A 72,089-nucleotide genomic window follows, 5' to 3' on the forward strand; every position below is an offset into this window, starting at 1 on the left:
TTCTCTGCCATTTGAAAAGACACTGTCATGCCTTTGTCCAGACTTGCCTTCTCTGGCACAGCATGCATCCAGCTTTGATTACCTTCACCCTGGGAATTATTTTGTTTACTTATGGCTTAGCCTGCCTGCTTCACATAAGTCACATGCCAAATATTCTCTCTCTCCCTTGTTTCCCTGGTGAACACATCCTTGTTGCTGTAAAGGAGTAACAGGCTAACTCAGTTCAGTTGCTGGGTGTAATTAGGTTTTCTTGAAGTTCCTTCGAAAAAGGAAAATTGTGGCATCAATTTTTAAACCATAAACAGAACTACAGATTTCTGTTACTTAGAATTAAAGGGAGGGAAGTAAAGAAGAACAGAGAAGATAAGGTCAGAGTCCAAAATGTTACATAAGCTTGTGGGAATACAAGTGGCCTGCCGAAAACCTCAGGCAGTCGAAGATGTGAAGGACATAACCAGAACAGCCATAAATCATCACAGATGTGAATAACAAACATTGGTATGTAGCATATCCTTTATGGAAGGACACAAGCTGATAAGTGGGGATGGTGTGAGTTGTAGTGTAGGAACTGATCAAAGCTTAGCTAGTAAAAAACAACGATAACAGTTGAATAGTCAAGATCTAAAAATAGCTTGTGTGATTTTGTATAAATATGGTAAGAAACTCGGTAAAAGTGATTCAGTTTGTACACGCATGCTGTCTCCATCTTGTACTTTGCTGCAAATGATGCCCAAACAGGGACTCTTCACTCACCGAGCGAAGTACCCCCAGTGAGCCAAACAGGAGAGAGAACTACGATGCATCCATTCTTCTTCCTTGCAGGTGTTTTGCACAGGTATAAGAAAGCTGCCAGGGTAGCATAATGGGGCAGACTGCAGTTAAATCGCAGCAATTACATCACCAAATGTTGATGTGGATCACAAAGGAGCAAGGGTATCATGTGGCCCCCCAGAAAGTGACTCTTTTGCTGCTACAGATAGGAAGCAATTGTCCTTGGTTCCCTCCTACAGATTCTCATGAAATGCAGGATTGGAAGCGTGTGGGACAGCAGTTACCAACTGTATATTCTGATGACCATGATATTAATCCTGCCCAGTATATAAACTGGGGGAGTTACCCGGAAGGTCTAGATCACTGCTCGGGTTGGGGTGGTGTTTTTAGTTGCTGCTAAGTAATGTTTACTCTGACCGAGGACTTTTCTGAGTCTCATGCTCTGCCAGGGAGGAGAAGCTGGGAGGAAGCATAGACAGGACACCTGACCCAAACTAACCAAAGGGGTTTTCCATGCCACATCACATCATGCAGTATATAAACTGGGGGCAGTTACCTGGAAGGGGGAGATCACTGCTTGGGTCAGGTTGGGTATCAGTCGGCGGGTGGTGAGCAGTTACATTCTCTTCCCTTGTTATTTCCCTTCTCATTATTATTATTGGTGGTAGCAGTAGTGGCTTTGTGTTATACCTTAGTTACTCGACTGTTCTTATCTCAACCTGCGGGAGATACACTCTTTCAATTCTCCTCCCCATCCCTCTGGGGTGGGGGGAGATAAGGGTGGGGGGAGTGAGCAAGCTACTGCGTGGTTCTTGGTTACTGGCTGGGCTTAAACCATGACACATTGGCAAACTTGGTTATGGTACATTTGATCCCACCATCTAGATCACTTATGTGAAGACATTGAACAGCATTGGGCCCAATATCGATTGCTGGGGGATTCCACTGGTGCCAGTTTGAAAAGGAGCCATTTACCACCACCCTCTGGGTGCAGCCGGTCACCATCTCCCGCCACCACCACATTGACTACCTGTCTAGAGCTTCTCTAGGAGAAGGGAAACAGTATCAAAAGCCTTGGAGAAATCCAGGTAGACAACATCCACCACTCACTGTGCATCAACAGAGAAGTTGTCATAGAAGGTGATCAGGTTTGTCAAGCAGGATTTGCCCCTGGTGAATCTGTGCTTTTTCACAATCTTGTGTTTCACTTGACTTGTGATAAACCCCAGCAGGATTTGCTCCATAACCTTCCTGCAGACTGAAGGAAGACTGATGACCCAATAACTTCCTGGATCCTTCTTTAAGTCTTTCTGGTAGATGGGAGTGATATTTGCTTTCTTCCAGTCTCCACGACTCCTCAAAGATTATGGAGAGCAGCCTTGCAATGATCACAGTAATCAGTCACAGTATGCTAGAGATTGCAAGGGACCTCGAAAGATCATCTAGTCCAATCCCTCTGCCAGAGCAGGAACACCTAGATAATGTTACACAGGAATGTGTCCAGGCGGGTTTTGAATGTCTCCAGGGAAGGAGACTCCACAATCTCCCTGGGCAGCCTGTTCCAGTGTTCCGTCACCCTCACTGAGAAGAAGTTTCTTCTCAAGTTTAAGTGAAACCTCTTGTGTTCCAGTTTGTACCCATTACCCCTTGTCCTGTCATCATTTGCCACTGAGTAGAGCCTGGCTCCAGCCTCGTGACACTCCCCCTTTATATATTTATATACACTAATAAGGTCACCCCTCAGTCTCCTCCAAACTATAGAGACCCAGCTCCGTCAGTCTTTCCTCATAAGGGAGATGCTCCACTCCCTTAATCATCTTTGTTGCCCTGCGCTGGACTCTGCCAGCAGCTCCCTGTCCTTCTTGAACTGAGGGGCCCAGAACTGGACACAATATTCCAGATGGGGTCTCACCAGGGCAGAGTAGAGGGGAAGGAGGACCTCTCTCAACCTACTAACCACCCCCTTCTAATACACCCCAGGATGCCATTGGCCTTCTTAGCCACAAGGGCACAGTGTTGGCTCATGGTCATCCTGTCATCCACTAGGACCCCCAGGTCCCTCTCCCCTACACTGCTCTCTAACAGGTCGTTTCCCAACCTATACTGGAACCTGGGGTTGTTCCTGCCCAGATGCAGGACTCTACACTTTCCCTTGTTATATTTCATCAAGTTATTCCCTGCCCAACTCTCCAGCCTGTCCAGGTCTCGCTGAATGGCAGCACAGCCTTCTGGCGTGTCAGCCACTCCTCCCAGCTTAGTGTCATCAGCAAACTTGCTGATAGTACACTCAATTCCCTCATCTAAATCGTTGATGAATATATTAAATAATACCAGTTCCAGTACTGACCCTTGAGGCACTCCACTAGTTACAGGCCTCCAACTAGACTCTGCCCCATAGACTACAACTCTCTGGCTTCTCTCCTTCAGCCAGTTCGCAGTCCACCTCACTACCTGATCATCCAGTCCACACTTCCTCAATTTAGCTGTGAGGATGCTGTGGGAGACTGTGTCAAATGCTTTGCTGAAGTCAAGGTAGACCACATCCACAGCTCTGCCATCATCCATCCACCGTGTTATTTCCTCATAAAAGGCTAAGAGATTGGTCAAACATGATTTCCCCCTGGTGAAGCCATGTTGAGTGCCCCTCATAACCCTCTTATCCTTGATATGCCTTAAGATGGCACCAAGGATAAGGTGTTCCATCACTTTCCCAGGGATGGAGGTGAGGCTGACCGGTCTATAGTTACTCGGGTCCTCCTTCTTACCCTTTTTGAAGACTGGAGTGACTTTTGCTTTCCTCCAGTCCTCAGGATGATGCCAGACAGTTCTTTTTAATACCCTCAGGTGGATATTGTCAGGTCCCACAGAGTCAAGCTCCTGTAATACTTCACATACCAACTCTTCCTTTGCTGAGGATGGGTCTGGATTTTTGCTCCCAGGGCTTGGGACTCAGTGCTGCTAAGACAGAGGTGAAGGAAATGTTGGAAACCTCTGCCTTTTCAGGGCTGTTGGTGACTAATTCACCCCTCATGCTCAACAGTGGGCCAGTATTTCGCTACTGTTTCTGCTTGTTGTTAACATACCTGAAGAACCATTTCTTGTAGTTTCTGATATCTGGACAATTTCAATTTGCCTGCTTTTCCATCTCTGGTATATTTCTCGTTCGGGTTTGAGCAAACGCAGAAGCTTGAAGTTAAGCCAAGGAGTTCTCTTGCACCATCTGCTTCCTTTAAAGAGAATGAGCCATTTTTGAGCTTCCAGGAGAGTCTTCTAGAAAATATCCCAGCACTCCTTTATGCTCCATGGCGTCCGGGGTTTAGCAGCAGCAGTCATTTTTCTCCTTAGTAGCTGGTGCAGTGCTGTGTTTTTGAATTTCAGCCTGGGAACAATGCTGATAAAACCAGTGGGTTTAGTTGCTGCTAAGTAATGATTACTCTGACCAAGGACTTTTTGAGGGACACCAGAACAACCAACAATTGGATAAAGCTGCTAAGATTGAAATGGCTCAGATGGACTTAGATTGGCAACATAAAGGTGAATTATTTTTGGACAAGTGGGCCCATGACACTTCAGGCCATCAGGGCAGAGATGCAACATACAGATGGGCTCATGATGGAGGGGTGAAGTTAACAACGGACACTACTGCCCAGGTTATTCATGAATGTGAAACATAATGCAATTACACAAGCTAAACAGTTAAAACCTCTTTGGTATGGAGGACAATGGCTGAAGTAAAATACTGGGAGGCCTGGCACATTGATTATATCACTCCCACCAACCCGCCAAGGCAAGCGTCATGTGCTTACCACGGTGGAAGCAACCACCGGATGCCTGGAAAAATACGCTGTGCCCCATGCCACTGCCCGGAACTGGGCCTTGAGAAAAGAATCCTGTAGTGACACAGCACCCCAGAGAGAATTGAGTCAGACAGTGGGACTCATTTCCAGAACAGACTTATAGACACTTGTGGCAAATAGCATGGCATTGAGTGGGTATATCACACCCCCTACCATGCACCAGCATCTGGGAAAATCAAACAGTACAATGGGCTTTTAAAAACTACTGAGAGCAATGGGTGGTGGGACTTTTAAACATTGGGATACACATTTACTAAAAGCCACCTGGTTGGTCAACACCAGAGGATCTGCCAACAGGGCTGGCCCAGCCCAGTCAGAACTTTTACATACGGTAGAAGGGGACAAAGTTCCCGTGGTGCACATAAAGGATTTGCTGGGGAAGACAGTCTGGGTTATTCCTGCTTCAGGTAAAGGCAAACCCACTCATGGATTGCTTTTGCTATGGGACCCAGATATGGTAATGAGGGAAGATGGGGAAGTCCGATGTGTACCTCAAGGGGGTTTGATTTTAGGGGAAAACAGCCAATGAACATAATTGTATGCTGTTGCCTGCTATGTAGCACTTTTATAGCCCACCAACCATATGTCTTCAGGTCACCAGTGACTGGCCTTGATTTCCCTCTGATCATTATCCCAACAAAGAATGAGCGTTGACAAAACCAGACAAGCTCCGCAGTGTCATCAGCAGGCAACGATCCAACACTGCACACAGCCTCTCCTGACCCAAAAGACTGTTACAAGAGATGGAACCTGACATCATGGACCAAATGGACTCAGCAGCATTACAGGGATTGGTCCATGCATTAAGGAATGATCTTTTTCTCTCTGTCTGTGTATGTGCATGTATATATGTAAGAGCGATGGTATATTGAAAATGTCGGATCTGAGCATGACATGAATGGCATGGAATAAGGGGTGGATACTGTCCTGGGTTCAGCAGTAGCAGTCATTTTTTTTCTTAGTAGCTGGTTCAGTGCTGTGTTTTTTTACTTTTATACATATGTATACATATGTATATATACATAATATAAATGTATCTATACATATATACATATGTATATACATGTGTGTATGTATATATATATACACACATGTATATATATGTGTACATACATATATGCTTGTAGATGAGAAACTTAACATGAGCTGGCTTCAGTGTGTGCTCGCAGCCCAAAAAGCCAACCGTATCCTGGGCTGCATCAAAAGGTGTGTGATCAGCAGGTCGAAGGAGGTGACCCTGCCCCTCTACTCTGCTCTTGTGTGACTTCACTTGGAGTATTATGTACAGTTCTGGTGTTCTCAACATAAAAAGGACATGGAACTGTTGGAACAAGTCCAGAGGAGGGTCACGAGGATGATCAGGGGACTGGAGCACCTCCCATATGAAGATAGGCTGAGAAAGTTGAGGCTGTTCAACCTGGAGAAGAGAAGCTGCGCTTCAAACACGTGCCTCACAGCAGCCTTCCAGGATCTGAAGGGGGCCTACAAGGATGCTGTAGAGGAACTCTTCATCAGGAACTGTGGTGTTAGGACAAGGAGTAATGGGCTCAAACTTAAACAGGGGAAGTTCAAGTCAGATACAAGGAAGAAGTTCTTTACTATGAGGGGGGTGAGGCACTGGAACAGGTTGCCTAAGGAGTTGTGAATGCGTCAACCCTTGCAGAATTCAAGGCCAGGTGGAATGGAGTCTTGGGTGACATGGTCTAGTGTGAGGTGTCCCTGTTGATGTCACGGGGTTGGAACTAGATGATCTTAAGGTCCTTTCCAACCCTATTCTATGATTCTAAGATTTCCTCAAAACTCTGAGCGCCAAATTTGCTTCTACTGTTATGTCTTTGCAGTCTGGGAAGACCTTGAGTACAGCTGAATGAGAGGAAGCACATCATAATTCTTTGTGTTGGGTACTGGGTTTTGTACTGTGAGGAACGAGTCTCATTACTATGAATATCATGTTTGACTAAACCCAATGGACAGAACTTAGGTTCATTCAAATTACAGTACAACAAAGTGTAGTTTTAAATAACTTTATTTAAATGAAGTAGGTACATTTCACAGAAATGGTTATAAAATGCATAGCATATTACAAACAATACTGTTATTTTACAGATACTGGTTGTTACCCTAAATACTGCTTTTTAAAAACTAACCAACCTTCTTGGTGAATCAGGAAGTTAAAATTCCCCAGTTATCCTATCTTAGACACTATGGAAAAAAAAAATTTATGATATAGCATAGCAGATATCCATTATTTTATTCACTCTACTGATTGTTTGTATTGCTGCACCATTAATTCACCAATTCCTTTATGTGGAAATATCTGGTCCCTGGAGTCATATACTAAGACTAGATTTCCATCAACTGGAGCATAAATTGCACTTGCTCAGTCATCCAAAACCCCATGCAACTCTAAGAAAAGCTGACTGAAGGTCTTCACACTGATCAACTTAAAGGATAGAGACTGTATGAGTGAACAAAAAAAACCCTAACAGTTTTTCTAAGTTGTGCAGATACGTCATCCCCTACACTGCTATTCATAAGCCACTTGATTGTTAAGATGGCAAGTCCATACGTATTTCAAGCTGATTTCAATGGAAATTGAATCCCCAGTAGAAACAGACCTTACCCTCAGCAGTGATGCAATGGAATTGAGCCTCTTTAAAGCACCTGAGAATGGAGCACACCTCGAACATTCAGAACTTTGTGTTGCCAAATCCAGAGGTGTTTGTTTTCTGAATCTTTGGGATGCCAGGGCACAAAGTATAAAAATGAAAAGCACAGCACTGGTCCATAACCATAGCTTAGATAGGTACCAGATCATTTACACAACACTTCAGCACATAAGCCGTCACTGAAATCTTCCCATTTACACTTGTATGACAGTAGGCAGAAAGCAAATGCTGAGGTAAAAGGAGATGAACCAGGTTTACACTGGTGTAAGCAAGTCTAAAATCAAGCAAGCTATAAAATCCACTAATTCACACACAAAAGAGAAGAAAAAAATCCCCACATTTTCAAAACATAGATACACGTAGATCAAAACGTGTACGTTTTCAAAACATATAGGTACATGCTCAAGAATAAACTGACTTTCTGCATTATGACATAGGTTTTACAGTAATTTAAAGCTTGGCTTGGACTGAAAATAAAGAAGCTCGAACTCTGGCCAGCAGAGCTCTTTTGGAACTGTTTATCAAGAGAGAAGAATGAGGTCTGAAGCAGTCCAAGAACTTCGATGCTTCATTCATCATCTTCAAGTAGTTTTTGCAAGTTGTTCTGTACCTTTCAGAAAAAGAGAAAAATAATTGGGAGGTACAAACTGTATTTAAAGGGATACCAAACAATCAAGACACTTTTTAATACACTCTGTGTGCATGTTAATTCTGTCCCAACTACTCATACTAATGGTATTCATGTTAAATGCTTCCTATACTAGAGTCAAGGAAACATATGGATATGATCAGCCAGCAGCACACCTAGCTCTCATATTATGAGAATCTCCTGCAATTTCCTCCTGTAGACTCTCTCCTTCACTTGGTATGAGAAAACAAGACAGAAGAAAAACTAAAGCTAGAAAGAAAGGACAAGAAACCCAATTATTTTGAAGTTCATAAAAAACCAAGAAAAGCCTCAAATTTCAAAGCTGCAGCTCTTAAGTGGGTAATTCAAATAATAGTTTCGTAAAAGCTTCAGCTACACAGCTGGCTGTGATGTGTGTGCATCAAAATAAGGTCTTCTGACCATTAGCAGATATGGCCCATTTGCCAGATTTAGTGTATTCACTGAGGTTATCTTCCCTCAGTTACACTGAACTACAATAGCAGCCATTTGCACCCTCAAAGATGATTTGTGCAGACCTATTTCACACAGCATATTTATCCACCTTTCATTTCCTTGTCCTTCAAAGCAGAGGGAGGGGGGAATATACTGTCCCCTGGCACATGTGCTCTCTATCTTAGTAACTAGCAGTCACTGGCACAGAAGGTTTACTCAGCTACTCTCAGGCTTTAACTAGAAGAGTTGTAAGCTCTTGCTGTGAACATCGTACCTCCTGTTCAATGATACTACTTCTTAATCCTACCCTATTATTTCTTGCAATTTTTTAAGAGTGGTATTTTGGGGAAAGGAAAACAGTAAGAAGCACCTAATTTTCTAAGAGTCACCTAACACACACAGAGAATTTCCTTTTAACAAGCTACGTTAGAATAAGGGAATGAGGAATATCTGGCTATGTTTTTCTATCCCCAATTTAATGCTTTATCCTCTGATACACATGGTGCATTTTAACAACCTGTTAAATACACTTAAATGCCAAAGCAAAACTTGGCCAAGTAATTACCTGGCTCCACAGATGAAGCAGAGCTTGTAAAAATCACAAGGTCACACTGAAAAAGTCATTTGCAACATACTGTTGCACTGAATAATTTTTAACTGGAGAACAATTTTTAGTTTTTACATCTAGCTAATTTCTGCGCTCTGGTTTACACTGCTGCAGTCACATACAAAATGAGCAGAGAAATGACAAGTTACACTGGAACTTCAGTGTTACCTTTGCTGCTGAAGCCAGCTCCAGCAAATTACTAGTCCTTTTCACTGAAGCATATGAAGCAGTTAAGCAACTCCAGTAACTTTGCTCAGGGAATATAAAGCTATTAGATTTTTAATAGGATTTAATTTCTAAATAATTTAGTTTTGCAGTTGAAGAGTAGGGTCAAACATCCTGTTCTAACCACTGCTCATCTAGATTAGAGAGGACTGGGATGTAGTAATATGCAGCTACAGGCAATACTCCTCTAGGTCATGTGCACATTGGTCAACTGTGTCTTGAGTATTTGGCAAATACAACGTAAGACTTTAAGAGGCCAATCCTGTAGGCACTAACTGAAAAAAGCACACGACTTAAGTTAATTCAGGATAGCGGGTCACTTCTCTGGGAATAGCTGAATAATACGACCATCCAGCTGCCTTCTACTGTGTCTCCAAGCAAAGACCATAAAAGGGAGTGGGAAAGTGCCTAGACCCACTGCAAACAGCTGGCTGTTTTCCCACTGAAATGAAGCAAGGTCTCCCATCAACCATCTTGCCAGCCTGCCCCAGAGAGCTGGAAAGCAATAACCTCTTAAATGACCTAATTTGGCTAAAGATTTTAACTGGTCATCATCTGGTAAGCATTTTCCCCTTGTATTCATATTGTTATTATCCAGGACATATAGGGGAGTTATGCTGGCATTACTCTAGACTTCCACAGCCAAGGGGGTGGAGATGTGGGGGCAGAAACCTTTTTTGGGCAGGCTCTAAAAACCTATGATGCACACAAAACCAAGTGATGTTATGTAACCCTAGCTTTATGCTACTTGAGAAACTTGGTTTGGGAAAAAAAGGTGTTGAAAGACCTTAGCAGGCACTCACTTTTAGAAATGGAGACAACAGTATCTTATGTGACTTAAGCACATAGTAATTTAACTAACTTTTGTTTTCACTCCACTAATACTTTTCTTTTATGCTTGGCCAGTGTGTGTGTTCCCAACACATGATATTTTATATTCCTGTACAGTTGTCAAGGTCTGGGGGCAGGGGTGGGACAGGGGGCTGCAGGGGCAGTGGTCGTGGGAAGAGATCAGGGGCTGCCGCATGCTGGAGGCATCCCTGCCATCAGCCTCCAGTGCACCTACTGCAGGGCACAGCTGGTGGTGAAGCCTCTGGGAAAGCATATTTAAGAAAAGGGAAAACACTGCAGAGAGACAGGAGGAGAGTAACAGGATGAGAAACAGCTGAAGCAACACCAGAAGTAGAGGAGGAGAAGGTGCTCCATGGCAGAGAGGATGTCCATGCTGCAGTGCATGGAGAATCTATTCTAGAGGAGGTGGTTATTTCCTGAAGACCTGGAGTCCTTGGAGGAGCCCAAGCTGCAGCAGGAGGAAAATGGGGGAAGAAAGGAGCAGCAAAGAAAAAATTGTTATGTACTGACTGCAGCCCCTTACTAGCCCCATTTGCAGGGCAAGGAGTGGGTTAGAGTTGGGAGTGAAAGAGTGAAGTTGAGCCTGGAAAAACTGGGAAGGTGATGTTGTATCGTTTGCTCTTTCTCACTACCCAAATCTGTTCTAATTGGTACTATATTAAATTCATTTTCCTTGAGTTTGTTTTGCTTGTGATGGGAACTAGTAAGCAAACTCACTGCCTTTTTCTTGGTCCACGAGCTTTCTCATCGTATTTGCTAGGACAGGAGAGTGAGAGAGCAACTAGGTGGGTGTCTGACTGCTGGCCAAAGTTTGCCCACCACACCACCTGAACTGGAAATAAGGTCTGCACACCCACTCTTCTTCTGCATAGGTTTCCAGTTTAAGTCAGCAAGTATATTTCGTTTTGCAATTAGAGGACGGTAAGAAGTAAAGGTCAGGTATAGGGAATTACTCAATTGGTGCAGTAGAATTTGTTTTACTAAAATGAAACAGGTAGATTCCAGCCACTTCATGTGAAGAGGCTGACTACATACAGAAGTTAGCATCATTTTTCTTAATGAAACAAACAAAACAATCGAAAAAAACCACAAAAAACAAACCCAACCAAATCCCAACAAACAGAAAAGCCCTCAAACAAAATCCCTAGACAGAAAAGTTCATCAAATAATAGTTCAGAATTCTTAGCCTTGATGGACAAAAAAATCTGAGATCATTACATGCAGTAATCTCCTTTGAAGGTTCCGGTTTATTAGTTTTTCTGTCTGTAAGCCTCAGCTCAAGGCAATGTAACACTTATCAATGCTTGTACTTGGCCTAATTTATAGTCCAAAACCCAAGCCTTTGTCTGGGAAAACGTGACAGGTTCTCGTATCAAATCTGGGGGTAACTTGTCATTTTTCAAAATATGAGACTGTATATATTCAGCAAGAACGTGATTAGTACATCAGCATTTGCATTACATCATAAGGGAAGTTACCTTTTCCAATTTTATAAGATTAGCAGTTAACTCATCACAAAGGTCATCAGCATTAATTTGCAGATGAGATCCCAAACCTTGGTGCACTGGATGTCTATTGAACAGAATGAAGATGTAAGTCTTACAGAAAAAAAAAAAAAAAAAAAAAAAAAGAACTGAGAGATACACGTAGGTGGGAATACAGTGGCAACATTGTTAACTGTACTTGCACAGAAACAAAGGCCTAAGTCACTTCTGCACTTTTGACTGCATTCTTTAATTCTTTATGTGGTCTCATTCTCCAGAAGTCTGGATAGAAAACTTTACAGCTATTTCCAGTAGAAAAAAGTTGAAAAGTTCCTTGTTCTGTGAGTTGGGGGAAATCAAAAAGCCTAACCCCTTAACACTGTAGAAGTGCACACTGGATACCTTGTACTGCTTAGGATCAGAGCAACAGAAATCAGGAATTCCTCACGTAAGAGTGCTTCAGAAGAGGGACACAGCATGCTGCTAATAAAAACATGCCAAAAGTGGGAAAATGGCTTTTGACATTGCCTATTAGAGACAGGTTTACACCTCTCCTTGCATTATTGGTTTGCATTTGTATTTTAAGATAAAGAACCATTTCCTTCCTATTCCATTATCAAGAACCTAGCTCTGTCTTCTAACACATGCATAAAAGTCCTATTACATTTTACAGAAGACAGCTGAGAGCAGGCTGGATCCTAAGCAGCACAGTCATTGTTCAATATGACCACAAGAGCATTGCCAGTGACCTCTTTGTCATTAATAGATCACAACAGAAAGCTGCATTAACAAGCCCACTTATTCAAGAGCTTGCTACAGGTCTGAAACACTTTGTAGACAGTTTCACCCAGCCTGGGTATAGCACCATCTTGAATTTTATTTCCCCACTCTTGTTTTTCAGGTGGTGCTTAACCAGCGTTCCTACTCAAGCTGCATGTGGCGGCAGGTATTGCACTGAGATTTACAAATGACTTGAAGGCATGCTTTGCAGAACAGTTTAGAGAAAAGAACTGTTATAAGAACAGTCAAAGTGTTAATGCAAAATTTAATGCTGAATAAGTCAGTTAGTATTCTCAGAAGTATCCAGTTAACTGCCTTCAGTCGTAACAGAGGAGCAGGAAGCTGATACAACTCACAGTGTCATACCGCTGTAGTATATGCCCCTGCACTGCCTCTCCATTTGATTTTTCCGTATTTCCTATCCATGCAACACAGATTAAAAAAAAAAAAAAATTAACAATACCAGTTTATAAAGAGAATAGGCACCCCAAAGCTTTAGAAAACATTATACAAGAAAGTCAGATGTATTAGCCCAAAGATTATGAAGTACCTTCTGTCATCTTAGGCTAATCAAATGATACAAAGACTGAACACAGAAGTTATATATTTTCTACAGAATCACTGCTCTGGAAAGGAACTGCTCACTTCAGCAGTTCAGAGTGAAGTTACTAACAGATACCTGAAACATTGTCCTGGCAGTAGTACATCATGACATACCACATTCGTACTGAAATTCTTAAACAGAAAGCTGTGAGATAAGGCCAGAATAAGAACTACAGGACACTGAAGTAGCATGACGGCATGACAGTATCACAGTTTGTGAAGAAAACACAAACATGACAGATACTGGAAGATATTAAACCCCCAAAATTTTACAGAGTATATCTTACTCCTTAATATGTGAATCAAAGGATGTGATGGAAATCAGACGTTCCTCCAGCATACTGATTTTATATCTCATGTAGAAGGTAGAAAATATTAATACACAGACACTGTAAGAGAGGAAAATAATGTACACCAGTTAATGGACTCTTTACAGGTACCTGACATTTATTTAAATTGTTACTTGATATACTGAATAATAAAGGTATCATTCTGATAAACATCTCAGGAATACCAGTGGCATTCAGACAGTTATGAAAATCTGAGCACTGAGTACAACTTTGCTAAGCAATATGTAAAACAAAATCATTTAACTACTTGCAAGATCAATGTTTCCTGAAACAAAAAAAATCCTTTGCTTTTAAAAATAAATTCCTCTTAAATAAGCCTGCCCCAGCAATTCTACTTCTGAAAAGTATAAAGGCCACAATTCCCAATAATTTCCTTTTTTTGAGTGAAGCTTAGATTATGTTAATTAACCCCAGTATTTTAACGATCTTGTTATTAACTGCTCACTTACAGAACTGCATAAAATACAAGTACATGGTTCAGAGACAACAGCTTTTGGGACTTCACTTTGTGGAAGAACCTGAAGGCTTCAGAATGGCCTGCAAAGAAACGAACCAATTGTTAAGATTGATCAAAGCAGGCCACAGCACACAAATGGGCTTTCAAAGCATTCAACAGATTATATAAACAGAGGGAGAAACAAAAAAGGGATTTTCCAAATTTGCAAACCGACATAATTATGCAAACTTATCTCAACTAACTCCTGCTGACGATCTGCCCTTGACTCTTTACCATTTTGAGGACTGTTCTGTTTTTTTCCATCACTTCCACGTTTACCATGTGAATCTGAATGGACAGGCTTTGCCTCAGTCTTGGAAACTTTCAAGTGAGTCTGTGTCTCAACCACATGATAATCTGTCAAAAGCCAGATGTTTAATAAATCTGAAATATGAAGTCAAAGAAAGTTGTTGTAGCTTAAGTTAGTCAAGGAGGTAGGGACGTGTAGGATTTTAAAAGGAGCACTTACTGACTTCGACAGAAAGCAGCAGTCAGTTTAGTAGTCTTAAAAGAGTTTACATAGTATCTCCACATTATCACAAAATATAAAGAAGCACCTGGACTGAACAAGGATGATGAATGTTGTATTTACATTTCCAGATTACTTAAAAGGTGGCAACCAATGCAAATTCTGAATTACCAGAAGATTATACAGACACAAAAGTTATCTTCCAAAAGGACGAATGTTCTAGAGTAATGATTCCAAATGACTTTTAATAGCGACTTCAAATGGACATATTGCATTGTTACTTTAAAAAGGAGATTAGAGCTCCCATTTCTTGATGTTTTTTTTATATACAGATGATGTCTTGAAAGAGATGGTACAGAAAAATCCAGTCACACTCAGTTTTGTTCAGGCTCTACTTGCACACCCTGGACTGCACTAATGATGCACAAGAAAAAGAATCTCACTTGTGACAGATGTGCTCTCCCTCACCCCTCAGTTCCTTTTCCTACAGTGATTCTTTAACTGGATATTGTTTTTTATTTGTGGAGAGGGAAAACAGAAAGTTTTGAAGGAGTTACTAGCCATAAAGAAGTAAGACAGCAAGTTAAGCCATTATTCGGAAGCATTCATGCGGTAAGTGATGACAGCACAATTTAGTTACTGCTTCACAAACACACCAAACAATTACATATAACACACAGTATATACCAAAGACCATTGAAAGCAAATCATACTGCTGACCAAAAGACACATAGCAAAAGAAGAAAAAATAATTAAAACTAATGGGACAGAAAACTGCTATTAAAAAGAGCAGTATTTAATTTTAAAGTAAGGGTAAAAGTTTCGTATGATACTAATTCTATTATAGTTAATATAGAACCTGGAGTAATAATACCATAACAACACATTAATATATTAGTTGTACAGCAGAATAATACCCTAGGTTTTGCTAATAACATTCAGCATGTGGTACATAAACCAAATTCTGCTATACTTATGAACTTGTGACTTTCTACACAGTATTCCTGCTAATTAGGTGAAGAACTTGAGGCACATGAGACTACAAACAGCAATGTGAAGAAGGAGCAACTTTGGACAGTATTTTCAAGTTCTTAAGAACTGTAAAGAATAAAATGAGGTTTTAAAAAACAAAACCACAAAAACACATGTCAAAAATAACTTTTTTTGATGACCAAAAGCTACCACAGTACAGAACATTATTTGCATAGATTAGAAGAAGTCACACCATGATTTGAACTACTTTAGAATAGGGAGTTTTACTTGTTCATTTTTCTTTTATGTAAAGGAGGAACATCTCCTACATTATATCTCTGCTAGCATAACTGATGGAAGACGTGGAGGCAAAATAGTACATTTATAAGCAACTGGATGCAGTAGTGACAATCAGATCCACTGCCGACCAAGTCATTGCCTGTTTGGATTGCAAAGGAAGATAATAATGAAAATGCAGTATTGCGGCTTTGAGGAAGACCTTAGAAACCATGTAACTCTCTAGGACTCCCTTCAGGGGGGGATTACAGAAGCAAAACTGAGAGCTAAGCCATTCTCAGTTTCTTGGGGGCCTATGATCCCACTCACCTTCAAAGCATTCCAACTCTGGGGTCTGTGAGCCTGAGCTGCTGGACTCTTCAATCTCTTGTCTCCGCTGCTCCACTATTCCATCCAGATCAGAATAGTCTTCATTGAAATCCTGATGGGGAGAAAGAGTCACCAGAAAGGTCAGCCAAGCTCTAAATGTAAGCAACCTTATTTTCTCTGACCTCTCTTCAGAAACTGAACCAACAATTACAGATTTAAAACTGTTTAACCATTGACAATCTCTGATCTCAAGATGTTAAGATCAACTTAGCAAAACAAGCTTCGTATGATCACCAGAACTCAAGTCTCATTCCCTGTCTTTATTTAAGTGAAAAGATTAAGTCTGTGTGCAAAAGACAGACTGTTAAATTAGACAAACTGAGAAGTCCAAGAAAGGTGTCACTAGAATTAGACTCTGGTCATCACATGTGGCTACACAGTTCTTTCAGATGTCTGAACTGGCTCACAGAGAAATGAGTGCAACTTCAAAAACTGTTCATGGCAGAGGAAGAGGCAACTTTAAGTCAGTACAGAGTGCTGTGAAACATGACTGCTAAAGAGAGATACGTAGAGCTTACAGACTTTGGAATATATTCAAAGCCTATGCATGTATATACATTGCATGTGATAAGATCAAATTAAACCTATGCTAATCATTCCCACTGCTTCCTAATGTTAACAAACCCATGGAAGTTTTGGAAACACACACCATGATTTCCTTCAGTTTTCTTTCTTCAGACTTTCTAAGTAGTACTTGTAATGAAAGGTGCTATACAACAGAACAATCATCTAAGCCATTTACCAAGGACAGAGTTGTAGCACGATCCGCCCTGAAGCTGTTTTCTGCAGAAGAGGGATTTGAACTGTTGCCCATGCTCATATCCTGAAAAAAGCAGCAGTGTTAACAAGAACACTCAGAAACTACCTAGCATTTAAAAACAGTAAAGCAGTAATAATGAACACAAAGCTACACACCATCTTCACTGCTGTTGGTACCTACCTCAAGATGTCTACAGATAGATTTTAATAGCCTGTAGGTGGTATCTCTCGAGAGCAAGGAGACAAACATGTACTGAAAAAAAAAAGTTCCAAAACTGCTTGAGAAAAGTCATACAGTAAAAGCTTTCTCTTACATAAATAAAACTGACAGACAGTTTTGCTGATTAAGTAACTATTGTCAAGAACTTACACATAGCAGGAAAAACCTCCACTCCTTCTAAGCCTCACCTGTCGTTAATCACAAGAAACACAGAACAGGCAAATAAAAGTTACCATGTACCACTGCAGGGATCGAAGCATAGTCCAGATGCATTCTTTTTTTAAGAAGGCTTTGCATACTTTTTAAATCTACCTCTTAAAAACAAAACAAAGCAAAAAAACAAAAAACCCAACACAACAACAACAACAAAAAAATCACAAAAAAGGCCCAATAAAAAAAAAACAAACAAAACCAAAACCCAAAACCAAACACAAAAACCCAAACCAAAAAAAAAACTAAAAACCAACACAAATCAACTACCACAACTCAGTTTTTGAACAGTCTCCTGTACCCACAAGATGTTTGTGCAATGCAAACAGGCTGGTTCTAAAGCTGCACTTAGAATAATCACATTTCTTACTCACTTATGCAACTGTGTTGCATCACTTGAGTACCATCACAGGCAACCATATTTTGTGCATCTAAGATATTGCTGGTCAGGGAAGAGACCCATGTAAGTGAAAGAATACAGTTACAGCTGCCAACGAGCTCAGGAAAACTGACCCAGCTGTCTCAGTTCACCCATTGCTATTACACAGCAATCTTGGAGAACAGGGAATGAGAGATTACAGAGAGCAGGTAGCAAATATTGACTCTATTATTGTTTCTTACTTTCTCACCAAGTTCTATATAGCTTTGTTTACTGCAGATCCAAGGAAAAAAGACAGGGAGTAAAAGGGAAAAAAAAGGTCATTGCCTGTCAGGAGAGAGGGGGCAGAAGCTAGAATTCCCTAAGAAACCAGATCCTCCAAGGTCCTGAGTCTAAATGCCCACATGTGACCAACTCCTATTGCTGTTTAAGTGGCCACTTGGCACTTTCAAGAACCCCCACATTACTGCCAACTGGGGGGCAGAGAAGGGAAAAGTAGAAACAAAAAGGAAAAAGAAAGGAGGCAAAGTGTAATCAGCTTCACTCTCTACCAGTACTTACCCTATCTGTGACTGTTGCTATGATCACAGCATTTGGCACAAGAAGGGCAGTTTTGGTTTTCTTCAAAAGTGTCACTGAGAGCACAGGTATACTAATCTAAAATGAGATCAACATAGCATTAGAGCCCCAGTGTGCAGATACAAATCTGCATGCTCTTTCACAAGGAGCCAACCTACCAACTGTGATAAGGAAGTCCTTAAACACTCCCCAGAGATTTCTCCACTAAGTCCCTGATTACTAACATTTCATGTGGAACATATGTGGTTTCACATTATTACTATTTCTCAACTATTTCTGCTTCTGCTTTTATCAGGTGACAATCCAAGCTTTTGTTCGTGTCTTCCTTTCCTTATCCCTTCTGGCTCTTATAAGACTACAGGCTCAGTTCACTGTGGATCTGAAGAACAAACCATTCAAAGTGAGGCTTCTTTGTTTAGAAACACGTCAGAGAAGAGAGGCTTGCTGAGGAACGAATATAAAAGTCTTCTCATGACTTGCAGATACTTCAGCCTGCAATGAGTAAACAGCCTGTCCTTCAGTAATGTTGAAAGCTCCAGTATCCACACACCCACTGACTAATAGGGATTTCTACGTGTGCCATCCAGACTGTCTGCATTTACATTGAAAAGTTCTCAAATTTCCTTCCTGCTTTATGTTTACATCCAGCCCCATAAGTGTAATGCCTGCTAAGTTTTAAAGTACTTAACTTCTGATATTCTGGATGAGCTCTTTTTGTAAACCCCATCTTACAAAGGACCAAGTACCTGGTCTGACTTCCAGTTGAAAAGCCTTAAGTTTAGCAAGTTAGCAAATACAGTATAGCTCCTGTTAAAACTTTCACAAGCACACGCTGTCACAGCTACCTGAGTAATTTGGCAGCAAGATTAAAAGTGTCCAAAGATTGTCAAATAAATGATCACAGCACTGAATTAAAAACCTATCAGTGCAGGAGGAGAATGAAGCTACTCTGCCCATAGTTTCGTAAAACTTTGTTCAGAACCTTTTGTTACCTTACATTTTGTTCAGAATAGCAAGACAACGTAATGAAATGAAAAACTGTTTCATGTAACAAAGCAGTACATTTGCATACATTAGTCTGAGCAATAGATTGCTACCACTGTTGGAGCATGGCTAGTCAAGCACCTGCTTGTCATGTAAGGGCGAGAAACTCACTCTTGGTACATAGTTTCATTAAAGTGTGCTAGCAGAAAAAACCCAAACCAACCCAAAGCATATGATTTTAATTATTCTTAGGCCCAGGCCTGGTCTAAAAATCTGTAACTCTGGTCAACATTTGTTCTATTGCTGTTTTAACATATTAACTCTTTTAGTCCTGCTTCAGAAGCCATGTTTTCTGAAAACAGGTGATTAAACAGGTCATCCTCTTTAGCTTTTCTTCTTAAACTGGACATTGTATAATTCCACAAAGTTTTGCAACACTTTTAGAAAACAGCTCTTTCTGGGAGTGGGGTGAATGAAGCAGCTACAACATACGTTTGATAGGAAAAATTCATAATCTTCAAGCAGCCAGAACAGAATCTGCATACCTTTAAAAAACCAAAACCACAAACCAAACCAAAACCAAACTAGCAGATTTTTAAGCAAAAATCCTGCTAACAGTAACGATAAAAAAGCAGCTTAGAAGTTTTGCACTTGGTTCAGTTCACCTTGAAAAACTTTAAATCAGAGATGTTAATGACATTCTACTGCACACTATTTTGATGGATAACATTAATCAAGACTAAAGTGTACTTACTTGGGATTAAGTACTTGCTTACTGCATTGTTGCCTCAGCATTAGATTAAAATAGCAAAATCACTGCAAAGTACTTTATCTGGACAAAATAATAATTATTTCAGGAAACAAGGCTTACCTGCAGGCAATTTGGAGAGCAACTAAAATGTGTAAGAAAATGCTTATCTCCAGGAAAGACTCAAGGCCAACACATATAAACAAACCAGAAACATCTGGAATGACAGTGATGTCTTTTAAAGCCTATTCAATCCTGCAGAACCAGTCTTTTATTTTTGAATATGCAGTGTTTACACTGCTGACTCAAATCTCCTGATTTGCATGGCTATTCCCTTCACCAAATCTTTTGAGAAAAAAAAATCTGCAGGTAGAAGAATTTATGTTGACAAATTTATTAGAACATGTAAACGTTTATCTGAAACTTTGACAGTGTATCTGACTACTAAGCATGGTCCTGTCAAACTTGATTTGCTCCTTCCATTACATTATTTTTCATTATATACCTGATTTTCCTGCTTTTTTGTTGATGCTATTCCTAAAAACTTGTGCCTGAAAAAAAGTTTCAAGTGTGTATTTCAGGGATAGAGAAAGCAGGAAGTAAATGGTCAGGTGTATCTCCTTCATGCTTTATTTTCTCTGCAATGCTTTCTGAAAACAATGACCCAGAATTGCGTAATTTGGAATATCACTACAGCCACATCTACAAATACTGTCTACTCTACCTTGTCATGTAATATGTTTCTCCTTTTCATTGTACACATAAACATGCATACCTCTGCATTTTAAGCCCTCTAGACAAAGATAATTTTTCTAGTATAACATCATTATTATTATGCTTCTTTTTTCCCCAGAAATTACTTGGTAGGGTTCTACTAGATTTTTGTAAATATTTAGCTTAGTTTGAATTTAGAAAGCTGTCCCACAGTTTGAAGTAGTCTTATTTATTTCTGGTGAATGGTGGATTGCTAGTACATCAGATTCAATTTTAATGAAACTAATTGCCAAGATAGCCGCTACAGTATCCAACCATTTGTTTATTTCCTTTTGTGCCAAATGGCTTTCACCAACATACACACCATCTGCATTAACATACTGCCTCTGACTAACAGAATCCATTAACCAGGAATCAACAATAACTGAATTTCTTAGGCCAAGCAGTAAAACAATAACCCATAAGGTCAATATGAACAATGTACCATTAATAATTTTAAGCATTCTGTAAGCCTATTCCAACTTTTTAAAAGCCGTTTCAAAGACAGATGGTGTCCCACCAAAACAGATGACAGCAGAGAAATGAGATACACTGAACTCCTGAACAGGTTTCGACACCCAGTTCACTGAGGGTCTGGATCTAACCAGGAACTATGTTCAAGGAAGTACTTGAGAAAGATGCCAAAGAAATCATTCCAGCAAATCCAGCTCTCTCCCAATAAAAACTCAAAATCAAAGCAGGGTTCATGTAAACAGAACTACTCCAAATGCTCCAAATCAACAGAACTAGAACACAGATCTTTTTTGGAAAGGATTTATTTTTATCTGTATGCATATTATTCAGCACAGGGGCCCAAGCCCTAGGTTGGTCATATCTGCCCCAAGAAAGCATAAATGATGATCTGGTACATTAGGATCTTCCTGACTGTACATGTCTCATTTCTGCTCTTTATACTAGGCTCACAAGTAAAAACCTAGCAAATTGGCTCTTCTTTCCCTATTCTCAGTTTATGCAGAACAGGAGCGCTAGAATTATCCTTTAAAGACCTTTGCCCCTCAACTCAGAAGCCTCTTTAAGTGTCTTAATATCCCATATCTTTCCTTCCAGTTCCCCATCTACAGACTTAACAGTTCTTATACTTCTCAGCCTCCCTTCCTCCTCTTCTCCATACTTACCCCAAGGGGGACATTTTTGTATAATTTATGCTACATGGGGTTGGCAATGCTCTCACTGCTGCATATAAGATCCTTTCCTTTCATCTGTTTGTGTTTTGGTTTTGTTGTTTTTTTTTTTCCAGACAGGAAGTCTTTAAGAGAGAGACTTTGATCTTTAATAATAAGGCTCCAGTTCTAATGTGACTTTCGGGCATCACTTCTGAACAGTGACTGCACTCAGTAATACATAGAAGTATTTATTAGTAGTGTTCTAGCCTTGCATAATAATGTGAACTTCTGGTGATGAACAAAGTGTTAAGGAATAACATCACTCTTCTGTACATAAAGATTTTACTAACCTTGGTGTCTTTACCGAAAACCTTAGAATGGAAGCAAATCCAGTTTTCAGAAAGGAATAATTTTCCTTGGTACAGAATTTCTTTCTGAAGAGCACAGGTAAAGCCTGAAACAAATAGATACTCTATAATCTTTAAGGTAACCACAACCCAAGCCAACTATTATCAGTTTGGCTTTTGTTTCGCTCTTTTTCCAAAGCTGTAATATGTATATGTTTACGGCTTTTGATAAACATTGTCAACCCTTGAAATATTCAGTAAATTTAAATAACACTGACAGGCTCAGGAGATTTCACAGGCCTAAGTTTAGATTCAAAATACCTGAAGGACAAAGACTGAAATGCAACTGGCTCCCAGAAGCCAAAAATTCTTTCTAAGAGACTACTACTACCTAGCTTCCTATAAATGTTTTTACTACCTTACAGGTAACAATATTATATAAATGTGAAGAGTTTAACGAAAAGGTTTTAGCTTCAAGCTTTTAGATCCATAGCAGTTATCTAGAACAAGTGCCAACAGAGGTACAACATGTGTAAAGTAATACTGCTTTTACTTCACAGCCATTAAGCAAAGCATTTCTCACGCATTAACTCTTTCCCTTTCAAGAAACATTCTTATACCTATGTAGAATTGTGTTATAACTACCACAGAGTACAGCAGAATCTTTAAACATTTCAAGTTGTAGAAGTGTTTTAGATCTTAAAGCATCATCAACGGCAAAAACTTCAATTAATCATTTGACCAGTGCTGTCTCAACTAACGCCTTTAATAAGGAAGCTTCAGTACCAAAAAATGTACTAGGTTACTCTGCTAAGAAGTGCAAAGGGAGCTATGATTTCCAAAGATGCCCAGTGTCTGAAGATTTAAGTTTTGCAAGATCACAACAAAAACACCTACTGCAAGCAGGTGAAGCCCTTGTAGCTCTAGGCAGCTGGAGTTTCAGGTTTTTAAAATTTAGGTAGTCCGTCTTGTACATCACCACAGTTGGCAGGAAACATTATTTTTGATCCACAGCCAGCAATGACAAGGGAGTTAATACTTACTTTGTTTCAGTGGCTCATCAATAGGAACATCTAGAAACAGCTTATGAAAGTGTGCATTTGCCTTCAGCTAAAAAACAAGAAAGCCCACACTCAGAGACACATACCTTATTAGACAGTATTAAAATCAAATGACCCACTCCACTTCCTGTCCTCTTAGTACATTCTCATTTTTGACCACTTGGTTTACAATAAATTCTCATTTTTGCTATGTGACTATTAAGTCTGTATTTTGCTTACACCCACACTCTGATGGTACATAACACACTGATAAAAAAGGAACCTACGTCCTTATACAACCATGAACTATAATATTGCTAAACAAGGGGGCTCTCATGGGAGGTATGTATTTGTTCTTGCTACATGCAATTAAACAAGCCTGTCCTCTGGCCTACCTGATTTGAGGCACGTTTTTTCCTTTCAATCTTGGAGTGACTCTTGATATCCATTGTCAGGAATGGACTATCTGTGCTGATCTTTGTCCTGAAGATACAAAAAGGCCTTGTCAGTTTGGCCTCAGTTCACTAGTCTTGGTAAGTTACTAACAGGATGTGCTTTTCCATGAAACATATTAACCCTTTAATAACTATTATCTGATTCATCAGGGATTATATGTCAATAAAGAGTATATATTATTATTAAACTATGCTGACTCTCACTGAAGCTCTTCTTTTATTCAGAAATAATATCTTGAACTGCTACTTGTAAAAAGGTAAAGAAAGTTCAAGACATTTTTACATCTTAATCAATGACCACAGTGCTTAGGTCCACATTTGTTTGTTTCTTAGTAAAATGTGAAATACTAGCACTATGCATGTTGCTTACCAATGTCAGATAAAGTAAGGTAAAACTTGGTAGCTGAAAGTGCAAGGCAGTATACAGAAAGCTGTGAACTTTTATTACAAAATCTGAGCACATTTGGAAAGTGCTAGTGAGAAGAAACAGGTGCACAAGTCAGAGGATGGCTATAAACTGTGTAGTACAGTGCAATGAAATCATTAAAATAGCCAGCAATCCTAGAGGAGGTGAAATGGAATTGTGAGCGCCAGTTGTACAGGAGGCTGCACCTGTACAGCTATAGCCATATGTATTGGAAAAACAAAACCAACCAAAAACCCAAAAACTCTCGAGCAGAACAAGTACAGAGGAAAGCCTTTGCAGATGGCTGGGAAAGGTTTTGTTTGTTTCATAAAGGAGAAATTAACGGCATGGACTGTTCAGAAAACAAGAACGTGTAGGATAACAGCTTCATAAATCAGGAAGAGACAAACATTATTCTTGAGAGCTATTTAGCACAGAACAAAAGCATATTAAGCATTTTTTAGAGGCCTTCAGATGCATATTGAACAGCAGGACTGAAGAGCAAAATGAAAATCACAACGGGACTCCTGTACTGAATGACTTGAAGAACATATTGTGCTTCAGATTCAAGGGGGAAAGGAATACACTACAAAACTTTCCATTACTGCAACTTATCCTGCACAATAAGTTTTCTTTACTTTCCTAAACATGAGAGGTTCAGGATTTCCAGTAGAAATTGTAAGGGTGACACGAAGAGAACCCCCAAGTAATGGAGATGCAGCTGGATTTAGAAAAGTGATTGTAGAGCAGGGCTGATTCAGGTAGAAGGAGGACTGGCTGCAGATCTCAAGTGGCCCCTCACAGAACAAAACTCTAGAATACACTGTACACATACTTGTGTGCGTATGTAAAGCACTGGTCAAACTGAAAGGCACAGTGAATTTTTTTTTTTTTTTTAAAAAGGCTCTTTTGCCAATCCCTGCCCAGCACACACTCCGTTACATTGTCAAAAGTAAGACTGGAAGGACAGTTTGCAAAAAAAAAAAAACCCAACAAATCTCCTCAAAGATGCTTCAGGTAACTGATGTTTTTTAAATATCAGCTTTGCGACCAAAACCACAGTCAGGCTGACTGCTGACTTTTGCACTGGCTGCTCAGTTGACAAAGTGAAAGGGATGCAAAATTTGTATTCAGGCCCTCCTAGTGTGATTTTAGTATCATTTGCTTTCTTTTAGAAGAGTTTCAAATGCATTCCAGTTCTTCAAAAAGGAAGAATGACTGTTTTTGCAGAGACATTACAGTAATGATGCAATATACAGCTCATAGTCCAAAATTAAAACTTATGTCATAGTTTTACCATGATCAATCAATACTCCAGAATTAAAGTGTTCTGATAAAAACTCAGTACTCAAACTGCAGATCAGTTTGACTGCCTGTGAAATTTTCTGTGAAAGGGATGTAACTAGTAGTAGGAAATAGTGCAATGTATTTTTAACTCCAACAAGGAAGCTATGGCAGCCCAAGTCTAAATTCTGACTGGTGGGCAACAGCAACCCCTGGAATGTGGCTCTGATTACTGTTTGCAAGTAGGATGTTTGATAAATCTTGCTATTCAGTGTAGCTTCCTGAAAGGGTTGTAAGCATTCCTTCTGACTAGAACTGACAGCATTTCTGACATTACCTAGCAACACCAACTTTCTTCTGGTCATCAAAATATTCCATTTCACTGGTAGGGGTCTGCAACACTGTAGGTAATTTTCCTGCCTTTCTTTTTTCATCTGTTCCATTTTCTCCATCTGGACTGCAGAGGGAAAAATAAAATAATTAAGAAGATACAAATGTGTACTGCAGGATTCATACTGATGTCAAATGGCACTGCAACATGTTGACAATGCAGCACATATTAAAGAATAAAATTATGACATGTCTTTTATAGTAAAGTCCTGAAAAGTCTTCATCTACTGACTTGACAGTAGTATATACCTGAACAGTATTCTGAGCTCCAGCACTGAAATTTCAGCAATGAAGAGAGGAAAACTGAAAAACGCCATGGACATTTCAGCCCTCATAAAATTTGTAGCTCGAACTTCCATTCCAAAGAGAATGCCTTGTTCAGGAAAAGGTCATTCCATCTTCAGTACTCAGATGTGATGACGAAGGGAAATTAATTTAATTGGTGAGTTTGGAGAAAAGTATCTTGTGTGATAGTACTTAGTTCTTAGCAGATGATTTGTGGCTCAGCGTTGCACTCTAACTTCTTGCAAGAGATGGTTCTTTTTCCTTTTTAAATATACACCAATAATTGAACTGAGTAATTTAAGGTTAAATAACAGAAAAGGGGAAGTGCTATGAAATACATTAACCAAGGCACTGCTCTAAGTTTCATGCTAGTGAAGTGTTCAGAAGCACATTATTTGTCAACATATTTTAGAAGTCAAAGGAACTTCATCTCTTCTGATTTGAATGGTTTCTGTGAAACAAAAAACTTGCTGACAGACAGATGTGTCAAGTTCCACACACTGCAGAAAGCTTTCTGAATTTCAGAAAGTTTTCTTGTTTGGCATTAACCTTCTCCAGGACCTGAGAAATTCCTACTCCTAGTAAAAATTATGCTGTGTCATATTAATTAGGATTTTTCAAGAGGAAAATAATTAAATACAGCAATTTAAATAGAAACTGTTTTCTTGTTCCCTTCAAAACTAGCTTGAGTAAGAAGCAATGAACAGAAATAATGTGAGAGAGATGTGGTCGTAGGCACAGTTTAGAAAGTGAGCTTCAAGGAACAACTGTTGTCTTTGACAGCTCCAATATAAGCTTACACACGTGAACACTTCCCAGGCTATGTAAGAGGTAACAAAAACTCTGGAACTGTACAGTGGTTACTGTCTTTAAATCCCCACAACCACACCAACCTTTCTACAAAGCTTCTTCAGATCCACCCTAAAGGACACCCACACTACTTGGTCCATCTGGTAACAGGTCTAAAAAGTTCAAAAGCCACAAGAAGTTACAACAAACTAGTTCCCCAGACCACAAACTGCAGATCAGTTATGTAGGAGGAAAACTGCATCTTGAATAACCAGAGATTCAACTTCGATTGTTTGCAAAACTGTAGCCAAACTAGAGTTTCCCTAGGGCTTAATGTGAGTGAGCATTGGTGCAACCCCTCAGGTGCATTCCCCTCTGTTAATGGAGCATACATATCAGGTCATCATGTTACCTTAGAAACCCTCTTATCCTGCTTCATCTCTTTTATACAAACAGGATTAGTTTTGCAACAGCTGTTAGACTGCTGCACTATTGCAAATGATCAATCAAAAGAGCACAGAGTAACTTCTCCCCTAGTGTCCATAATCATGCTTAGTACAATGTATGAGGAAACATCCATCAGAAGTACAGTGATGTACGGTATCTTTTGGTTCTCTTGGGTAACTATTGGATTTGCTGACTAGCTGTTAGGCTGAAAGGCTTTGACGTAGGAACCCAAGTATCACAAAAGGCCCAAATACTAAGAGGTAATGTTATCTAAGCTACTCTTATACCAGAATTGAGTCTATTCAGACAAAGAAATTGGTTATTCTTTCAGAAACCAAAAGCTAAAGGAAGAGGCTCAAAAAATTACATGATCCCAAATCAAGATGACAGCCTTTGGCAGGCTTAAAAGCAGAGGAGATAGAGCAGGGCAAAGACTGTTAATACTCAAAAGATCACCCCCTTCAGGCTCAGAAGCAATGCATGCAATGCATGCTTACAAACAGGAAGTTGGGCAGGAATGTCAGAGGCCTGAGTGCATGGGCAAGGAGCTCCTAGACAAACTTTAACACAAAAAGAAGGCCTACAGATGGTGGAAACAAGGATGAGTAGCCTGGGAGGAATACAGAGAAATAGAGCAGCCAGGGATCAGGTTTGGAAAGCTGTGGTCAACGGTTCAATATCCATGTGGAGACCAGTAAAGAGCCTCAGGTGCTGGTGTTGGGACCAATCCTGTTCAACATCTTTGTCAGTGACACTGGCAGTGGGACTGATGCACCCTCAGCAAGTTTGCTGATGACAATAAGCTATGTGGTGTGGTTGACATGCAGAAGGGAAGGGATGGAACCCAGAGGGACCCTGACAGCCTCGAGAGGTGAGCCAATGCCAACCTCATGAAGTTCAACAATGGTAAGTGCAAGGTCCTACACCTGGGTCAGGGCAATCCCAAGCACATATACAGGCTGGGTGGATGATGGATTGAGAGCAGCCCTAAGGAGAAGGACTCGGGAGCACTGGTTGGTGAGAAGCTCAAGATGTCCCAGCAATGTGCACTTGTAGCCCTGAAACCAACCATGTGCAGGGCTGTACCAAAAGCAGCATGATCAGAAGGTTGAGGGAGGGGATCGTGCCCCTCTACTCTGTTCTGCAGAGAGTCCCCCTCTCTGCAGTGCTGAATACAGCTCTGGAGCCCCCACCACAAGAGGGACAGGGACCTGCTTGAGTGAGTCTGGAGGAGGCCGTGAAGATGATCAGACAGCTGGAGCCCATCTCCTATGAAGACAGGCTCAGAGAGTTGGGCTTGTGCATCCTGTAGAAGAGAAGGCTCAGAGAGACTTTCAGTCCCTAAAGGGGGCCTACAAGAAATCTGGAGAGGGACTTTGTAAAAGGACATGCAGTGACAGGACAAGGGAGAATGGCTTTAAGCTGACAAGTGGTAGGTGATCTAATCTAAATCACAAGGGGTGATTTAGATTAGACATTAGGAAAAAATTCCTTACTGTTCAAGGCCAGGTTGAACAGGGCTTTGAGCAACTTGGCCTTGTGAGAGGTGTCCTTGTCTGTGGCAGGGGTTTGTAATTAGATGACCTTTAAGGTCCCTTCCAACTCAAGCCATTCTGTGAATTACCTATCTAGGAAGCATCCTGGAGACATACTGGCAACATGCTTCAAGCAGAGATGACTGCAAGGGCTTAAGATGAACTGTGTTAATTCTTGAAAGAACACCCTGCCAATCATGCTGCAGACCAAAGGCATCCTCAGCATAGACTTTCCTTGACCCATCACTCCCTGAAGGGGTAATCATCTCAACCTTCCTTTTACAAGGCCTAAAGTCTTAAACCTTCTTTCATAAGGTTTGGCCTAACATTCCACTAAACATCTTCACTATGCCCCAAAAGCCTGAACAAGCCTTTTTTGGTTGTGTAATCAGAATTCAGAGTGCTTTAGCTTGCTTTCATATTTTACACAGTTGAATTATTTCACCCCTAGACTGAAGAAAATACATTTTCCATTGTAAAGCCTGTTTAGACTCCTGCTGTCCTACTCATATCAGTTTAGAGTGGTTTAGGTACTGGAAAAACTAACAATAGTCAAGGTCAAGGATTTAAATGTCTGTTTCTACAAAATCTGGCCACTTGGAAGCAAAATGCCTTCAGTAGCACTACAGCCATGCTCCAGTGTTAAGTGGCACAAGGCACTCTTTATGGGAGAAAATACATCTCCTAAAAATATATGCCTCAGAATAATGTTATGATTTCATTGACCTCTAAACCCAAGTATCACTTCTACTGTGCAAATGGAAAACCAAATACTGACTAGCACTGAGACTCCAAAACTGTCAAAACAGACAGAAAATGAGCTACAGCTACCCTAGTCACAAAACAGCAGAGCTACTTAACAGCTGCGATAATAAATGTTAAGGATAGCCATAATGTATGTGTTTGGTATTTGTATAAACCCAGACACTTAGTACACAGCCTGTACTTAAGGCTGAAAAGTGAAGGAAGTAAAGCAGCTGATTCTGAATTACAGCATTTCTTATGTATTTTGTATGACAGATACACAGCCAACAGATGCATTTATATTGAATATGGAGATACACAAAGCATTAATCAAGAAGCAGAGATTTGAAACCCTGCATGAGGGAAAGGGTCAGTTTGTTAATCAGAATAGGTATGATTTAAGTGCCTCAGGTTGTTCAAGGAGCAGACCCATTCTCTTCTCATGAGACAGCAGTCAAACATGGTATAATGGAGACAAAGTTATACAGCTGCACATTAAATGAATATGGCATGCATATGGGTGAACACACATGCATATACATCATATGTTTCCCTATACATTTCTAAGCTGAAACAGGTCTGCAGGCACAGGTAGAATCCCTTTTACAGCTATCACTGAAAGAGGAGCCAAACCAATAGCTAAAGACTTTTTAAAGTTGTCAATCTTACTTTATATATGAAGGTAATTAATTTCAGAAGTATTTACTATGATCTATTTCACAGCTTGGAACACAATTGCCGACCTGTGAGTAGTTTTGTATGTCTGTGTTGCTATATTTTTATTAAAAGGATGAATGGAATTTTTGAGTTAATACTGAACAGAACCCCCTTCAGCACTGTTAAGAATAGAGGAAATCCTGAATTTTTTTTCTTCAGCTGAACAGACATTTCACATAATAAGCAGATCAAGTTTTGCACTTGGTGATCAGCAAGATCACTTTGACACTGCAGATGTTATTAGTAAGTATGTAGATTCTCCTCTCTAAATACCATCTATTATTAACTATCTGTATTCCCTGTCTAATCAAAATCAGACTGCTATCAAGTTCGGCAGAAAAACAAAACCAAACAAAACACCACAGAAGAATTCCCTGTGCTCTGAAACATGAGACACTATAATGAGATATTTTATGAAGTTAACACTGGAACAGCAACATAAACCATTTAGCTCTCTTGTCAAGAGTTTCCGTTTCAGATACCCAGTTCAAAAAGCAAAGGTCTTCTCATACATATTTTCACTCAACTCCACAAGATTCCCATGATGCAATTTTTATGGGAGTCCAAGCAGGGTTACCAACAGCTATTTTCATGAAAACAGCCAGGGCTAAATCCAGTACATGACACGAACCTTCAACAGGTGCATTTCAGAACAAATGTGAAGAAAGAGATCTTAGGGGAGATACTCATTCACATCTGCTTTGGACTGGAGCATGTGTTTTTTTTCATTTTCCAACTCACTGGCAGCCTTTTGGAGGAAAAGATTTCCTACCTTCTAGTTCTAGCCTACCTTATTTTTTAACCCAGAACAAGACAAAAAATAGGACCACAATTCCTACTGAAGAGGAAGTATGCAACCTCATATCAGATCCCATTTTTATCTTTAGCTTACAGAGCTAACTGGAAAAAAAGTAAAAGAAAGAAGAATTCCTGACATACAACTGACCAGGGTACAGAAAAGAGGGCAAAGGCACTTACATGTAAGGTCTACCAATTGTTCTATGCTGAATTCAGAAAACAAAAGATAAATACTGCATCTAAACATAATTCACGTGTTCAGTATGACGTCCTAGGCATCTGTCAATTAGATCTTCTCCATAACTCAGGCAGAAACAACACAAATCTCTCCCTGGAACAATACAAGTATCTTTACAAATGGGTCTTGATCATCAGAGCATAAGCATAAATGTTTGGCTTCATTACCTGAAACTACATCTCTGTTTTTTTTGAGAAAGAATTCCAGAGCAACATGCCTTGACATGATACAAGATTTGGCTGTTAGTTTTCCAATGTGACTGTGATTTTGAAAAAAGTTTATGCCACAGAATCACATCAAACTGAATTAGTTGTGTTTTTTTTTAATTTGAAAAGGCAAAAATAAATAAAAACAGACACCAGCAATTCTATTAATAGATGCTATTAAGAATGCAGAACAGTTACAGATGATGATAGAGGTATGGGAGCAATCTTGCCAACATCATTATTCCTTTCTCTGCTGTTGAAGAAAAAAAAAAAAGGAAGAGTTAAGAAATGAAGCTGCCATGAATCACTTGATCAGAAGCTTTTGTTTTATGGCACGTTTAGAAATAATGACTCAATATGCTGCACAGAGACAATGAATCAATGTGCTGCACACAAAGTGTTTTAACCAATGTACATGGGAAAAATAATTCTGGTTGTTCATACAGGTTGTACACAAAGAGAAGGGGTGCCAGAAAACAAAGGTTTTGTAGGTTCTCCAGCAAGAACAGTGCAAAACAACAACTGAGATGAAAATGAACATATAATTGTGTCTATCTCCCATTTCCTCACATCTTCCATTAAGAATGGAAGGGGATCAAAGTGAAATCACTGTTAGAGGTTCACTGTTTACCAAGGGCTTAGCAATGCTGAATTTCTCACCATTATCTCTGCAACCTATGATTTTTCTTAAAGGCCCGCCTCTCTGTTCCCAGAAAAGACAGAACAGTGTAGACGAACTATTATTTCACAGTAGGAAATACTTGCTTCCAACAATGGGTCTCACTGACGCTATTCACAACAGTGCCTTTTGACTCTGATATATATATATGTATATACAGAACCATTTTTTCCTTCCAAAGTCTTGGAAAAAGATATTTTTATAAGAATCAGATGTGACACATGGTGGCCAGATACCTTCTAGGGCCAGCTTGAATTTATTTTCTATCACCAGGACACTGTCTGAATGTTCTGTAAGCCTCCTTTTTTCAGTATGAACCTTTCCCCTGGCCACACACTGTCCTCCACAGCAACATCCACTCTGTCCTATTGTGCCAGAGCATATTTACGTAAACTTTGCCATAGCATTATGCTATAGCATATTTATTGTAAACTCTGACAAAACCAAATGGGCATATATCTAATTTTGTTATTTACTGGATGTTTTTGTACTATAACATTCCTTCTTGTCCAGAAAAGGCCGAACAAACCTAAACGCCCCTTCTTGAACTAGTAGAGCACAAATGGTAGCTGTAAAATTATCATCAAGAAAGTTCTTTGCCTAGGTGGTCTGTCCTTTGTAAACATCCTAAACTAAGATTCCTAGAGGACTAAACCACTGAGGTGCCTATAGGAATGCTAGAGGACATGCCTAGATACGGTTGTTTCTTGGCAGGGCATCAAGAACTGGTGTTTCATAATAAAGTAACTAGAAGGCTTCTTCCCCCATCTGTTCACAGCGGTGAAGGCTTCAGTCTGAATTCTCTACCCTGCTGAGTTTCTCTGCTGCCTGTTTGCAATCTCCACACCATTACCTGCCACTTTCTGGAAGCTTATTAACCTTCAATTTAGTGTGTTATTTTCACAAAGCTAGTCTGTGTCAGGTAGAAGTTTAGTTTAAGGACATGTATTTCAGTACAGCACTAAAGCTCAGCAGAGAAGCAAGAAGAGGCAACTGTGTTCTCCACACATCCACTGATTCTCCATTTTATTTAGGTGTCCCACTTCCCAGTACAGAATTCCATTACTGTAACAATCACCCAAGCATGAAACAGCACATTATGCCATTTTATAAAGAGACAAGGGGCCTTATACACTGGGCTGGCAGGGAGCAGATGCCCATGTCCTCCTGGAATCTCCCACTTCTATTACCTGGAAGAAAAAATGGGAGTTTCAAATATTTGTTTAAAGAAAAAATAATCCCTCTGTAATTTTGAATAGCTCAGAAATCTTCCTAGATAAAACAAGAAGTTTCTTTTTAAGGAAAAGTGAAGAAATGGGGAAAGACAACCTGTCCTACTGTATTCTGATTATCTGCAGAAAAATTATTTGCTTGGTGATGACAATATTTGAAGAGACTTTTGCTGATCAGCCTAGCCGGATCCAGATAGCTACCTATGAATTTTGGTTAAAATAAGTACCACAAAAGAGGTGTGTAAAGGTTGCCAAACCAAACACAAAATCTCTCTGGTGTAACAATAACGTAAGTCTAAAAAGGCTGAAAGAAAAGGAATGGTCTTGGCAACAGCTAAGGTACAGATCATTAATCCCAGCAGCAGTATTATTAGATAAGCACATAATTTCTAACCATATGACTGCAACATTTATGGAGATGGTGGTAAAAAGACAATACTCTGATACTATGTTTATGCATCACCTGTCAAACAGCAGCAGCAAATCCTGCTGACCAAAGCTTATCTATAGTATTATGTTGCCCAACAAACATTTGTCACAGACTGCATATAACTGGCATTTGGGTGTATTTCAAGTTAGCCAAAGAGGCAGCTCAGTACAAAGAAAAGGCTGTTCAGATTCATGGTGTGCATTTACACATAGCACAACTATCTTTAAAAAGTTTCTTTTGCAACCTAGGGATGTATATACAGTGAACAAAGAACAACAGGAATATAATAAAAAATAGGAGCTATTAAAAATCATCACCATGAACAAATGGAGGTCATCCAGAGTGGAAATCTCTTTTCTGTCACACCTCTAATTTACATGATTCACTTTGCAAGGCTGTCCTTTTCAGATCACGCATTACAACTTTTGCTATAAAAAACAGGGAAAAAACTACCAAGGAAGAATTCAAAAATATGGTATTTAACATGTGTTAATATCTTCAACCACTGAACATACAGATCATGAATAAAGTAGGTACATACCTATATCTTTTTCCCTTCACAAAAAAAAAAAAAACAACCCACAGAAGTTTGGCTGCTGAAATGGAGTTAATCTGGTTCAAAGATGAAATAAATTTCAAATCAGTAATAAATAACCTCCCCTTCCTTCTCTGTATTGTGTATAAGAGACATTTTAGGAAAGTCAGTTTAGGAAAAAAGTTTAGGAAAAAAGTTAGGGAGTTGTGATTATGCACAGGTCAGTCAATTAATGTCTTTTAACTTATCAATAGTTACTAGGAAACACCTGTTACGGTAGCATAACACATCAGGCAAACAAACCCATAAAAATCACATTCCCTCTTTTCCCAGAATTATGTAGTTTGCCTGCCTGTAAGCATTTTCCACTGCTTTCAGTAGCATATTTTCCCCACTATCTGCAATGTATTTTTTCTCAAAAAAAAACCCAAAATGCAAAAACCCAGTAACAAAACAACAACAAAACCCTCCACCAAACAAAAACCCTCAAAAAAACACCCACTAAGACTTTCCAAACGTTCTGGAATCTGAAGTCCAGCCTCCTCATTTCTTTAAGTTACACTCAGTAACTGGAAATTACCTTATATTGTAAGAGAACAAAATCTGCCACTTAACGTAGTGGGGTATGTTACCATACAGTAACTCAGCACATTGCCCTAATACACACAGATTTAACTGTATTAGGCCAAACACTACCTGTAGAAACCAAAAATAATATACTGACTTCAACAGAAGCAAGTATGTGTGAAAGCAGAAGGAGGCTGGCATGGAATTCAGACTCATTATTATTATACCTCTGCCATTTCTCCTTAACACACCACACTCTGTTTTCAACAATACAGCATCTGTTCCACCAGCTGTTCCTGCACTGGGGCTGACAGCTTCTGAGGCAGGTCCAGTTCCACAACAAACACAACATACCACACTCTGAAGTCACAAACAAACAAACAAACAAAAATACAAAGCAAGGTCAAATCGTTTTTGACCGATCAGGATGCAATGGTCACAGAACATCACTTCGAAGGTTTTTTTCTGTTCAGGAACTTTTGATTTGCTTGGGAGGAATTCCACATAATGACAAACTTTTTGCACATAGCTATTTTGAGTCTAGATAATAACAGCACCCGCCTTTCACACAGACTTATCTCTGGGGTTGTACAACCCACGGAGACGTACAGCACGCTTTTCAAAGATATAACTGTTGCTAAGCATAGAATCATAGAACAGTTAGGGTTGGAAGGAACCTTCAAACATGCCAGAGAAGCCCATTTTCTAAATCACTGTGAACGTACTTAACTCCTTCTGTATAAAGTTCCTGAATCACTTCCCAGATCTAATCTTGCAATAATAAACAACCCAACAACAAAAAAAAGCCAAACAAAAAACAAACCCAAAAGATCACCCCAAAACAAACCAAACAAAAAACACCACCACCCTGAAACATTTCTGCACCGTCAGTCCTTCAGAAGAACCTATCCCCCAGCAACACTTTTGTGATAGCAGCAGAAGCATACCCAGCTATAAAGTCCACCTCTAAACTGAACATTTTAAGCATACCTCCTGAAAGTTTACATTACAGTACTCACCTAAATCTCCCCTGAGCTTTGAAAAACACCGTAAGATTCCCTGAGCCTCTACAATGCTGCTAGTTTTTTGGGTTTTGTTGTGGTGGTGTTTTTTTTTAAATAGAGGTCAGCATGAGCTGAAGGGAATGAAAACATGAAGGGAATGAAACTCCACCACAACCACAGAGACTTACAAAGTTTTCTAAAAATAAATCTTCAGCAATACAACTTGTAGCGAGTTCACTTCTGACGGAATCAAACCCCCCATATTATGTCCTTGTTCTTCAGCTGAACAATCTGCCCTGTAGCTTCAAGTTAGTCAAACCAAAGTTACTTGATTTCAAAGGTTAACTCACAGCTAAATGAACATGACGGTTTCTCAGAAGGATCCAGCTACCTGTTAAATGGGATTGGCAAATAAATTCCAGCTTTGTTTCCAGCCAGCAACTACTTAAATAGTTTTCTAGTTTAAGACAAAGTGTTTCAACTTCGTTTGCCTACCCAGTCTTTTCACACTCTTCAGGCTAGTATTGCTAAACACTGCAGCTTGCAGCATAACAGACCACCTAGCTTTCCCCTACATCACACCAACCTCCTACTGAACAGCAAAAATTGACAGCTAAAATAGGAGAGTCACAGTGAGTGAGAAGTCCATTTACCACACTGGTTAAAACTGAACCTCACTTTTACATCTGTATCTGATTCAGCAATCAAAAATTAAACACCTGGAGACAAAACAGAGGGAGGCTTCGATTCCTGGCCAACAAACCCCTTCAGTACAATCAACTCTTGGAACAGTTCTCCAACAGCTGAAATGATGGAACGGGCGAGATTCTGTCTGAACTCTTGGAGTTCACCATGGTAAGCATATGGCACTTGCCTTGGCACGTTGGTGGGATTGTGATATAGTCAATCTGCCAGGCTTCCCTATATTTGTACTTCAGCCATTGTCCTCCATACAAAAGAGGTTTTAACTGCCTGGCTTGCTTAATTGCAGCACATGTTCCACATTCATGAATGTGGCATGAACCTGGGCAGTAGTGTCCATTGTTAAGTTCACCCCTTGATCACGAGCCCATAGTTATGTCACATCTCTGCCCTGATGGCCTGAAGTGTCATGGGCCCACCAGGTCAAAAATAATTCCCCCTTATGTTGCCAATCTAAGTCCATCTGAGCCACTTCAGTCTTAGCAGCTTTATCCACCTGTTGGTTGTTCTGGTGTTCCTCAGTGGCCCAACTCTTGGGTACATCTGCACCTACAGCGTATACCTTCACCACCAGGTTCTGTACCCAGACAGCGATACCTTGCCATAGAGCAGCAGTCCAGATGGGTTTACCTCTGCGTTGCCAGTTGCTCTGCTTCCATTGCTGCAACCACACCCACAGGGCATTTGCCACCATCCATGAGTCAGTATAAAGTACTGGCCACTTTTCTCGTTCAGCAATGTCCAAGGCCAGCTGGATGGCTTTCACCTTAGCAAACTGACTCGATTCACCCTCTCTTTCAGCGGTTTCTGCAACTTGTCATCAGGGACTCCACAAAGCTGCCTTCCATCTCTGATGCTTTCCCACAATACAGCAGGACTCATCAGCAAACAAGGCATACCACTTTTCACTTTCTGACAGTTTACTATATGGTTGGGCCTCTTCAGCATGCATCACCTGGTGACATTGCAAAATCTTTGCCCTCTGGCCAGTCTATGATGACTTCCAGAATTCCTGGACGACTGGGATTTCCTGTTTGAGCTCATTGTGTAATTAGTGCAGCCCACTTACTCTGTGTAGCATCAGTTGCATGATGTGTAGAGGAGACCCTACCTTTGAACATCCAGCCCAGCATGGGCAATGGGGGTACTAAGAGGAGCTATTCCTCGAGTTGGTGTAGCTGCGCTGTTGTTGTGGTCAGGATTTGAGAAGCTGCTGTACATGCTGCTGGGGTTGGTGTAGTTGCTGTGCTTGGAGTTGAAGTATCTGCATTGTCTGTTGGTATCCACCCCTTATTTTATGCCATTCATGTCATGCTCAGATCCCGTATTTTAAAATATGGGATATATGTGCATATACAAAATGGATGGCATACAAAAAGATGTCCCTGGATCTGATGTCAAAGCAAAAGTACAACCACTCACTACCTGCCGACTGATACCCAGCCTGACCCGAGCAGTGATCTGGGGCTTTCAGGTAACTCCCCCCAGTTTATATACTAGGCATGATGGGCTGCGGTATGGAATACTCCTTTGGTTAATTTGGGTCAGGTGTCCTGTCTCTGCTTCCTCCGTGTTTCTACTCCTCCCTCGCAAAGCATGAGACTCAGAAAGTCCTTGGGCGGAGTAAACATTACTTTGCAAGAAATAAAAACATCAGTGTTACCAGTGTTGCTCCCAGGCTGAAAGACAAAAACAGAGCACTGCATGAAGGACAGAAATGACTGCTACAGCTGAACCCAAGACAGAAGGTTAGTCAACATATGTGCAATGCCTCTGACATCAGGCTTTCTATACACTGGCTTGGACTCTAGTCCTGTTCTACAGAGAAAAATCTGATACAGATCTTGCATACCTGAAGAACTTCATTTGGTTCACTGGCATTATTCTGCATGAGGGATCAGAACCCAAGGCTTGAAGTCAGAAAGCTCTGAAGGAGATGGAGAAATTACGCCTCATTTGGAACATTAAGTCTCAGACTGATGTGATTACTCCACACAGGATAAAGGACACTGAGAAGACACTTAGATGCCCAGTGTTCTCTAACAAGTTATTTCTGGCAACAGATTTTACTGTGATACATACTTAGGGAATACACCTGCTTAGAGTTCAGGGATACAACACTTGGGAAATAAAAAGCACCCACAGACCTCCTTGGAGTTTCTTTCTGGAGAAAGTGCTTGCTCTCCTTTCTCTGGGAGGCTGTTTAATCTTAAATCTTTGTGAATAAAAGTTTTCTGGGGAGGGGAATCATCCCAGGGTAGAAAAATTTAGGTTGTTTCTGTGTTTTTTGGTTTTTGTTGTTGTTGTTGTTGTTTTTCCTTTTGAGGAGAAACACCCAGATTTTTTCGTTCCTTATTTCACAGATGCTTAATTTCTCAAACAGCATCCTTGGTACTACCAAGTCCCACGTGAACTGGGAGTCTGGTACAGAACTGGACAGCTGCTTGATTCCAGCAAGATTTTCATGTAATGATCATATCATGGCATACAAAAACTTAAAAAATTTGAGACCTTCACTGAAAAGCAAAGACCAATGCAGAAGATGCAGCCTTCAACATCTGGCATCCGCAAGTATCACAGGAAGGAAGTCAGTGTCCTTGGGGAGTGCAGGGGATACCTCCACCCATGGAAGGGGAAGCCTTCTGACTTTCTTACCTTCCATCTGCTAGCCTAAGCAGCCTTTGCCAGCCATCAAGGCCTCCTCTTCCTCTTGAAGAATATTAAGTATTTTTTATCTCTTCACCTGCTCAGTTTATACAGTATCTCTCAGGCTAAAAAGCAGGATAAGGCTATGGCCACACTGGGCAAAGAAGCATGGTGGGGAACTGTGCCAAGGCAAGCAAGCACCCACTGTGTTTCTGGAGCAGTCTGTCCTGTCTCTGGGATAGGAGTCAGGCTGAGCTTGCATTTTACTGCATCTTGCCTGTACAAAAGTTTGTGAACTTTTGACAAAGTTCTGGGTTTTCCTGGCACCCAAAGGGCAGTATCACAGCTTCCCGCTGGAGCCATGCACGTAAATGTTAAAGCACAACTGCTGGGTTTCTGTGCCACGGCAGAGAAGGATTTCCAGGATGCTGCATGGAATTCCTCCAAGCGGTACAAGCCTTGCTCCTACGACTTCGGAGTTTAATGCTGTGACTGGGGCCGCCTCCCGAAGACCGCGTAACTTGGCTGAGGGGAGATGTGTTGGTGCTCAACTTCAGCCTGGATGCGGAGACCCCTCGGCAACTCCCCCCTACAGACTCCAAACCACAGTCGCAGCCCAGAGCCGCGAAGCCAGCCCCGCGCCGCCGAGCCCTGCGGCCGCCTCGGGTCTCTCCACAGCCGCCTCCCCCACCCCGGCAGTCAGCCCGGGTAGGAGCCGCACGGTCCCCGGCCTGGTCAGTACTCACAGCCTCAGGGTGCCCCTGTTCTCCCCCTTTCCAGCTTCCCGCACCACCTTCGGCTCCTCCGCATTGCACCGCTGCTCGATCACGAGCACCATCGTTACCACACACACCACCACCGCGGGGAACTCAACCGCCGGACTTAGCCGCGCAGCCCCGCCCCGAGGCGGGTCCTCTCTCCGCCATACTGGAGCCAGAGAGCGGGTGTAGTGTGGGGTGTTGTGGAATCCTGTTCCGTTGGCTTCGGGCTGACTGTAGCTGAGAAGAGGCCAACCCGGCCCCGAGAGGCGGGTTCAGTGTGGCTCATCCGTTACGTGCCTTAAATGATTCAGCCGGGACCTTGTGTGAGACGGTGCTTCTCGCGGTCCCGAACAAAAGGCGCCTTCAATGAGCGAGCGGGGCCCCGAGGTGAGGGCAGCCGAGCTGGCCAGTGAGCGGCGCGCGGGGCTGCTTGCCCCGGCTCACCAAACAGGCGGTATTCCAAACACCGATTCCAGTGTCCAGGCAGCTGTACTAACACGAATTTTTATGGTGACTATGTGGCACTTCCACTTGCGGCTGGCTGCGGTGGCTTTTTGTTTCCCGAGCAGCTTGGGCTGGTTTGTCTGCTAGGGAAACGACCTGGCGTTGTACAAAAAGCAATGAGCGTAGCCTTCACCTGACTTTTAGGCTGTTGAAAGAGGGAAGTGCAAAATAAAATATACTCTTTTGTTCAGAAGTAAACTTAGTTCTGCTTTGTATCTAAGCAACATTGACCTTGATGGCAAGTAATAATAGCAAGAAGGAAATATTTTGGATAAATGTTTCATGATGGCCAGTTAGAACTGGACTAGTGGTGGGCAGCTTGCCAATGGAACTTTCCAAACCAAAAGTTCAACCAAAGAAAGAAGTGATGATGCAAGAAATGACCACCAGTGATATCAAAGACCAAATACCACGTATGCCTGTATTTATGGGGTACATAACTAACTAATGTTTATCTATTATTCAAAGTAGAAACCAAGGCATACCTGGATGAGAAATGAGAAGTAATTTACATGAAAGATTATTCAGACCTGTTAGGTCTTGCATCTGTGAAACTTTGGTTGCTGCCTCTGTGCAGCACCTGAGCAGATTTGGTGCTGCATTGCAGTCTCTGTCTCCCCTTATGCCAGACACAACCTCTTGCTATATAGAGGCACCCTATTTATCGAAGTGATAATAGGATAGGCCCTGTTTCAGCTCTCTGGGCTGCGAGTAAAGCTGAAACTGAAAGAGCCAGGGAAGGCAGGGTTGGCATCCTGTGTCTGCTTGGACCCAGGACCCTTTGCTGGGGTGCAGCAACCTCTGTGAGGCCTTGGGTTCCATGGGAATTATTCTCGTATCAGTGAACGCTACCAAGGCATGCACAATGTGTTTGGAAACAGTAGGTAAAGTGACTGCCTACCCTTCATCTCATTTTTGGAGACTTTCCATTACATTAGAAAGGTATTGGTTGCTATTTTAGTGCCAGTTTTGAGGCCAAGTCAAACTATTCTGCAGTCACTCCAGCAGAGTAATTCTGGGTTACAGTAGGCAAAAATCTGACTTTTTAGTATTTGAACAAATAACTGTCTTTTGAGTGCTTATATTCTCAGTCTCTGGAAGGTTTAGCTGCAGGAAATAAATGCTGTCATGGAGTGTTTTGTTCACTCTTTTCCAGAGGTTCCTCTCTCTGCCACAGTGGTAGAGACGTGTACTGGAAAGGAGCTAGTTGGTCCCTGGAATACAGTCTCTGGTTTAGTTTTATCTGGCTTCACTCCCATGGTATGCAAAGCACTCTGTTTAATTAGTCAAGTCATTTAGTGTAGAAAACCCCCTATATTCAACTAAATTGATACCTGCAGCACAGTAAAAATGAGTCATTACTAAATACTTGGTTCCACAAATACTTGGTTAAAAAACAAAAGTGAAGCATTTGCCAGTAACATTCATATTAGGTAAAAAATATTATTATATATTAATATTATAATATTATATAATTATTATACCACCACCAGGAAAAAAAGTAGAGTATGGAGACATATTCTGTAAATGCAAAGTCATGGAAATGGGAGTCAAAAGGGTCCTTGTCTCTAATCCTGGCTTGGCAGCTCATTTGATGCACTGCATTAACCAATTAAATAACAATAGTTGTGTTTTTCAACTGTGATCTGACATTAGTATTTACCTGCCTTTTGTGCACAGCAGAATAACAGAAAAACTGTATGACAAGTTGTAACAAAAACTATGAAGATTGTTTTGTCTCTGATGGGTTTTATTTGGACACAGGACAGGTTCCGTGCATTCAGATTTTCTCTCTGTAGATGTTTCTTAATGAGTATTTGATATACAACCCACATTTGATTATTGCTAAGGTTGATGTTAACATACATACCATGTGTGACACTCAAGACAGCTGGTGGTCAGCTGATGTATATTGTTTAAAAATCTCATTCTCTTGTGTTCAGTGTACTTTTTTCACAGTCATTCTGAAGGCTGGTCACTGCGAGGCTTAAGATTCTTCTAAACTTTAAGAGATCTGGATGCAGGGTATTGACTCGCATTACAGAGGCAGGCTCCAAAAGGGAGGTTGAGATCTCTATTGTTTTGCCAGTGTTTTCATCTGGACTGCTGGAAAATGTTTTGTTGTAGTGTCAGAGCAAGTCTGTTCATTCATGCTGATAAAATGCTGCATACACATGTGGCCAATAATTTTGTCAATACAAATCTCTCATCTATTATGCATGGCTGGACATGTCCTCTATAGCTCCAGAGTCTTAATTTGCTTCTGAAATCAGTTCTGCTCTGTGTCAGGAATAACATGCTGCCATGGTGATAAACTGTGAGCTTCCCTGTCTGAAATGTTAATACCCCCCTGAATTCTGGCAAATGTGTGCTTATCTACATGGTGCCAATTGCAGTGCGTGGAAAACAGAGGTATATAAAACTTATGCATATAGTCAGATTTTGTCCTCAGGCATGAATAATTAGGATGAACAAGAGCAATCACAGATGTATATATATGCTCTAAGTAAATAGGACCATACTGAAAATAGTACCTAACAATGCAGAGCCTGCATTTCTTTCTCCCCAGGACATTTTCCTTCATTTTTCACGTAGCTCATCTTGGAAAAGTGTATCATGGCAGTGACAAACACATGAAAAGCAAGTTTGATGACAGTTCAAGCTTCCCTGGCCAGTTTGGATGGGGCTTTGAAGAACCTGGTGTGGTGGAAGGTGTCCCTGCCCATGGCAGGAGGGGTAGAACTAGAAAATCTTTAAAGTCTCTTCTAACCCTTTCTATGCTTCTGTGATCATGCATTTGCTTATTAGATTGACTAGTATTTGCAGCCTGCTATTCCATCTTTTCTATTGATAGAGGTATAGTTTCACAGCAGGGTTTTATGATCATATTATTCTTACTGAAACAGCAATTGAGTGAGCTGGATTTCTAGAAGGCCTGCCCTTGCCACTTGCTACTTGGCAGGCAGGTTGATCATTGAGAAATCTGAGGCAAAGTACTCTGTTCTTTGTAAGGGCTTATCACATGCTGTCAGAGCATATATAGTAGCTTTTCTTTTGTGTACTGGTTATCAAGTGGTAAATAAAAAAGTAGGTAAATCTGTCTGCCCAGTGTTTTGAGTTGGACAGAGAAAAGAGGGCAAACTTTCTATTGCCCAAATTAGAAGTGGTTAAACATCACCTACTTGTGCTGAAGCCTCCACACGCTGCTGTATATACATGTGTTACATGCCTAATTGGAGGATGAGATCAAGAGAGGCATAAAACCCCACATGTGGATGTTTTTAAAAAAGCAGGCTGTAAGGGATTAATTTTAGGTAAGAGCCTTTGAGGGCTTGTCCTGGGTTCAGCTTAAACCATGACAGGGCTCTAATTAAAATTTCTGATTCCTTATTCTCTGTTCAAACAGACATTATCTCTGACATTTGAGTTGGAAGAAAGGATGTTACGCAGGTAAAATTCTAAGAAGCCCTAATAACATTTCAAAAGAGAAAAAATGAGGCCAGCAGACTTATTTATACTTGTGACCCAATTAGTGATATAAGCTATCACCCCACATAAAGAATTTGTGCACAGCTACAAAGAAATGTAATTCAGCTGCACAAAGACATGTAGAGGTGCCCCCTCCAAATCACTCTTCAGGGTGGCTGGGCACTGAGCAGATATTAAGGATAGTGCTTGGTAAAGAATTTTCAAATTGGTTAAGAGCTAGTAAATGGCTAAAGCTACTTTGAATATTTTATTCATAAGGAGTTGACATAAATTCCATGGATGTTCCCTTGTCTCACTCCTGCAGTAGATGGGGAAGGCTAAGTAGTAAATGCTCGTAACCCTCTGATGCCACATTCCCGCATGTGTCTGTGCTGTCTAAAACGTGCATGATTTATCCAGAGCTCTTCATTACAGTGAATCCCATCTCAATTGAAGTCCACAATCCACAAGAGTTCACCCTTCCAAAGTAAGAAAACAGATTTCCCCTTAGAAACTGTTTGCGATTGTTCTATCAGCAAAGCCTTCAGCAGTATTCATTCGAGTGCTCAGCTTCTATGAATACTCCTTGTGATTATGATAGCTTTTATCTTGAAATACAATTTAATGAGCATTATAAAATAAGCATTTTATATGGGCCAAAACACACATCAAAACATTTTGTTAAATTCTCTGTTCAAAGCTTACATTTTTTTGTGCAGTGATCCACTCAGATATCATAGACAGTATTGGATGACCTTGCAGAGGTCATTTTAAGACTTTGTGTACAGTTCTATATGCACTCAAAGCCCTACTTCAGTGTAAGCAAAGAGAGAACAAAATTGCCTCCTTTACAAATTTCTCCATTACAGTAGTGCTCCCCTTTCCAGTGCAATCAGTAACATAAGTGAAATTACCAACTCTGCATGCACTGCCATTTCATATTAAAAGCTTCCTCATCAGGGTATTATCACTGGTGTATTTGTCCACAGGCCGTCCCCTGTTGCTGCCTCCTGTGTTGTTCCCCCCCCAGAATAAAGTGCATACAGAATACTCAAAACTCATCAGGATTTACCTTATAAATACTGATCCAAAACTCTCTGTCGGGCTGACTGGAGTGTCATTACTTGACTTTCCGAAGCTGTTCTGAGTTTGAGAATGAAAAACAGAGTCCTCTAAGGAACTCCTTTTTCTCCTCATTTTAATGGAGTTAGCTGCAAAGCTTGGAAGTTCAGTTCCAGTATGCTCCTTCAAACGCACAAGTTTTCACTGCTGTAGGAAGTGCAGTGCTGCTGTGACTCCAGCTCAGGTTAGTTGTTAAAATCAGTTAATGAGTAACATATTCATGTGACATCATAAGCTTGTTTTCTTTTTTCTCCGATGCACTTCATAGGTTTATTTTGAAACAAAAATAATCAAATCTAGGTGCACTGTGTCTTTGGAATGTCATTATTAATAGCAATAACTTGTTTTAATGAATTAAGAAAAAGAGGTAATGCAAAATAAAAAAACTGTCTCAAATGGTGTGTTATTAACATGTTTGTACCAAAAAACTTTAACATGGTCTGTCATAAATTCTACTTTGTGAATTATCTACCTCACTCTGAAGTTTGAGTAACATGATTGTTTAGGTTTCAGAAGAGACTATATCCACCTGTCCTGACATGTTAAAACTATTATATTGCACTTCTCTGGTGACGCATTGGTGCACATATTTGCATGTAGCTTCAGTAAAGTCAAGTCATTGAGGTTCAGCAGATTATACAGATAATCTTTTAATTCTCAATGCACCAGAACTGAACTGAACAAAATCAGTTTGTTTGTGAAGCAATACAAATTCATTCAGACTGTTCCCAGGTTTTACTTGCATGCTCAAAGACATCTAGTTAAATCGCTATGTCTTTCTCTGTGGGGGTTTGTTTCGTTTTTTTTTTTTTGTGATTTTGTTCCTGGTTTCTTTGTATGACTATGTTATAAAATATAAAATGTGTTTTGTGGTCAGTATTTAGCAAACTGTAAGGAAATTATAAATGTCAGAAACAACAGGAGAAACAGTAACTATCAAAAGCAGGGTTAGCATTAATAGCTAAGAAGGAATGGTATAGACAAAGCAGCAGTTTCCTTGGAAGGGAAGATTCTGCAAAAGTGTGAAAAATCTTGAAAAAAAAAAGGCAGAAAAAGAATGAAGTACGCCCTCTTTATTATCTTAGGTATTTCCTGTGAAACAGAAAAAATTGAATGCTTGTACTTAGGAGCGGTATGTAAGCTGCTTGGAAATTGTGTTGGTCTTCCTGTTTTTCCTGAGTTAAATGTGCTTAATTAATGCCTCCTTCAGTACCTGTGCTATACATCATTGGTTTCCTAGGCCTTTTTGTTACCCTGATTCTGCTTGATCTTGCGTGATTGCAGGCTACAAACAGAAGGCTGCCTAGCTAGGCAAAGTCTCTGTACTTTATTCCTTCTCCATAAAACAAGCAGTATAACCTTCAACAAATACAGTAAAAAAAAAAAATAATCTATTTTCCTTCTCTAGTCACGAGGAGAATTGGCCTTGGCTCTATGATGTTCACGTCTATCCACTTAGGATAGGAAGTCTTTTTTCTTATAGAAGAAACAAACATCTTTAAAACTGAGTAGAACTCTTAAATGACATAGTGAACTCCTAAGTTATTAACATGAAGTATTTATATTTGAAAACAATCTATTTATACAATAAAACATAATGAAACCCTTTAATTAACAGTCAAAATGGCAACTATGTTACTTCTGTATGTTAAAGAGCAAGTACACAGAGAGGGCAATTTAATTTCCTAAATGGGTAACTGCAGGAACATTTTTAGCAAGGAGCAACCATGACACAATTTCCTCCTCTCAATTTTATGTGGCTTTGCTGTTGTCCACAAACCCATTAAGTTCTCTCACAGAGCACCATGCTCCCCTCTAAACTACTGTATTCCATCATATATGCTACCACAGGCTAAATCTATGCTTTCCAACCTGCAGTTATATGACTGCAATCACATGTGCCTGTCCTGGAAGATTTCTAGCTTTGTCCATGCTAGTACTATACTGACGAGGCCAGGTACTTTGGTGGTGAGTTAAATGCTGTTGTGGCTACACAGCTGGTATTACTGAGCTAGTTTAGGAGTAGGTCAGGGACTGACTACATAGAATCATAGAATCATTTAGATTGGAAAAGACCTTAAAGATCAAGTCCAACTGCAAACCTAACACTGCGAAGTCCACCAGTTGAACTGTGTGGCAGTGACACTGGCGTTATGTATGGCCATATGAGGCAAAACAGGCTTGTGTGACAGTGCCCTGAGACTCTTACTGCTGCTGCTCATTAAGAGGGCTCACCTTTCTTGAGTGTTGCAGCAGTAATTGCCTGGATTGTTGGAAAGAAGAGGATCAAGCCTTCAAGATGCATTTCAGGGGGGAGCAGAGTGGTACAATGGTGGTACTGAAGTCATTATATGCCCAAAGGATGGAGTGTGCCGCTCCTTAGTAAGGCTCAGACAAACTGAGTTTACTATTGATACCTAGTGCCACTGCGCAATTGTGATCTTGAGATGTTTTGGAGATTGTTTTGGGGCTGGAAAAAGAGGAGATGGCAGTTTGCAGTTAGGAACCCAAAACAAGTGATGTGATAGTGCCTTTATAAAATACTTGAATTCATGCCATTCTTATTGGAAGGGAATCTAAGAAGTAGGATAAGCTTCAGGATTGCCCTATTTTGATGCAAGTTTATGCAAACTTTGTGCTTTATAATCAGTATGAAAATTTTTAAAGCAGTCAGTCATACCCAGCCTTTCTGATTCCTGGTACCTGTAAAATTTTTCAGGGGAGGTTTAGATACCTGCAGAAATGCCACCTATAGAGGCATGTGGCCGATACAGTGCTTTTTTTAGCTGCTTGCTTCAGACCTTTTAGCAGTAGTTAACGGACACCAATATCTTTTTTCTTTCTGAAGCAGTGGATCAAGTGTGGAGAGAAGTTGATACCCCTGATGGTGTGGCTATCTGCTGTACACAGAGTTTTCCCCAGAGAACTGTTCTTCGTGCTCTGAAGAAATTAGTACCTCAGTGGCTTGTAAGCTTGAGTACATGTTTTGGCTATCTCTTTCTGTCTCATATAATGAAAACAGCTTTTCTCCTTCTTTTCCTGTAATCTACTTTTCTTCAACTCCATATGTATATTTGGCCAAGTGTATCCTTATTTTTCTCAGTTATCAAACTATGCCCTTTAATTCTGACCTTTGTCACTGACACTGTTATCTCTTACCTGTGAGACTGTATCTTGTGGAGTCTAGCAGTGTTACAATTGGTTCTGATAGGCAGAGGGGGGAAAAAAAGTGGTTGGTGTCCTTGACCACAATTTTTATCTGTCTGTAGTGGCCATTGCTGAAAGGTTAGAATTTGTCCTGAAAAATTTACAATTCTCTTTTCTTCTTTTAGCCTCATGACTGCTGTGTATTTTTTTTTTGTTTTTTTGTTTTTGAGTTACTCCAGGAAAAGAAATGGTAGTTTATTTTTGCTTTCTCAATTCCTGAAGTATTTTTTCTGAGAAAAGAAATGGCAGGAAATACATGAGCAGTACCAATTGTGTTGCACCTGTTTTAAGTCCGAGGCCTGTAAATTGGAACAAGACTGCGCATAATAAGAGGCTTATAAAAGTTGGAAGCAAGGACAGGCAGCCTGGGAAGAATACAGTGATGTTGTCTGGGAAGCTAGGGACCAGGCTAGGAAAGCAAAGGCCCAGTTAGAATTAAACTTGTCTAGGGATGTGAAAGATAACAGGAAGGGATTCCATAGGTACATTGCAAATAAAAGACAGACTAGGGACAATATGGGCCCTCTCAGGAAGCTATCAGGAGAACTGGCTACACAGGATTTGGAGAAGGCTGAGGTTATAAATGACTTCTTTGCCTCAGTCTTCACTGGCAAATGCTCTGACCATACCACCCAAGTCTTGGAAGGCAGATGCAGGGACTGTGAGAATGAAGACCTTAGGCCCACTGTAGGAGAGGATCTGGTTCAAGACCGTCTTAAGAACCTGCACGTACAGAAGTCCATGGGACCTGATGAAATCCATCTGCAGGTCCTGAAGGAACTGGCAAATGAAGTTGCTAAACCACTGTCCATCATTTTTGAAACACCATGGCAGTCAGGTGAAGTTCCCAACGACTGAAAAAAGGGAAATATAACCCCCATTTTCAAGAAAGGGAAAATGGATGACCCAGGGAATTACAGACCAGTCAGTCTCACCTCTGTGCCTGGCAAAATCTTGGAGCAGATTCTCCTGGAAGGCATGCTAAGTCACATGAAAAACAACAAGGTGCTTGGTGACAGCCAGCATGGCTTCACTAAGGGGAAATCCTGCCTGACCAATGTGGTGGCTTTCTATGATGAAGCTGCAGAGCTGACGGACAGGAGTAGAGAAGTTGACATCATCTACCTGGACTTGTGCAAAGTGTTTGACACTGTCCTGCATGACATCCTTGTCTCTAAATTGAAGAGACATCAATTTGATAGGTGGACCACCTGGTGGATAAAGAACTGTCTGGATGCCCACACACAAAGAGCTGTGGTCAATGGCTCAATGTCCGGCTAGAGACCAGTAACGAGTGGTGTCCTTCAGGGATGGGTGTTGGGACCGGTCTTGTTCAACATCCTTGTCGGTGACATGGACAGTGGGATTGAATGTGCCCTCAGCAAGTTTGCTGATGACACCAAGGTGTGTGGATTGGTTGATACCCTGGAGGGAAGGAATGCCATCCAGAGGGACCTTGACACACTTGTGAGGTGTGGGCTGATGCCAACCTCATGAAGTTTAACCATGCCAAGTGCAAGGTCTTAACACCTTGGTTGGAGCAGTCCCAGGCACAGCTACAGGCTGGGCAGAGAAGAGATTCAGAGCGGCCCTGTGGAGGAGGACTTGGGGGAGTTGGTCGATGAGAAAATGAACATGAGCTGGCTTCAGTGTGCGCTTGCAGCCCAGAAAGCCAACCATATCCTGGGCTGCATCAAAAGGAGCATGACCAGCAGGTCAAAGGAGGTGATCCTGCCCCTCTGCTCTCATGAGACCTCACTTGATTGTGTACAGTTCTGGTGTCCTCAACATAAAAAGTACATGGAACTTTTGGAACAAGGCCAGAGGAGGGCAAGGAGGATGATCTGGGGACTGGAGCACCTCTTGTGTGAAGACAGGCTGAGAAAGTTGGGGTTGTTCAGCCTAGAGAAGAGAAGGCTGCGTGGAGACCTCATAGCAGCCTTCCAGGCTCTGAAGGGGGCCTAAAACAATGCAGGGGCTGGACTCTTTCTTAGGGACTGTAGTGACGGGACAAGGGGTAATGGGTTAAAACTTAAACAGAGGAAGTTTAGATTGGATATAAGGAAGAAGTTCTTTACTGTGAGGGTGGTGAGGCACTGGAATGGGTTGCCCAGGGAGGTTGTGAATGCTCCATCCCTGGCGGTGTTCAAGGCCAGGTTGGACAGAGCCTTGGGTGACATGGTTTAGTGTGAGGGTCCCTGCCCATGGCAGAGGGGGTTGAAACTTGATGATCTTAAGGTCCTTTCCAACCCTAACTATTCTGTGATTAGGATTCTATAATGAGTATGATATGATCCTTCAAATAACTGAATGGGTGGGGAGGGACATGACAACATTTAACTAGTAGCCTAGAGCACAGAGTTCTTGCATTATAGTTTTGACTCACATAATTTTTGTTTTCTGTGTTATATAAAGAAGCAGCTGCTCTGATTCAGAGCTGACATTGTCTTTCATGCTTTGGATGACATCTAGTTTTTTTCTCTTTTACTCCCTGGACCAAGCCCTTGGAAAACCTAGTATTTTTTCTATGAATTCTACATTTGAAAAGTACAGCTTTCCACAGATAATTCCAGAATGAAATATGGATCAGATATAATTCACTATAGAATCAGTTTGGACATTTTTAGGTAAGTTTTACTTTTAGGTTCCTATATTCTATTCCTCTTTTTAATATTAGATTTCTTGGTTTTCCTCTCGAGCTTGTATTTAATCTTTTCTACCCTATGCTTAGTCTGAAAGCAGTGAGATACAGTCAGTTTGTATGTAGTGAGTTTTGAGTTGTGCCTGTTTCTGCTTAAACTTACATCAGTACTTTGTTGAGTATGTGGAATGCTACAGGCGTATACCTAGGATTTCTGTGGTTCCTTCTGTGCTGCTCTGCATGATGAATGAGAGCAGAACTGGTAGAATCAGAAACATGTTTATGGAGCAAGGAGACAACAAACTTAAAGAGGTAGTGTGAAGTGAGAGGTAAATGAAAACGTAGCTAAGAAGAATGGCAGCTGCAGGTATAGAGGAAGGAACTGAATGGTGTGGTGTCTATGTTTATGAAAGCCAGTGACTAATTTTCTCTCTTTAAAACTATGGCTTTTTTGCTCTATGACATCGTGCTCATCTCAGTAGATGTAGTTGTGCTTGCTCCATTGTATGAATGCTCACCTTTCTCTCCCTGGAACTTCTGGAACTACATAGATGAGACTTACTTACCCACATGGAGTACTTGGGTGTATTGTATTTAGGAGCCTCTACTTCCAGGCGGTAAAGAGGTTTTTAAAAAACAAACCCACACCCAGTGAACTTGGAAGAAAGCTGCTGGAGTGGAGAAGTGAGTCTGTGGGGATTATGAAAGGCAACTCTGACTCGGAAGATGAGGTTTTGTAAAATTTTCTCATAACAGTAGGAAACCCTGAAATTTATAATTTCGGTGTATGTGCAGCTTTAATGCTTGAGCACTAGAGGCTGATAAATATGACAGAGTGCCTGAGTTTGTTGCCCAGTGAGAGAGACTTGAACTGTTAATAACAACAACAACAACAAAAAAACAAAAAGGCGAATCTTCCAGCTGATTAAAGGACTCCTGCTGCTAATAATGTCTGGTCTGAGTGGCTTGGGTGAGAATGGGAATATAGACTCTGTGGTAGTAAACAAGAGAATGTAGGCATGTGAAGTAAATAAGCTACTGCATGTGACTTTTGCAGGCTGCTGCTTATTTTAGTGAATAGCCCATTCTTTGCCTTATGCATGTTTCCAAGATATGCTTTAAAAAAGTAAAGAAATTTTGTAAATAGCTGCATTTCTCATTCCTGAAGTGATGCCTAGAGGCTTACAGCACTGTCAATCTAAGTATTAAAAACCAGGAATTGATTCTTCTCTTCTTCCTCTTCCTCTTTGTAGTGTAAAAAGACAATAATAAACACAAAAAAAAAAAAACCACAAAGTTTTTATTTACACATTTGAATATGGTGAGTTTGTGAAGGTCATGCTTTCAAAGCAGTAACAGTGAGGATTACAGCCAGGCCTGGAGTAAAATGTTGCTAAGAATGAGGAGTTTACTTGATATCTTACCAAGCTAGTGGCTTCTGATGTGAAAGGGAGAAATAAATTCAGTAAGCAGAGCTGTAAAATACTGATTTTTGCTTACCTGTAGTACTGTAATCTCTAGGTGAGCTTATGCTACTGCCTTCTATCTAGATCTCTGCTTTATCAAACACTTTGTAAATGAGGTACTGCACAATGTAAAATACCATTGCCGATTGTGTAGTGACACCCCATCTCAAGGACTGCATGGCCCAGTGAATAAAACAGGAAATTGCAGTAATATTTAGCTAGTGTAGCATTAGGTAGACTTGTGAGACACTATTGATGTCTGTGAGATAGCAGCTGGTAATACAGTTGTTGGTAAAATAACACTAAGGTGGTAATAAGAATAAAACTCCAATGAGGCCAGCTGTAATATGTCAGTGCAGCAAATCCTTAAAATGGGAAGGACATTTGAGACATTACACCTCCCCCTCCTTCCCAATAAACAGAAGCTTCATCAGATCAGACTTCTAATGAGATCATTGTCAGGCAGCCCTGTGCTGCAACAGTGTGTGAACTTAATTTATAGCTGGCAAAAACCTTGCTTAATATGAACTTGCCTACAGTAATCAATAAAGACAGTCTGAACCATCATGGATTTGGTTACTTGGATTTTCTCAGGCTAACCCATAAGGAAAGTAAGCAAATCCAGGAAACTTAAGCACTTTAAAACTTTGTAATAAAAGTGGCAGCATACTGCTCTGGTGAACTGCTGATCAGAATATGGGCCCTGCTGTTATATTCCATAACTCTTACCATATATTTTTATTGTATTTAATGCAAACAATAGGAGAAAAAGTTGGAGAGACAACTTTAATCTTAAGTGATTGCACATTTTTTTTTTTCATTTTTTTCCTTTTGAATGTCCTTTCAGAGATAAATTTCTATCCCCCTGCATCTGCAAATATCTGTTTTAATCTGTCTTTCTCTGTGCAGCTGTGTTTAAACCAAAACTGGTTTTACCCAGGTATGAGAGTTAGAAGGAATCTTGTTAGGGCATCAGGAAAGATAAGGTTTAAGGTGCGGCTCTTTTCCCTTGAAGACATTTTTATATTTAGCTGTGTGTACACAGTTTAAATTACATAAGCCTTATGTCTTTCCTTCTTGAAGGGCAAAGGAGAGCATAGATATTACATTGTTCAGAAACTGTTTGAAGCAGACTTCCTGTTTGCAACCTGGACATTGTTTTGTTTGGTTTTGTTTTTGGTTCTCCCTTGATTTGCTTAACTTGTTTAATCCCAAAACACTCTTAGGTGTTGCACATGAGTTGCTGTATATACCAGTCCTGCATAGGGTATTATTTGCTTCATCTGGTCAGCAAAGCAGGCTGTCTAGTGGGGCCACAGAGAAAAAAAGGAGGCTGCAGCCCTCTTCTGCAGGGGTGAGGTGTTGGTCACCTGTGTAGTTTTCTTTCTATTTTTGCCTTTTTTAATTTATATTTTTTGCCTGTATCTTGTAGATATACAGTCTGCAACCTAACAGTAATTTATTTTAAAGTACAAGTCAATGAAAACTGTTTGTTATGCCAGTATTTACCATTTACGAGAGTTTGTGCTACAACAGCTACTTAAAAAGAAATTGCAAATATGCAGCAAAAGGTTATAAAAATAGAGCCTCATTTGTCTAAAATACTCCTGTGCACGTTCTAATGAGGAGCTTAAAACATTGTACAAACAGCACCTAATGAAGTTAATGCCACCCTGGAGAGCTGATTAACAGTAGACCTCGTTTTAAAATTACATTAAGTGAAACTTGAAGATGTGACGGTATTTGGGGAAGGTTAAAGGAACTCAGAGGATTCTGATTTAGTCTCTGTTAACAATTAATACTGAGTGTTTGAAAAGCCTCTTCAAGCCCATGTCATGTCGACAAGTGAGCCTTCGAAACTTCAACTCTTCAGTTTGACCAGCAATACAGGCCTGTGTCCTTGGGGTCCCTAATACTTCAAATGAATTACATGAAGTTACTGTTCAGTTCAATCTGCAGTAGGCAGCATTGACTGAAGGAGCTGAAACATGGTAGTTTTGATCTGCTCATCTCTGCATGCATTCATCGGGTAATGGTAACTGGGGTTTTTAGCAGCCTCCTTTACATATCTGTTTTAATAATCTTATGACAGTTTTTCCTATTCCTTGAAGGAAAGTGATCAAAATCTAAAAAAATATTAGTGCAACAAAACTGGCAATTTGGGGGGAAAACATTTATAAATTATATGATTAGCACATGCAGAAACGTGAAAAAATAAGGAAACACTTTTCGAATCTCTATTAGATCTGTCACTATGTAACAAGCATTTGTACTTTCCAGTGGTACATAGGTTATAGTTTAAAAAGAATTAGGCTTTTCATCCAGATCATTGCTCTGTATTATGCTGTATTGAAAAATACCATCTATAGTGAACAAAAAATGTAACAAAGATACCTAGTAAGCTAATAGCATAAGAAACCCAAATAAGTTGTTGGTGTGTCCAAAACAATCTTTTATGTTTAAATCTAAGTATAGGTTTGTAGGTCATTTCACTATGCCAAGCTATCAATTTGTTATTAATAGTATAACAGTACTGAAAGTGAACAAAGTGTGTTTATGCTTAAACAGGAAATGCAGCCCAGTGTTCATAAAGCTGGAAACAGTACTACTAGGCTTTTTAACAGCTAGCTTTTATGTTTAATTGTTAGCATTTAATTATAGCAACTATTGCCTATTAATTTGCTGTGTTTATGCTTAAACAGGAAATGCAGCCCAGTGTTCATAAAGCTGGAAACAGTACTACTAGGCTTTTTAACAGCTAGCTTTTATGTTTAATTGTTAGCATTTAATTATAGCAACTCTTGCCTATTAATTTGCTTTCTGAGAGATCTAATCTGGCAGTAGATTATTTGTGTTAAGGAAGGACAGAAAATAACACAAATACTTTTTCTTCACTTGACTTTTTTTTTTTTTACAACCCTTATCATTTTTGTTGATTTTATATCTAAAAGATTAAATTAAACCTCTGCAGTCATACTTTGAATAAATTTTGGTTTATAATCAGAATTGTTTCTTACTTTAAGAAGCCTGGTTCTACATTCTAATGTAGTGTTAATCCTATGTCCTTGAGAATGCTGTTAAAACTCACTGTTTTATACTAAATTCTTGAGTTATGATGATAACTTTGCATGTATAATAGAAGTTTTTATCAGCAGATTGAGTATTGTTACTCAGGTAAGCATTGGAATTGTTCTTTGCCTAACATATGTTCAGCCTAACTTTTGTGTTCTGTGTTGTTTCTGAGCTTTCCCTTAGAAACATTTTGTGATGTGATTCTTCACTGACCATCTGCAATTGCTGTCTTGAATTCTTCTCCTCTAGCTTTATTCAGGCCTTCAGCAATAAGATACTAATTTTCTAAATTCTGTTGAAAGTGCTAATGATTAAATCTCCACTGTTTTTTTTTATTATGACTTCAATCTTTTCTGATGCAATCTGCTGTGCTTTGTTTGCTTAGTACTTTCCACACTTTTCTCCCCTTGAACCCCTTCAGTAAGGTTTCCATATGACTCAACCCTTTGTAAGCTTATGTGTATAATGTGAGGGGTTTTATTTATTATTTTGTTGTGGGTATTTTATTTTTTTTTTTTTGTTCCATGAGAAAATGACTGTCTTTGGTAACTTGTGACATATATCATTGTATAAACTGGAGAAAGTTCAGGAAACAAAAGGTCAGGCTCTGCTCCCTACAATCTAAGTTGGTTTTGATGTGGTTTTTTGTTTGCTGTGTTGTTTTTTTTTCCCCAACAATGTAAATTACATTTTCTGTGTAAATTATTTTCAAACATGTTAACTATTTCTTTGATGTAATAAAATAAGAAGACTCTGACATGGTATAACTTAGTATATGTCTGAATAATGTACATTATCAGTAGGGCAGCCTAAGCCTTGAATTTTTTTTCAAGAGCAACAGTTAAAGAAAGAAAACACCTCTCCAAGCCTGTAATACTAGGACAAAGTTTAATTCTCTCATCTAATGTTGCCTCAAGGAAAAGATATGATGGAGCCAGTACCACTTATGGAGATGACAGAAAGAAAGCTGATGAAATGATCTTCTGAAGCCTTATCCTGTTTTCTTCTTTTTTAGAAAGTTGCTTCCCCTGTGAATATTCTGCTATCATTGGTTCGAATTCAGGGTTCTAAATATACGGGCAACCAGCACCACCTAATGGGTTCTGCATCCCAGTGGCCTGTGCTGCAGGTGTTTGCTTGCCTCTTCCTGTGGAGCCAGACTCGGGGACCCCAAACCTGCAGCTCTCTTTGTGGTGCTGCAGCTACCAGTTCCCATTTGCTTGGGGTGGTGGCTAATACAAATGATAAACTGCAGGTCTGGCAGTCAGTCTTGAAAACAGTACTGCAAAATATTTGTGCATGAATATTCTATGGTTTGGGGTTAATTTGACATGTTTAATAATCTATTGATTCATATGTTCTAAAAACTACTGTGATAACATTTCAGTTAAAGAGTATCCCTTACAAATATTTCCCATTTGAGAAAGCTCTTGGATATCTCTGGAGTGCACTTATTAATAGTTAACAGAGCTCTTCAGCAATGGTCTTTCTTCTAAAGAAAGAAAACTTTTTCCACTGTGATTCATTAGCCCTTCTGACTCTCATAAAATGATACCTGAATGTAGTTTATTGTTGCAGGAAGAGAATGTAAAGCTCCTTTAAGGGGTTGTGCCAAGAGAGGTGGAACAAGAGAGAAAGTTGAGATCCAAAAGCAGCCAGATGTCAAAACAGGTGCTTGATGGTTTAGTTGCTGTGAGTTATTTTCTAGTTTTAATGCAAAATGACGGAAAGAAAAAAATTTGCACATCAAAGGAATTTTCAAGTATATTTTCTCCATAGAAAAATTATTAGGCTGGTTTTTACTCAATGTTGTTTACATTCTATGACAATATTGTATTTTCTGCATCTGAAATTATTCAATAGCAGAGTAGAATGTGTCTACCAGGTGTGAGTGAGTGCTAGTGAGATCCAGCTACATAAGCTGTAGCTTGTTTATGATGTGAATGTTTGTGGTTTGTTAATTAAAAGGTAATGGTGAATAATCCATATCTTGCATAGTGGTTGTGGTGAATAATAACTAAACTTCCATGAAGCTTGAGCCTTCAAAAAAAGGAAGAGATGAGTAAGGAAACACTTGAGCAAATGTATAGCTCTGAGAAGGCTAGTTAACTGCAGAACTGCTGAGTCTGTGCTCTGTTTTAGCTTCATCAACAAGCAGGGTTTAGTGCTTTTTTTTTCTCCCCAGCCCTCTAAGGAGGATATTTCTCATCATCCAATTCATATGCATGAGCATCAGCATATTAGGTTTTTGGTATATTAAATCACATGTCTGGAATTAATTATGGAGAGTGACACATTAGATACTAATCTGATCTGATCATGAGAGTTGAATATGTCCTGAACATGATGGGGGAAAGTGTAATCAAAGGAGGTTTAGCTCTGGAATCTGGATTTAGAAAGAAGAATTGGTTTTGTGTATGGTAGGGTATTTATGCTCAGTTACAAATCCATAGCTTGTCTGCTTTCTGGAATGCACTTGTTAAAATGATGAATGGTTATCCAGACTGCCTATTGTATGATACAAGCTTGCAGACACAGATAATGTAGTAATCTGACTGGATCAAAGTAGGTGTGAAGGCTTTTGCCAAGCTTGTGACTAGAATACATGTGGAACTAAGTCTGCATCTTGAATTCTGAAAATTCAATGGAAAATTTATAGGTGAATTATTTAGGAGTGTGGGGGGGGGAACAGTTTGTGTGATTTGCTTGTTTGGAAAACAACCCCCCAAACTTGCTTGCTTTTAGCATCTTTTAACCAAGTGTCTCTGAACAATACTTTATAAATTCTACTTTCTCAAAGGGAAGCAGTGGAAGAGGGATCAGAAATACCAACATCTCCATAAACTATGCTGTTTATTACTTCATCCACATCTGTCTGTTTATGAACCCATGGGTTTTGAAGACTTCTGCAGTGTCTAACTTCATCTTATCATCTGGAGACTGAATTTTTCTGCTCAACTTCTCCTCATAAGTAGCATGTAGCTCTGCCTCTTGCATACAGATAACCACATAGTCCATAGTCAGGGTTCTGGATTGCTAGAATAGTGGACTGCCTGTACTTGCATCATATTTACCTTAAACATTTAATACTTTTGCTTATAAGAACACACTTTGTGGGCTCAAGAAACAGTACGACATAAACTAAAATAAGGATTGAATGTGTTTGAACTCTGCTTCATCATTAGTGGTAAAATTCATGGTTTAGTTACACAGACATGGGACTAAGCATCATTTTAGTGGACATAAAGTGTATCTTGGCATAGTTCTTAGACCTCAACCACAGTAACTCACAGTAACAACTAAGAGTGTTGTGGCTGCAAGAAACTGCTGCACATTTTACAAATCTCACTATTAGTATTTTTTTCTCTCTGTTGCATCCTTATTCTTGTAGGTTTCCTTCTGCAAATTTTTCACAGGATTTGTTGAAAAGAATAATGTGTTGACAATATTTAGAAATGTATTTAAAAAACTGACACAAGCAACCTATGTATTGCTAAGCAGAAATGTACGTGTTTGTCAGTGAATTATAACAGCAGTTTGCAAAAGAACATTTTTCAGTTTGTAACCTCTCTATCTGTATATAACATCTGTAGCAGGAGAAGAAGCTCTCAAATCAATTTGAGCTGCATTGGTGGACTTTTTTTTTAATTACATAACTGGTGAAACAGATTATATATGCTTGATATTCATCCTGGTTTGCTTTGTGATTTAACTTGATCTTAAGTTAAATTCATGTTAGGGACATGAAGAATGTATTTGGTTTGTCATGCACTTAATGGCCTATCGGGAATTCCTCATTTGCACACCAGGTAAGCTGAAATAGCAGATGAATTTTCTGGCTTGGTTACATTGAAAAAGAGTATATTTAGAGGCTTACCTTCTGAAAGCATGCACAGCATTTACTTTGACAGCTGGCTGTTAGAAATGCCTGAGGAAAAAAACTGTTCTTTCAGTAAGTAAAAACTGGGTTTATTAAAGCAAGTAAGCTTGTGCAGTTTCAAGTATTTTAATCCTTTTTTGTTTTTAATTTTGTGTGTATCTATTTTTGCTACCCAAAACTGCACAGGAAGACTTTAAAAGCAACTTTTCAGCTTGTGGGAGCTTGCAGTCCTGTGGTAACTGAAGAGAGTATTTAGTATCCTTTTGGTTCTTTTCCCAAGGAAAGTAGTTCTTCGTATATTTCAGTGTTGAAAATAACCTCTCATCCCCTGTGTTGGAACTACTAATTTTGGTAATGCTTTCCATGTTACTTATTGAACGGACTTCATTCTGATAAATGGAAAACTTTTCCCTCATCTAGCAGTCAGTCAAAATGTAGGCATTTGTGTGCTATTGGAAAATGGGCCTTTCAGTTTATCCCGAACGATGGGAATTAAATCCAAAGTGTGCAGTTGGTGATATGTAATCTCGAAAGCCTGTTATAAAGCCACTAACTGAACAAGCCTGTGTTTACTTATTCTCAGAGGAGCTTCAGCTGGTGTATGAAATTCATGATGTCTTGCTTTCACTCCAGGTTTCACACTACCCAGTCTTTAAAAGGCTGAAGAGGCTGTTGGTGAAATATTCAAAAAGCACAGCCAAGAAAGCCTGGCCTGCTTTGCTTATACTGCAGATACATAGCAAAGGTTGCATTAGGTCCTGCATTGCCTTTTATTTTTGGGAGGCATAGCACCTAAACACATACCAGTCCTGAGAGGCTTTGGCTTTTTCCATTATGATGTTTCTTTCAGTCTCCATATAGTTGTGTTGGTAGCCAGAGCAGAGGCTGCTGCCAGCATGGAAAGCCATGGGAAGCCACAGATGCCAGAAGGGAGGCAGGGCAGCTGGGGGTGAGCCTGTCTGCAGGATGGAAAGGTGGGAAGCCCCATCCCTCCTGTTCAAAGTATCCAGTTGTTCATGGAGATGAGCTGTGGCCCAGTGAAGGAGTGGGTACAGCAGAAGCAACCTGATGGAGGCCAGGTGGGGCCTGGCTGCACTGTGCTGGTAAACAGGAGGGGGCACAAGGTTGACAGTAGCTGCCCCCTCTTCCTGGCTGCATATCTGATCTGGGCTTCTTTTGTGGTAGTTTTCCTTCAGAGCCAGGCCTGGTGACAATGCAGTTGCTCTCCTGTGACCAGGTCGTTGCTTGCACCTCTCAAGCAGGTGGGGATCATCTCTCCTGAAGCTGGGGTTGTAGTGGAAGAGTAAATAAATCACGTAAAAGGCGAACAGTTAGTTGACAGCCTTTGGAGATGGGAAAACAACAAGAGAAGAAACTAATCCTTCTAATGGCAACAGACCAGCACAGGTCTTGAAAAAGTCTGCTGGGCATTTTAAACCTAAAGATTAGGCTGACAAATGGAGCTGTGGTTCTGTTAAGTAACAGCAACCCTTGTGTTTTCACCTGACAAAGAAATGAATCTCACAATGTTTCCTGCCCTCCTCCTTCTCTCCTCCTATCCTGGGTTCAGCGGTAGCAGTCATTTTTTCTCCTTCTTAGTACCTGGTGCAATGCTGTGGGTTTGACTTTCGGTCTGGGAACAGCGCTGGTAACACTGATGTTTTTAGTTCTTGCTCAGTAATGTTTACTCTGACCAAAGACTTTGTGAGTCTCATGCTCTGCCAGGGAGGAGGGGAAGCCGAGAGGAAGCAGAGACAAGACAACTGACTCAAACTGACCAAAAAGGTAGGTATTCCATACCACAGCATGTCATGCCCAGAATGTAGAACTGGGGGCAGTTACCTGGAAGGTGGAGATCACTGCTCAGTTGGGCTGGGTATCGGTCAGCGGGTGGTGAGCGGTTGTATTCTCTTCCCTTGTTTTTTCCCTTATCACTGTTCCTGTTGGTGGTAGCAGTAGTGGTTTTGTGTTATACCTTAGTTACTGGACTGTTCTTATCTCAACCCGTGGGAGTTACATTCTTTTGATTCCCCTTCCCTCCGGGAGTGGGGGGACTAAGGCCGGGGGGGGGGGGGGGGGGGGGGAGGGGAGTGAGAGAGCGGCTGCATAGTTCTGAGTGACAGGCTGGACCTTAAACCGTGACACCTCCATTTCCAAGGTTTATGTTACCAGAAGGTAATTCTCTTATGTGAGAATTATCCTGAGGGTGGGTTCATGTGAAAGGAAAGTGATGTACCTTGCTGTAAGTAGAAGGTGCTTCTGCTTCTTCTGCCAGAAGGCACTTCCTTTAGGGAGGCTTCTTCATCAATGGCAACGCAGATGCTCTCATCAACGCATCAAACGGACTGAAAACAATGGCTTTGGAGCACTTTCCAGAGTTTCTTTGGAAAAGTGAGGGTTACAGATTCATTGGTTTCACCAGAGGTCTCCTCTGAAGGAATGGGCTGCATTCTGTTGGTGCTGTGGTCCTCGCTTTGTATCCTTGACGGATGCTGGATCAGCATCACTTGGTGCTCTTTTGCCTATCCTGGAGGGACAGGAGAAGTTGAGTCTGTCAACTGAAGGAATTTACCCAGAGCAGAAGCAGATGATATTTCTGCTTGAGATGGATCCCTTTCACACTCTTTTGTCAAGATTAGACCAAAGTGGTGACTAGCTGTAGGCATTTCCCTGGGCAGCTGGGCTGAGTCCTGCCAGACAGCATGCACCATCAAACTGGCACAGGCTGGCTAGGGGTGCCGAGAAGCTCCCAAATGTGACCATGACATCTGTGCTGCATGGAAGTGATGCCACAGCCTGGTGCCTGTGACCTGGCATGCTGCAGCAGCAAGAGAGGAATCTGCTGATTACCTAGCTGTTGCTCATCATTTCCAAAGCTGCAGATGTTTGGGCTTGTGATCTGAACATTAAATCGAACCGTCTTGCAATGTTGTAGGCAACACCAGGGCAGTGCTGTGTCCCATTGGCTGTAGGAGCTGGTGGCTAGGGAGGAAGAGGGAAGTCTTCAGCTCTAGGCATCAAAGTGCCCCATTGTGGAAGTTATCCTGTTGGGCATGTCCCCCGCATGCAGAAGTGTTCTTGCCTTCTGTGCTGCAGCAGTAGCTTCGGAACTCTTGCTTGAATGCTTGTTGAGCAAGAGTTGTGATGGGCAGGGCTGGGGCTGCAGCTAGTGCCTGGCCTGCTGAGTTGGTGGAATGGCTCCTCCTCTGGGCGTTGCTTGGACTTGGCCATGTGGTGCCCTGAATAGCTGCCTTCTGGCCTCTTCTATTTCCCTCTGTGTTCTCCATCTGCCTGTGGAAATGTATTTCCCAAGCATCAATCCTGTAAGCGGTTGCATGGGGCACCTCAGCCTAGCCCTGGGACCATGCTCAGTCCAGCTCTGCTGCCCAGAAGTGGCCCTTGAGCATGTGCAAGGTGGCTACAAGACAACACTGGAACTGTTCCTTAACTCGTCACCAAGGGAACTTCACTCTGTTGCATGGAGTCCTTCTGCCTCTGGCATCCTTCCTTCCAGCCAGTTTGACTACTTCCTGCAGTTAGCCCTTCTTGCCATCCATGCCTGAGCAATTACAGTTTGGATTTCCCCTTCACGTTCTGTGCTTTTATGAGCAGTTACTACTCCTACACATTCACCATTGCAAGCCTTTCTACACTGTCGTGGTTTAAACCCAGTCAGGTAACTTGTTCACTCACTCCCAGTGAGTGGTGCCGAGCTGACGCAACTATCAACTACAACAATGATAAGGGAAAATACAATGATAAGGGAAAATATCGGAAGAGAATACGATACCACCGGCCAAGAAGACGAGTTCCACCCGGAAGCCCCGTGTCCTTCCGGGTAACTCCCAGTCACCCCCCACCCCGGCCATGACGTGCTGTGGTATGGAATACCTCCCTGGCTAGCCTGAGTCAGGCGCCCCATCTCTGCTTCCTCCCGGCTTCCCCTCCTCCCTGGCAGAGCATGAGCCTCACAAAGTCCTTGGTCAGGGTAAACATCACTTAGCAACAACTGAAAACATTGACTTCACCAACACTGTTCTCAGGCTGGAAGTCAAAACACAGCACTGCACCAGCTAGCACAAAGGAAAAAAAAAAACAAACATGACTGCTACTGCTGAACCCAGGACATTATCCACCCCTTATTCCATACCATTCACGTCGTGCTCAGATCCCACATTTTCAGTACACCATCGCTCTCCCATATATATACATCCATATACATACAGACCAAGAGGAAAAGATCATTTTCTTAGTGCATGGACCAATCCCTATAATGCTGCCGAGTCCATTCGGTCCATGATGTTCAAAGTTCATTCTCTGTTGGGATGATGGCTGGAGGGAAGTCAGGGCCAGTCGCTGGTGACCTGGAGACATCTAGTTGATGGGCTATAAAAGCATTACACAGCAGGCAACGGCATACAATTGAGTTCACTGGCTGTTTTCCCCTAAAATCAAATCCCCTTGAGGTATACATCGGACTTCCCCATCTTCCTGCATTACCCACCAAGTATATCCAGGTCCCTGAGCAAAAGCAATCCCACGAGTGGGTTTGCCTTTACCTGAAGCAGGAATTACCCAGACTGTCTTCCCCAGCAAATTCTTCATATGCACCACGGGAACTTTGTCCCCCTCTACAATATGTAAAAGTTCTGACTGGGCTGGGCCAGCCCTGTTGGCAGATCCTCTGGTGTTGACCAACCAGGTGGCCTTTGGTAAGTGTGTATCCCAATGCTTGAAAGTTCCCCCACCCATTGCTCTCAGTGTAGTTTTTAACAGCCCATTGTACCGTTCGATTTTCCCAGAGGCTGGTGCATGGTAGGGGATGTGATATACCCACTCAATGCCATGCTCTTTGGCCCAAATATCTATAAGGTTATTTCGGAAATGAGTCCCATTGTCTGACTCAATTCTCTCTGGGGTGCCGTGTCGCCACAAAATCTGTTTCTCAAGGCCCAGGATAGTGTTCCGGGCAGTGGCATGGGGCACAGCGTATGTTTCCAGCCACCCGGTGGTTGCTTCCACCATGGTAAGCACATGGCGCTTGCCTTGGCGGGTTGGTGGCAGTGTGATATAGTCAATCTGCCAGGCCTCCCCATATTTATACTTCAACCATCGTCCTCCATACCAAAGAGGCTTTAACCGCTTGGCTTGTTTAATTGCAGCACATGTTTCACACTCATGAATAACCTGGGCAATAGTGTCCATTGTTAAGTCCACCCCTCGATCACGGGCCCACCTGTATGTTGCATCTCTGCCCTGATGGCCTGAAGTGTCATGGGCCCACCGGGCCAAAAATAATTCACCTTTATGTTGCCAATCTAAGTCCATCTGAGCCACTTCAATCTTAGCCGCTTTATCCACTTGTTGGTTGTTCTGGTGTTCCTCAGTGGCCCGACTCTTGGGTACATGGGCATCTACATGACGTACCTTCACCACCAGGTTCTGCACCCTGGCAGCAATATCTTTCCACAGTGCAGCAGCCCAGATGGGTTTACCTCTGCGTTGCCAGTTGCTCTGCTTCCATTGCTTCAACCACCCCCACAGGGCATTTGCCACCATCCATGAGTCAGTATAGAGATAAAGTACTGGCCACTTTTCTCGTTCAGCAATGTCCAGGGCCAGCTGGATGGCTTTCACCTCGGCAAACTGACTCGATTCACCCTCTCCTTCAGCAGTTTCTGCAACTTGTCGTCCAGGACTCCATACAGCTGCCTTCCATCTCCGATGCTTTCCCACAATACGGCAAGAGCCATCAGTAAACAAGGCATACTGCTTTTCACTTTCTGACAGTTTATTATATGGTGGGGCCTCTTCAGCGCGCATCACCTCCTCCTCTGGTGACATTCCGAAATCTTTGCCCTCTGGCCAGTCCATGATGACTTCTAGAATGCCTGGACGACTGAGATTTCCTATTCGAGTTCGTTGTGTAATTAGTGCAGCCCATTTACTCCATGTAGCATCAGTTGCATGATGTGTAGAGGAGACCCTGCCTTTGAACATCCAGCCCAGCACGGGCAACCGGGGTGCCAGAAGGAGCTGTGCTTCAGTGCCAATCACTTCCGAAGCAGCTCGAACCCCTTCATAGGCTGCCAGTATCTCTTTCTCAGTTGGGGTATAGCTGGCCTCAGATCCTTTATATCCCCGACTCCAAAAGCCGAGGGGTCGACCTCGAGTCTCCCCTGGAGCTTTCTGCCAGAGGCTCCAGGTAGGACCGTTCTCCCCAGCTGCAGTGTACAGTACATTTTTTACATCTGGTCCGGTCCGGACTGGTCCAAGGGCTACTGCGTGAACTATCTCGCGTTTAATTTGCTCAAAGGCTTGTTGCTGCTCAGGGCCCCATTTAAAATCATTTTTCTTCCGGGTCACATGATAGAGAGGGCTTACAATCAAACTGTAATTCGGGATGTGCATTCTCCAGAACCCCACTGCACCCAAGAAAGCTTGCGTTTCTTTCTTATTAGTTGGTGGAGACATTGCTGTTATCTTGTTGATCACATCTGTGGGGATCTGTCTACGTCCATCTTGCCATTTTATTCCCAAAAATTGAATCTCCTGTGCAGGTCCCTTGACCTTACTCCGTTTTATGGCAAAACCGGCTTTCAGCAGGATTTGGATTATTTTCCTCCCTTTCTCAAAGACTTCTTCCGCTGTATCGCCCCACACAATAATGTCATCAATGTATTGCAGGTGTTCTGGAGCTTGCCCCTGTTCCAGTGCAGTCTGGATCAGTCCGTGGCAAATGGTAGGGCTGTGTTTCCACCCCTGGGGCAGTCGGTTCCAAGTGAACTGGACACCTCTCCAAGTAAAAGCAAACTGTGGCCTGCACTCTGCTGCCAAAGGAATGGAGAAAAATGCATTGGCAATATCAATCGTGGCATACCACTTGGCTGCCTTTGACTCTAGTTCATACTGAAGTTCTAGCATGTCCGGTACGGCAGCACTCAATGGTGGTGTGACTTCATTCAGGCCACGATAGTCTACTGTTAGTCTCCATTCTCCATTAGACTTTCGCACTGGCCATATGGGGCTATTAAAGGGTGAGCGGGTCCTGCTGATCACCCCCTGACTCTCCAGTCTACGGATCAGCTGATGGATGGGAATCAGGGAGTCTCGGTTGGTGCGATATTGCCGCCGGTGCACTGTTGTGGTCGCAATTGGCACTTGTTGTTCTTCAACTTTCAGCAACCCCACAGCAGAGGGATCTTCTGAGAGACCAGGCAAGGTGGACAGCTGCTCAATTTCCTCAGTCTCCAAAGCAGCAATACCAAAAGCCCACCGGTACCCTTTTGGGTCTTTGAAGTACCCTCTCTTGAGGTAGTCTATGCCGAGGATGCATGGAGCCTCTGGACCAGTCACAATAGGGTGCTTTTGCCACTCCCTCCCAGTCAGGCTGATTTCAGCCTCCAGCACAGTCAACTCTTGGGATCCTCCTGTTACTCCAGAAATATAGATGGGTTCCACCCCTTGACAGCTTGATGGCATCAGGGTACACTGTGCACCGGTATCTACTAGAGCCTTATACTTCTGTGGGACTGATGTGCCAGGCCATCTGATCCACACAGTCCAGTAAATCCGATTGTCCCCTACCTCCACCTGGCTGGAGGCAGGGCCCCTCTAATGGTCGTCACAGCTTTGGACACTTAAGTCGTGGTGAAAGGGATTATTCTTCGTTATCACAGGAGCTGGAGTAAAATCAGCTCTTCCATTCCATCTGGGAAACTGCTCACCAGAGACTGAAGCCGTAGCTCTCATGGGACGATCAGTCTTGGCCCTTGCTCCCCTCTTCAGTTCACTCACCCGTTCCTCCAAAGCTGAAGTAGGTTTTCCATCCCACTTTGTCATGTCTTCTCCGTGATCCAGCAGGTAAAACCATAGGGTACCCCGTGGCGTATACCTCCTGTATCTCCTCTCTTGAACAATAGGACGCCTTTTGTTAATAGCTGAGACGTGTGTTGGTACACGTGAGGAGCTGGATAAATCAGATAGATCGTCCCTCAATTGTTTGAGGTCCTGGGACAGTTTTTCCACAGCTGAGATGATGGAAGGGGTGAGGTTGTCTTCGAACTCTCGGAGTTTATGAACCATTTCATCCACTGTTAGTGGTACTATGTCATTCCAGGTTACTGTTGCCAATGAATGGGCATATGATGACGGTGCATTCCGTGTAAGTTTTCGCCACATGGGTCGTGTACATTCAACTTCATCTGGATCTATAGGTGTATCCCCGTTATTCGGCTTGATGTGATAGAGCATCTCTACGATGGCCGATTCCCTCAGAGACTGGATGCCTTTGTCTATAGTAGTCCACTTGGCCGAACGACTCGTAACATCGTCCTTGTACGGAAACCTTTCTTTCACAGCTGCCAAGAGCCGCCTCCAAAGGCTGAGGGACGTTTTCTCTCTTGCGATTGCTTTGTCAATTCCCCCTTCTCTAGCAAGTGATCCCAGCTGCTTGGCTTCTGTACCTTCTAGTTCGTGACCATCGGCCCCATTGTCCCAGCATCGGAGTAACCAGGTGATGATGTGCTCCCCTGGTTGACGGGTAAAATCTTTTCGCATATTCCGCAGCTCGGTTGAGGTCCGAGGTCGAGAAGTTACCTCTTCTTCTTCTTCTTCGTCATGTGATGATGACTCCTGATCAGATTCTGGACCGGGTGGTGAATTCATTGGTTCTTCATCTCGCTTCACCCTTTTTGCCTCCTTTTTGCTTGTTCTCTTGCGTACAGGGGCAACCGATATTGGTACGAATTGGTCCTCTGGTTTGGCTGCAGTGATTATCACTGTGGTTTGAGTAGCAACTGTACTTGTTGCTGGGGGTGGTGTAGCTGCTGTACTTGGAGCTGGGGTAACCGCGCTGTCTGTTGCAGTTGAAGTTTGAGCAGCTGCTGTACTTGCCACTGGGGTAGCTGCTCTGTTCATTGAGGCCAAAGTTTGAGTAGCGACTGTACTTGTTGCTGGGGGTGGTGCAGCTGCTGTGCTTGGAGCTGGGGTAACCGCGCTGTCTGTTGCAGTTGAAGTTTGAGCAGCTGCTGTACTTGCTGCTGGGGTAGCTGCGCAGTTCATTGCAGCCAAAGTTTGAGTAGTGACTGTTGCTTTGCCCTCAGATCCGCCGACATTCTTTTCCTTTTGAAGGTGCTGGATAGTGTTGAACAAGGCCCTGTAAGCATAGGCCAAGCCCCAGCACGTTGCCGTGATTTGTCCATCTCTGGTATGGCCAGAATGACCACACACCTCATTTAAGTGTTTTACTAATTCTTCTGGATTTTGCAGTTGTTCGGTAGTGAAATTCCAAAGTACTGGAGGGGCCCACTGACCTAGATACTTGCCCATACTATCCCACACACCCTGCCACTCATGGCTGTCCAGCCTCAGGGAAAATCTCTCGGTCCTCCTACATTGTCGTTTGACCCCAGACAAGACCCAAACCTGAATCTGCTTAACTCTTGAAATCAGTAGTGGGCAAAACACACTCTGTATGCGTGTTAGCATGGTGATTCCCATCACCATCAGCAAACAAGTCTCAACAGCATTAAAATGCCATTCAAAAAATTCAAAACTCTCAAATGTAAATGGTCTGGGGGGACGACTGGGAGGGTAAAAGAATGTCTCCTTCACAGGTTGAGCACCTGAGAAGGAGAAAAAAGATGTGTAATTGCTAAGCACCTCCATCATATACCTCCCAAAGTATAAAGGTGGTGACCACACTGGGAACATAAGCCAGATCAGTTTCATGATCAATGATTCTATTGTATTACAAGTCATTACCATAAAGTACAATGGGACAAAAACCTTAGCCCAAGCCCCACACTTGAAAAACACTAATACAGCAAATACCGGATGGACGTAAGATACGATATACTGAAACTGTGAGATCAAGAGGAACAACCTTGAGAGCCAATAAATCAGCATTGTGACGAGTGACTACCAATCCAGTCAGATCTGTTCTTATCTCAACCCCTCGTGCCCCACGTTGGGCGCCAAAAAGAACTGTCGTGGTTTAAACCCAGTCAGGTAACTTGTTCACTCACTCCCAGTGAGTGGTGCCGAGCTGACAACAATCGAGGTCCGTGTCCCCCCCCCCCCCCCCCCACCGGGGTTCTCCCCCACTCCCGGAGGAACGGGGAGGAGGATCGAAAGAGTGCAACTCCCACGGGTTGAGACAAGAACAGTCCAGCAACCAATGTACACAAATCACCACCGCAACTATCAACTACAACAATGATAAGGGAAAATAACAAGGGAAGAGAATACGATACCACCGGCCAAGAAGACGGAAGCCCCCGTGTCCTTCCGGGTAACTCCCAGTCCACCCGGAAGCCATCTCGTGTCCTTCCTGGCAGAGCATGAGCCTCACAAAGTCCTTGGTCAGGGTAAACATCACTTAGCAACAACTGAAAACATTGACTTCACCAACACTGTTCTCAGGCTGGAAGTCAAAACACAGCACTGCACCAGCTAACACAAAGGAAAAAAAAAACAAACATGACTGCTACTGCTGAACCCAGGACATACACATTCACCATTGCAAGTTCCTCCTTATGCTTCCTGCTCTCAAATTCCATTTGTCGTGGTTTAAGCCCAGCCGTAAATCAGACCATGCACTCTCTGTCTCACTCCCCCCTTCCAACCCTTGCTTCCAGAGGGATGGGGAGGAGAATTGAAAGATTGTAACTCCCACGCATTGAGATAAAAGCAGTCCAGTAACTAAGGTATAACACAAAACCACTGCTGCTACCGCCAATAGTAATAATGATAAGGGAAATAACAAGGGAAGAGAATACAACTGCTCACCACCTGCTGACCAATACCCAGCCCGACTAAGCAGTGATCTCCCCCTTTCCGGGTTAACTGCCCCCAGTTCTACATTCTGGGCATGACATGCTGTGGTATGGAATACCTCTTTGGCTAGTTTGAGTCAGGTGTCCTGTCTCTGCTTCCTCTCGGCTTCCCCTCCTCCCTGGCAGAGCATGAGACTCACAAAGTCCTTGGTCAGAGTAAACATTACTGAGCAACAGCTAAAAAATTGGTGTTATCAATGCTGTTCCCAGGCCGAAAGTCAAAAATGCAGCACTGCACCAGCTAGTAAGGACAAAAATGACTGCTACTGCTGAACCCAGGACAGTATCCACCCCTTATTCTATACCATTCACGTCATGCTCAGATCCCACATTTTCAATATACCATCACTCTTATCTCATATATATACATGTCGTGGTTTAAGCCCAGGCCGTAAATCTGAACCACGCAGTCTACCCCTCCTACCCCCCACCCTTTCTTCCTCCCACCCCTCCCCACACCCCCCTCCAAAGGGACGGGGAGTAGAATCAGACGAATGTAACTCTCACGGGTTGAGATAAGAGCAGCCCAGTAACTCAGGTATAACACAAACCAATACTGCTACAACCAATAATAATAATGATAAGGGAAATGACAAGGGAAGAGAATACAATACCACCCATTGAAACCCAGCCCGACTGAACAGTGAACCAGCCCTTCTGGGTAACTCCCAGTTACCTCCTGGGCATGACGTGCTGTGGTATGGAATACCTCTTTGGCTAGTTTGGGTCAGGTGTCCTGTTTCTGCTTCCTTCCAACTTCCTCTCCTCCCTGGCAGAGCATGAGACTCACAAAGTCCTTGGTCAGACTAAACATATGAGCAGTAACTAAAAATATTGATGTTATCAGCGCTGTTCCCAGGCTGAAAGTCAAAAAACACAGCACTGCACCAGCTGCTAAGTAGGAGAAAAAAAGTGACTGCTACTGCTGAACCCAGGACAGTATCCACTCCTTATTCCATCCCATTCCATACCACGTCATGCTCAGATCCCACATTTTCAATATACCATCTCTCTCACATATATATACATCCACACACACAAACAAACCGAGAGAAAGAGATCATTTTCTTAGTGCATAGACCAATCCCTATAATGCTGTTGAGTCCATTCGGTCCATGATGTTGGGTTCCATCTCTTGTAACAGTCTTTTGGGGCAGGAGAGGCTGTGTGCAGTGTTGGATTGTTGCCTGCTGATGCTGACCGTTCCTGTGCCGCAGAACTCATCCGGTTCTATCAAAATTTGTTCTCTGTTGGGATGATGGTCGGAGGGAAGTCAAGGCCAGTCACTGGTGACCTGAAGACATCTAGTTGGTGGGCTATAAAAGTGCTACATAGCAGGCAAGAGTATGCAATTGAGTTAATTGGCTGTTTTCCCCTAAAATCAAATCCCCTTGCGATATACATCGGACTTTCCCATCTTCCCACGTTACCAAACAAGTATATCCAGGTCCCATAGCAAAAGCAATCCCATGAGTGGGTTTGCCTTTACCTGAAGCAGGAATAACCCAGACTGTCTTCCCCAGCAAATCCTTTATGTGCACCACAGGAACTTTGTCCCCTTCTACAGTATGTAAAAGTTCTGACTGGGCTAGACCAAGCCTGTTGGCAGATCCTCTGGTGTTGACCAACCAGGTGGCTTTTGGTAAATGTGTATCCCAATGTTTGAAAGTCCCACCACCCATTGCTCTCAGTGTAGTTTTAACAGCCCATTGTGTACCATTTGATTTTCCCAGAGGCTGGTGCATGGTAGGGGATGTGATATACCCACTCAATGCCATGCTCTTTGCCACAAATGTCTATAAGGTTATCCCAGAAATGAGTCCCACTGTCTGACTCAGTGCTCTCTGGGGTGCCGTGTCGCCACAAAATCTGTTTCTCAAGGTCAAGGGCAGTGTTCCTTGCAGTGGCGTGGGGCACAGCATATGTTTCCAGCCATCAGGTGGTTGCTTCCACCATGGTAAGCACATGGCGCTTGCCTTGGCGGGTTGGTGGAAG

The 72,089-nt window shown here is 41.6% G+C and overlaps 1 protein-coding gene across 4 annotated transcripts; it reads right to left on the minus strand.

Moving 5' to 3' along the window:
• Positions 1-6,636: 6,636 nt before the first annotated feature.
• Positions 6,637-45,134, minus strand: GRAMD2B (GRAM domain containing 2B). 4 transcript variants are annotated; one of them, XM_057415281.1, is made up of 14 exons: positions 44,941-45,134; positions 25,529-25,648; positions 23,442-23,529; positions 23,050-23,116; positions 22,010-22,113; positions 18,033-18,128; positions 16,844-16,915; positions 16,646-16,726; positions 15,844-15,955; positions 14,031-14,153; positions 13,750-13,837; positions 13,238-13,339; positions 11,562-11,655; positions 6,637-7,907 (listed from the first exon to the last, which is right to left on the minus strand). In XM_057415281.1, the coding sequence occupies exons 1-14, from the start codon at positions 45,063-45,065 to the stop codon at positions 7,866-7,868; spliced, it is 1,314 nt and encodes a 437-aa protein (XP_057271264.1). In that variant the 5' UTR covers positions 45,066-45,134; the 3' UTR covers positions 6,637-7,865. The 4 variants fall into 4 exon arrangements, with proteins under 4 accessions (XP_057271264.1, XP_057271263.1, XP_057271266.1 ...); XM_057415280.1 differs by having other exon boundaries at positions 14,031-14,180; XM_057415283.1 differs by lacking the exon at positions 44,941-45,134 and adding an exon at positions 39,882-39,910 and having other exon boundaries at positions 14,031-14,180.
• Positions 45,135-72,089: the final 26,955 nt, after the last annotated feature.

This window comes from Pezoporus wallicus, unplaced genomic scaffold, assembly GCF_028554395.1.
Source record: "Pezoporus wallicus isolate ANWC-B61680 ecotype Strahan unplaced genomic scaffold, APGP_CSIRO_Pwel_v1 contig_7360, whole genome shotgun sequence".
Classification (NCBI taxonomy): domain Eukaryota; kingdom Metazoa; phylum Chordata; class Aves; order Psittaciformes; family Psittacidae; genus Pezoporus; species Pezoporus wallicus.

Excerpts from the sequence above, each read along its gene's own strand:
- GRAMD2B (XM_057415280.1), bottom strand. The coding sequence starts at position 45,065 with ATGAGGAGAAAAAGGAGTTCCTTAGAGGACTCTGTTTTTCATTCTCAA. Across the intron at positions 25,649-44,940 it reads TTTGGATCAGTATTTATAAG|TCCAGATGGAGAAAATGGAA; the intron begins GTAAATCCTGAT and ends TTCCCTCTGCAG. Across the intron at positions 11,656-13,237 it reads TTTGATTCACATATTAAGGA|ACATCCAGTGCACCAAGGTT; the intron begins GTAAGATATACT and ends TCTGTTCAATAG.